This window comes from Bubalus kerabau, chromosome 1 (genome assembly GCF_029407905.1).
Source record: "Bubalus kerabau isolate K-KA32 ecotype Philippines breed swamp buffalo chromosome 1, PCC_UOA_SB_1v2, whole genome shotgun sequence".
In the NCBI taxonomy this organism is placed as follows: domain Eukaryota; kingdom Metazoa; phylum Chordata; class Mammalia; order Artiodactyla; family Bovidae; genus Bubalus; species Bubalus kerabau.
Window position 1 is genome coordinate 23,088,771 of NC_073624.1, and position 72,089 is coordinate 23,160,859.

At 38.0% G+C, this 72,089-nt stretch overlaps 4 protein-coding genes and 2 pseudogenes across 4 annotated transcripts; all 6 read right to left on the bottom strand.

Moving 5' to 3' along the window:
* Positions 1-12,412: 12,412 nt before the first annotated feature.
* Positions 12,413-13,351, bottom strand: TAS2R7 (taste 2 receptor member 7). Its single transcript, XM_055555372.1, has one exon. The coding sequence runs from the start codon at positions 13,349-13,351 to the stop codon at positions 12,413-12,415; it is 939 nt and encodes a 312-aa protein (XP_055411347.1).
* Positions 13,352-18,140: 4,789 nt separating this feature from the next.
* Positions 18,141-19,040, bottom strand: TAS2R8 (taste 2 receptor member 8). The gene has a single exon (XM_055566133.1). It carries the CDS (start codon positions 19,038-19,040, stop codon positions 18,141-18,143), a length of 900 nt encoding a protein of 299 aa, XP_055422108.1.
* An 829-nt stretch (positions 19,041-19,869) lies between these two features.
* Positions 19,870-28,470, bottom strand: TAS2R9 (taste 2 receptor member 9). Its single transcript, XM_055556248.1, is given in 3 exon segments — positions 19,870-20,537; positions 20,540-20,935; positions 28,452-28,470. Coding segments are annotated over 3 exon segments (1,083 nt in total).
* A 3,077-nt stretch (positions 28,471-31,547) lies between these two features.
* On the bottom strand, positions 31,548-32,477 carry LOC129641402 (taste receptor type 2 member 10-like; annotated as a pseudogene).
* Positions 32,478-42,697: 10,220 nt separating this feature from the next.
* LOC129641403 (taste receptor type 2 member 10-like) lies at positions 42,698-43,597 on the bottom strand. The gene has a single exon (XM_055566134.1). The coding sequence runs from the start codon at positions 43,595-43,597 to the stop codon at positions 42,698-42,700; it is 900 nt and encodes a 299-aa protein (XP_055422109.1).
* Positions 43,598-59,162: 15,565 nt separating this feature from the next.
* Positions 59,163-60,211, bottom strand: LOC129641404 (taste receptor type 2 member 10-like; annotated as a pseudogene).
* Positions 60,212-72,089: the final 11,878 nt, after the last annotated feature.

The following is a 72,089-nucleotide window of genomic DNA, read 5'->3' on the forward strand; positions in this document are numbered from 1 at the left end:
TTGATTACTCCCTAATCCTTTTTGTACATTGCATTGTTTATTTGGCCTTATATTTTCCTTTAATGCTGCTTATTTCTACAAAAAAAAAAAACTTAAAATAGGATACCATCTTAAGAGAAATAATAAAAGAATCATGAAAACTGTTGCAATTGATAGCTAGAAATATTGGGTTGACCAAAAAGGTCGTTCGGGTTTTTCTGTAACATTTTATGGAAAACCTGGAATGTACATTTTGGCCAACCCAATTTAATAACATACAGTATGAAAGTGTAGAAGCTATACTTACAATGATCACAGGGTGGCATTCTAGCATCATGCATGACATGATGCTACATCCAGATGCTTAGTCACAATACAATGAAAACCAACTCAAATTATTGTAGGTTGCTCCCTGCAGGAAAGTTGTCCAGAGAAGCCAGGTGTTAAACATTATGCTTATTTGTATGCATGCATGCTCAGTCATGTCTGACTCTTTGTGACCCTATGGACTGTAGCCCTTCAGGCTACCCTCCATGGAATTTTTCAGGCAAGAATACTGGAGTAGGTTGCCATTTCCTTCTATGTTAAATGTACACGTATAATGCCTTATAGCACTTTAAAGACATGATTTCAAGGACAGAAATGAGCTAACAAAAGAGCATAATTAAGGAGACTATGGTTATATCTTTGATTAAATTCCTTATAGAATACAGAGGCAGCAGTGAAAAGGCTCTCATTTCCTTTTACAGAGGTGAAGAAGCATGTATGTGTCCAGCATTTACTGTACAATCGGTTGAGGTAGACCAACAAAATGATAGTCAAGACACAAGTCAAACCAAATTTAGATGTCATTTTGACAATCAGCACCTATGCAACAATCTAATCTTTTCATATATTGTTCTGAAGATCCTTGCACAAAAGATAATGCCTGTAAAGGTGTTATGAAATGCTGTGGTACCTCTAGGTGTGGCCTGAGGTACATACATCCTCTTACACTGATCTGTCATTTTAGATCCACCTCCACAGTCTATGATGTAAGTATCAGGTAACATCACCCCCTCATTTAAGATTCTCTCATGTTAAAACACCTTCTTTGCCTTTTGCCCTATATTCTTCTGTAGCCCACCAGGCTCCTCTGTCCATGGACTTTTCCAGGCAAGAATACTGGAGTGGGTTGCCATTTCCTTCTCCAGGGGATCTAACTGACCCAGGAGTCAAACCCAGGTCTTCTGCATTGCAGGCAGATTCTTTACCATCTGAGCTACAGGGAAGTCCCTATATTCTTCTAATACGCAGGATTCCCAGGTGGCTCAGATGGTAAAGAATCTTCCTGCAATGCAGGAGACCCAGGTTCAATCCCTGGGTCGGGAAGATCCCTTGGAGGAGAAAATGGCAACCCACTCCAGTATTCTTGCCTGGAGAATCCCATGGACAGAGGAGCCTGGCGGGCCCCAGTCCATGGGCTCGCAAAGAGTTGGACCCAACCGAAGCAACTTAACACACACACTTCTAATACAGACTCATATTTTATATCCAATTGCTATAGGAATTTATAGTTAGAATGGTCCAGAATTTAGATTGCTTTCTTCATGATATATAAAAGGGCATGCTTTCTCAGAAGAACATTCTAGGTATATACTCCATCTGATTTTACCTATCCATCTATTCATTTAACTAACACTTTTTGAAATGCCCATAGTATGCCAGGCACTGAGAATACAGTGATGGTCAGGACAGATGCAACCACTCATGCAGTTGATAATTTCAGAGATGTTCTTTATCCTTCACTAAGTAACCAGGATTTTTCCTCCCCCTTATGTTTCCCTACTTCTCCTGCTTGATCCTTGGAAGGAAAGCTATGACAAACTTAGACTGTATATTCAGAAGCAGAAACATCACTTTGCCAATAAAGGTCTGTATAGTCTAAGTGACGTTTTTTCCAGTAGTCATGTACAGATGTGAGAATTAGACCTTGAAGAAGACTGAGTAATTTCAAATTGATGCTTTCAAATTGTGGTGCTAGAGAACTCTTAAGAGTCCCTTGGACTGTAAAGAGATCAAATCAGTCAATACTAAAGGAAATCAACCCTGAATATTCTTTGCAAGGACTGATGCTGAAGCTGAAACTCCAGTACTTTGGCCACCTGATTCGAAGAGCCAACTCATTGGAAAAGACTCTGATGCTGGGACAGATTGAAGGCAAAAAGAGAAGAGGGTGACAGAGGATGAGATGGTTAGTAGTATCACTGACTCAAGGGACATGAATTTGAGTAAAGTCCGGGAGACTGTGAGGAATAGGAAACCTGGTGTGCTATAGTCCATGGGGTTGGAAAGTGTCGGTCATGACTTAGTGACTGAAAAACATCAACAACCTCTCCCCTTCCTTTTCTAAGGCAGCATAAATCCAACCCCATCTGAGAGTTCAGTTCAGTTCAGTCATTCAGTCATGTCTGACTCTTTGCAACCCATGAATCACAGCACGCCAGGCCTCCCTGTCCATCACCAACTCCCAGAGTTCACTTAAACTCACATCCTTCGAGTCGGTGATGCCATCCAGCCATCTCATCCTCTGTAGTCCCCTTCTCCTCCTGCCCCCAATCCCTCCCAGCATCAGAGTCTTTTCCAATGAGTCAGCTCTTCGCATGAGGTGGCCAAAGTACCAGAGTTTCAGTTTAGCATCATTCCTTCCAAAGAACACTCAGGACTGATTTCCTTTAGAATGGACTGGTTGGATCTCCTTGCAGTCCAAGGGACTCTCAAGAGTCTTCTCCAACACCATAGTTCAAAAGCATCAGTTCTTCGGTGCTCAGCTTTCTTCACAGTCCAACTCTCACATCCATGTATGACCACTGGAAAAACCATAGCTTTGACTAGACGGACCTTTGTTGGCAAAGTAATGTCTCTGCTTTTGAATATGTTATCTAGGTTGGTCATAACTTTCCTTCCAAGGAGTAAGCGTCTTTTAATTTCATGGCTGCAATCACCATCCAGAGGTCAGTTTTCAACTCTTGGTTGAATTATTTCCTTCTCTGCTTCAACCGCTGTGCACTACCCACACCCCCCCACCCGCCCTGCCCCCATATTGGATGGAGAAATGGGTTCAGAAGGAAGTAAAACAGAGCTTTTTTAAATGACTCATCTCTACCAAAATATTGCCCTCTCAGGCAATATCCATGTGTCAGTAAAAGCTCAACATTATCTATAGTTGAGCCATATATTCAAATTATGTTATGCTATGCTAGGTCACCTCAGTGGTGTCTGACTCTTTTGTGATCCCATGGACTGTAGCCTGCCAGGTTCCTCTGTCCGTGGGATTTCCCAGGCAAGAATACTGGAGTAGGTAGCCATTTCCTTCTCCAGAGGATCTTCCAGACCCAGGGATCGAACCAGTGTCTCACATCTCCTGCATTGGCAGGTGGGTTCTTTACTCTCAGCGCCACCTGGGAAGTCCAAGGTTTTGATTATTTTTGAGTTCTAAGAGCAATGGGAGTAACTAGGTTGCAAACATATGGCATCTGTTGTCCAGAATGGGGTTTCTTGGAGGTGATCAGGGGATAACTAAAATTCCTGTAGAATATGAAATCTAGGGTATTTGGGGACATTTTCAGGTGTGCACCTCAATTTGATCACTAAAACGCCTTCAGACAGTTCTGAAAGTTTATGTGCTGTACAGGTTCTGAAAGTCCCTTGGACAGCAAGGAGATCAAGCCAGTCAATCTTAAGGGAGGTCAATCCTGAATATTCACTGGAAGGACTGATGCTGAAGCTGAAGTTCTGGTATTTTGGTGACTCACTGGAAAATTCCCTGATGCTGGGAAAGATTGAGGGCAGAAGGAGAAGAGGAAGTTAGAGGATGAAATGGCTGGACAGCATCACTGATGCAAGGAACATGAACTTGGGCAAACTCCAGGAGACAGGAAGGCCTGGTGTGCTGCCATCTATGGCGTCACAAAGAGTGGGTGACAGAACAACAGGTTCTTTTGTTTCTGTTTTGCCTAGTGATGTAAATGATGTTATTTTAATCTTTTATCTTAGGTTGATCTAATCTTTTAATGTTTGTTTTGGGAAATATATGGAAGAAATTCAAGGCTCTGATATTTATTGATTTGACTAGGTTAGGCCTATAATAGATTTATGAAAGTAGTTCCTTATGATGTCTACTATGGAGGTTTCCCATCTGTGTAACTTGAAACTCATTAAAGAAGGCCATAGTGGTAAAGAACCTGCCTGCCGAAACAGGAGACATGAGAAACCTGGGTTCAATCCCTGGGTCTGGAAGATCCCCTGAGGAAATTGCAACCCACTCCAGTATTCTTGCCTGGAGAATCCCATGGACAGAGGATTCTGTCAGGCTACATACAGTCCATGGGGTCACAAAGAGCTGGACATGACTAAAGTGACTGAGCACACAGCACAAAGAAAGATTTAATGAACATTTTATCTTTTATATAGAATTACTCTATAGTATGGCCTGGAAATGTATGAATCATGTGGACAGTAACTTTTATAAATCAGAGAACAAAGAAATCTGTAGCTGACTCTGCTGGCAAATATTCTATTTTATATTTTACCCAATAGGGGAAAGAATGCACTCTACAAAGAGGAATTGCATGGAAATATTGATTAGTATGTTTCTTTCATGCTTTTTAAAGGAAACTGTCTGAATTCTAAAATAATTCTCAATGGGTAATAAGACATTCATAAGTACTTTACATATTGAAAAAAGAAAAGAAATTCATGTTTACTAGAAGTTAGTAGCCACATTGCATATAGCTCAGTACTGCACTGTGCTGCTCAAGACTTCTTTCCGTGTATTTCTCTGAAAAGCTACTATTCTGATTTTACTTTACTGATTCAATTAAGAAAGAGATGTTTGTGTTTCTGTTGCACTGAAGTGAAAGGGAGTTTATAGCTGAAAAGATGAGCTGAGCCTAACCTTACCTCTAGTCTCTAGTTGTCTCTAGACTTGAATTCAGACACCTTGAATTTTGAAGGGATAGGCTGATCATCATGCTGGGTGAAATATTTAAATTAGTTATCAATTAAAAATATTTTAAAAATAAATTTTATTTATTTACAATAAATAATACATGAGTTCATTCTTAGTATAAAAATGTTTTTCAAAACTATTGATAAAGTAAAAATCTTTCCTTATTTACCCAGAAGTAATTGTTGTAATCTATTTCATTTATCATCCTAACCAGCCTTTTGTGTGTGAGCATTCATGTATAGGAAAATTTATAAATATAGTTTTGTTTTGTGTACTTACTTAAATATAGAGTATACATCAATATTTTGTTTTGCAATATTTCAGCTTCAGTTTATCACTTAATGATGTGTCTTGGAGATAATCCCATGTCAGTTTACATGGAATTGCCTCATTAAACTGCTGCTTAGTATTTCATTCTATGGACATATTATAATTAATTCCAACATTCCTTTACCAGGGGCCATTCACATTGCTGTGTTATTTTTGCTACCACAGATGATTTTCATGAATCTCCTAGAATATACCTGTTTTAATATTATTTAGGTATAGATAATAAGGCCAGCAGAGAAGGCAATGGCACCCCACTCCAATACTCTTGCCTGGAAAATCCCATGGACGGAGGAGCCTGGTAGGCTGCAGTCCATGGGGTCGCTAAGAGTTGGACACCACTGAGCGACTTCACTTTCACTTTTCACTTTCATGCATTGGAGAAGGAAATGGCAACCCACTCCAGTGTTCTTGCCTGGAGAATCCCAGGGACGGGGGAGCCTGGTGGGCTGCCGTCTATGTCGTCGCACAGAGTCGGACACGGCTGAAGCGACGCAGCTGCAGCAATAAGGCCAAAGGGCTCTCCAGGTGGCTCAGTGGTAAAGAATCCTCATGCCAAACAGGAGATTCACAGGAGACATGGGTTTGATCCCTGGGTTGGGAAGATCCCCCGGAGAAGGAAATGGCAACCCACTCCAGCATTCTTGCCTGGGAAATCCCATGGACAGAGGAGCCTAGAGGGCTACAGTCCATGGGATTGCAAAGGGTAGGACACGACTGAGTGACTAAACAATGCCAACAACAGTAAGCCCAAAAGATCAGGGAGATGACTACCATTATACTCACAGATTGCAAGAGAAAGGGGTTGCTTTGCCATGCGTGGCCACATGGGAAAGCCCTGGGGTGGGTCAGGAGGCAGAGGGAAACAAGGACCCTTGGGCAAGAAGCTTTATTATTTTCAGCAGCCAGGAACAAGAAGGAGTTGCAGGGTAAGCGGTTTAGGATAGGCTAGTTGAGTAATTTCAGCAGACTCTGGGACATAGGGCACCCTGAGTTGTTTGGTACTTGCCTTGGGGTGATTAAAACAGTGGAAAGTGACCCTGAGTGTAAGGCTTGATAAAGGAGGTGGTTGGGGGTACAGGCTCCAGATGGGTTTGCATTTAAAAACCATGCTCAATAGACAAGCTGTTTACTCTCTCTGGGAATTTGCTTGCCTTGGAGGAGCAGGGAAGGAGTTAGTCCTTCTAATGTCAGCAGGTGCCCAGATGCCAGAATATCAAAACATAGAAAATGAAATATCTTTTATTTAAATATCCTCCATTTTAGCACCCTGTGCAAGCTTTCAGGGCTTCCCCGGTAGCTCAGCTGGTAAAGAATCCATCTGCGATGCAGGAGACCCTGGTTCGATCCCTGGATTGGGAAGATCCCCTGGAGAAGGGAATGGTTACCCACTCCAGTATTCTTGCCTGGAGAGTCCCATGGACAGAGGAGCCTGGTGGGCTAGAGTTCATGGGCTTACAAAAAGTAGCAGATATGACTGCACAAGTGAAAACAGATCAAAGATATTGTATGTTAATCATGTTAAACAAATTCTAGTAATAATTTTGAAATTTCATATATAAGATTGTTATCACAGCAGTTGAGTAATCTCCATATTTGAAAACTTCCCTGGTTGCTCAGGCGGTAAAGCGTCTGTCTACAATGTGGGAGACCTGGGTTCGAGCCCTGGGTTGGGAAGATCCCCTGGAGAAGGAAATGGCAATCCACTCCAGTACTATTGCCTGGAAAATCCCATGGACAGAGGAGCCTGGTAGGCTACAGTCTGTGGGGTCACAAAGAGTCGGACATGACTGAGCAACTTCACTTTCATATTTGAAAATGGGACTGAATCTAAAGAGTGAATAAAACGGAACCTTGCTCCCAAAGCGAGGGGATGAAATGTGAGCTCACAAATTGCTGAAGATCAGTGAGTGTGCTGTTTGCTCTTCAATTCCTAATGGTCTTATCAATAAAATGGGAAAGAGGGTCATAGAGAAAGCAAATCTGTATAGACAATGAATAAGATTTATTTTGGGCAACTAGCAAAAATGGATATTTCTAGATACATGATGTTCAAAGCGTGGATGGTTGGAGATATTAAATCACTCACCAAATCCCTGGGAAGGACTTTAGCATATATGTGTGTGTGCATAGTCTCTCAGTTGTGTCTGACTCTTTGTGACCTCATGGTCTGTAGCCTGACAGTCTCCTCTGTCCATCAGATTTTTCAGGCAAGAATACTGGAGTGGGTTATTCGGCGCTCAGCTTTCTTCACAGTCCAACTCTCACATCCATACATGACTACTGGAAAAACCATAGCCTTGACTAGACGGACCTTTGTTGGCAAAGTACTGTCTCTGCTTTTTAATATGTTATCTAGGTTGGTCATAAATTTCCTTCCAAGGAGTGTCTTTTAATTTCATGGCTGCAATCACCATCTGCAGTGATTCTGGAGCCCCCAAAAATAAAGTCTGACACTGTTTCCAATGTTTCCCCATCTATTTCCCATGAAGTGATGGGACCGGATGCCATGATCTTCATTTTCTGAATGTTGAGCTTTAAGCCAACTTTTTCACTCTCCTCTTTCACTTTCATCAAGAGGCTTTTTAGGTCCTCTTCACATTCTGCCATAAGGGTGGTGTCATCTGCATATCTGAAGTTATTGATATTTCTCCTGGAAATCTTGATTCCAGCTTGTGCTTCTTCCAGTCCAGTGTTTCTCATGATGTACTTTGCATATAAGTCAAATAAGCAGGGTGACAATATACAGCCTTGATGTACTCCTTTTTCTATTTGGAACCAATCTGTTGTTCCATGTCCAGTTCTAACTGTTGCTTCCTGACCTGCATATAGGTTTCTCAAGAGGCAGGTCAGGTGGTCTGGTATTCCCATCTCTTTCAGAATTTTCCACAGTTTCTTGTGATCCACACAGTCAAAGGCTTTGGCATAGTCAATAAAGCAGAAATCGATGTTTTTCTGGAACTCTCTTGCCTTTTCAATGATCCAGCAGATGTTGGCAATTTGATCTCTGGTTCCTCTGCCTTTTCTAAAACCAGCTTGAACATCTGGAAGTTCACGATCCACGTACTGCTGAAGCCTGGCTTGGACAATTTTGAGCATTACTTTACTAGCGTGTGAGATGAGTGGATGCATATATATGGAATTTAGAAAAATGGCAATGATGACCCTATATGTGAGACAGCAAAAGAGACACAAATGTAAAGAACAGTCTTTCAGACTCTGGGAGAAGGCGAGGGTGGGATGATTTGAGAGAATAACATTGAAACATGTATGTTATCATATCTGAAACAGATCGCCAGTCCAGGTTTGATGCATGAGACAGGATGCCCAGGGCTGGTGCACTGGGCTGACCCTGAGGGATGGGATGGGGAGGGAGGTGTTGGAGGGGATCAGGATGGGGAACACATGTACACCATGGCTGATTTATGTCAATGTATGGCAAAAATCACCACAATATTGTAAAGTAATTAGCCTCCAATTAAAATAAATAATTTTTTTTAAAAAGGGGGGAATGGCAGTGCTGTGCTCACACTATTTACACACTTTTCATTTCTCTTTCTTTCTCTCTCTCTCCCTTTCTCTGTTTAACAATGATCAGAGCTGCCCAATCTGGAAAGTTGTACTCACTGTGAAATTTCTGGTCAGAAAAGTGTATACAGATAGGTGAGCATTTAAGTGGAAAAATATTTGCTAATTATATATTTTCTTTTTCTTTTTAAATCTTAATTGCAGATGAGTTTGTGATTCAACATAAACCTTCCCTTCAGGATCCAAATATATTTTGGTCTTTATCTGTTGCTAGCACACACTGTCTCTGACTCCTACATCACTACATCTACTTCTTAGCTATACAACTATGAGATGATTGTGTTTGTCCTATAATGATGCTTGACCTGACCTTACTAGCATCAGTAAATTGATATATCATTAAAAAAATTTTTATCAAGGTCATAAAATAGAAAGAAGTTAGTGAGAACTCACAAGTGGAAAGCAAACACAAGAGACTGTTCCCTTACTTGTATGTTCAGTGTTCCAAGAACGATGACTAAATATTTTAGTTCTGGGAGGAAAGTTCTAGAGGGAGGGGATATATGTATATGCATAGCTGATTCTGTATCTATTCCACCTGAGGCAAAAAGCCGACTCATTGAAAAAGACCCTGATGCTGCGAAAGATTGAAGGCAAAAGGAAAAAGGGAGGTAGAGAATGAGATTGTTAGATAGCATCACCAACTCAGTGGCTAGGAATTTAAACAAATTCCAGGAGATAGTGCAGGGCAGAGGAGCCTGGTGTGCTACAGTCTATGGGTCTGCAAAGAGTCAGACACAACTTGGCAACTGAGCAACAACAAACAGCTGATTCACTTCGCTGCATGGCAGAAACTAAAACAACATTTTAAAGCAATTATACTCCAATAAAAAAATAAATATTACTTAGTTCCTCTGAGAAGTTTATAAGCAAGTAAGGACTATGACACAAATAAAAACATGAAGCAAATTAAAATAAGGGTTGGGCAAAGTCTTACATGCAATCTAGTGTAGTAATTAAAAACATGGATTCTGTCTGGGTCAAAGAGCCCTCAAGTGTTAGATCTGAGCTCCAAAATTTATGGACAAATATAACCTACACTTCGATTTATTTACTTATAATATTGGAATGGTAATAGCAGTTACTTCTCAAGGTTATCAAGATCAGATTATACAATAAAATGACTAAAAGCACTTAGATAATGCTTTGGGCACAGAACCCAGGTTTATTCAGAAATAAGATTTGATATTGATGATTGGTTTCAATGATGGGCATGGGACACTGAAACCAAGGTCATGACTATCATTTCTATAGAGCCCGTGGTGAAAGTAAATTGTATCTGGAAGAAAGATATGAAATTAAGAAATAAAGTGAAGGTCAGTTATCAAGTAGATAGAGGGAAACATCATAGTCAGTCTGATAAAGCCAAGCAGAGTGAAGTGTTGAAATTAAGCTAATGGAAGGTGTGAAATGTTGACTGGACCTAGACTTGAGGTCATGGTTAAAAGCCAAGATCAGCAATTGACAGAGCAAACAAGGAAGTAGGAATTTGAGGCATGAGGCAAATTGTGGGCCAGCCTCACTCTTGCTGTCAGACTACAGCTGGCTGGCAAGGGTCTTCATTTTCATTAGTATTTTTACATATAAAGCCCCCCATCATTATAAAAGCTTAAGCAATGCAAAAGGATAAAAAGAAAAAAGGTGGCTTTACACATCTCCATGACAATTTAGTTTCAGAAAAAAATCACTGGCAAAATTTTGATTATAGTTTCAGATATTTTCTGAAATGGCTCTCTAGATAGATAGATTATATATAAAGAGCTAAGTAGTATATAACATGACATAAATATATTATATAATAAATTATATATAAAATGTATATATAAATATATAATATTTTATAGATATATATTATAAAATAGCTATATATACAGACATTTCTTTCATGTAGAAAATGTGATTATACTAACCTTTATTTTTCATTTAACAATATTGTTTGAATATCTTTTCACATGCATTTCATATACATACCATATATATGTGTATATATGTTTTAAATGACTGAATTATATTGGTTGTTCAAAATCATTTAACCAGTTAGATCAACATTTATATTGTTTCCAGTATTTTGTTGTTATAAACAGTGCTCCAATAATTTCTATTTATTTGCTTATTTACCTACTCATGCAGTAACACATATAGGTTAAATTCTGAGTATAAGATTTCTGAATGAAACATTAGGTGCCCTTTGATAGATCAAACAACTTAGCATCTAAAAATTGTATAGCTTTGAATTCCCCAATGGTATAAGAGAATAGCCATTTCCTATATTCTTATTGACATAGTATACATAAACAAATGATAACATCTAGATTAATAACTTTAAATATTTTTTGTTACAGTATAACATGTCTAAGGAAAATATGCCAATTGCAAGTATGTATATTGACAAATATTTGCAAAGAGAACACACCCTTGTAACTAAAATCGACTCAATAAATAGCACATATATAGAAGCAACCTAAGTTGAGAAAATAAAAATATTAAACAAATACATGAAATTCCAATAGATTATCTGAGTTTAAACCTGTTTCCACATAGTGAGATGAAGTTGCTGCTCAGGGGTAAGGTAATTCTAAAATGGTCATTTTAGATTTCTTTGAAACACATGTTGGTTTTAATAAGGATGCATCAAAGTGTACTTTATGGTAAAATTCTTTGGCCCTCAAACTCTACACTTTGTGATAGTTTGATATTAGGTGAAGAATAACAGTAAACCTCTGAGGAAAGATGATTTTTTTTTAAAGTATGTATTGCAATTTAGTTTATGCCTAGTCTGTAAATATATTATGTCATAAATTATTCACTACAACAATTTGAAGTATATATTATCACTCACATTTTACATGTGAAGTGTAACTTTACAATTTACACACTTTGCAGCGTTTGTATAATTAGCAAGTGACGAAGCTGAATTGCAGACTCAACCCTGTCAGAGTGCAAAGCCAGTGATCTTTCTCCTTCACTCTGTTACCTCTCTTTTAGCTTTTACTTCTTCTGAAATGACTTGGAATTGTCTTAAGTATGTTGACTACTTTCGAGTTATTGTCTCCCTTCCACATGTCAGTTCCTTTGCTTCATGTCTCTTCTTTTCCCCAAACAGATTTCCTTTCTGAGTTCTGTTCCTGATTCACACAGCTATCAAGTGCAGCACTGTAGTCTACTCAAGGGCCATGCTTTGTTGCTCTGAGTATTCCATGAAATGTTCTTTTATCAAAATGTGAATAACTTTCAAGTAAACATATAACTTAAAAGAGTATTAAATGTAGGATGTATGCCCAATACCACCAAAACATTCTGCCACTGAGGCAAAGATGAGTTCACTCTTAATTTTTGTCTTAAAAATAAAGGGCAAAATAAGTTCTATCTGAGATTTCCTAAGTTCTAATTACAAGTATACTAAGTACTTTTTAAGAGTAATTGAATGTATGAAACCATCACTAACGCAAGAACTAAAGATAATTAAGAGACATCTTGTCTTCTTTTGTCCTACAAAGTGATTGCTTATCTTCAGACCTGTTTACGTTATCAGCAATTCCTTCTTCGTAGGATACATTTTACCTTCCAAAGCACCCTTAGAGATGCTTGTCTTAATTTTTTGTTCTCTAGAATTAGGAAGAGTGAATGGCTTGATGGACAGATTAAAGCTATCAACTCACCAATGATCACAGCTAATTCAGTCTCTGGCATAAAGTAGCTGGACGTGGCCACAAGATAGGCCAAGTAGTAGGCAATGAAAAGGAGGAGGAAGGAGATGACAGCCTTCATGGCTCTCACGTGAGCTTCCGTGCTGGGATCTCTGCTCCCTGGGGCACGGAGCTGCATTCGCCTGGTGTGTCTGCACAGGGAGAGGATCAGGAGGAGAAATGAGATCAGGGACACAGAAAAGGGAAGTAGTGTCAACAGATTGAGACGTATCTTGATGGACTCATGCTGAGCTTTATGTACTCTGCATCTTCGACTTAAATTTATTTTCAACTTCATCTTGACACAATGCCTGAAATCATCATCCAAATTGTTAATGACAGGAAGGCTAATGAACACTGAGAAGACCAAACACCCCAGCAGGATCCTAGGAATTGCACTGTCAATTCTCCACTTCATCCAGAGGAAAAAGGGATGGAAGAAATTTGCTATCTTGAGGAAATAGAAAATGCTGAGGCAGGTGGCAAACCAGACACTTAAATGGTTGGTTAGTGTCCAGAAGTAGTCAATGATTCTCATTTGTTTACCACCAGTATAGACATCTGGGTACAGGACCAATATGTAACAATCCAATAGTATTATACATAAGAGAGAAATTCTGGAGATGGCCAGGCTGGTGAGGATTAAATCAATGGAGGCAATCTTCTTGTGCTTGATCCAGTCCACACAGTTTACCAGTCCAATGAATGCGTTCCCTAAGATCCCCAGTGAAAATTCCCCAGCTGCTATGAGCATTGAGATACTCTGCCCTTCACTTGACATCTTAAAATGCAGAAATATCTGGTTCACTTCTAGTTGAACAGATGTAGTATCTACATCTACTTCTTGGATTTTGCTGTAATTTTCTTTATCCCTTTAATTGTAGTCTGTCTTGAGATGGAGACTGAAATGACAAATGAAAACTGTAGCTGTCTTCCTTAAATCCTAGCTAGTCTTGAACAAGTAATGCAGTTGTCTGTCCCTGGACCCTATCTCTATCTGTGTCCATTTACTTTCTTTGCAGATTTTACTTTTCCACATGTGCTTAATTTAGGCTGAGCTATAGCTTGCTAAGATGCAAATTAGGCTGATTCACTTTCATGGTCTGGCACTTTCTCAGGCTATGTTTTGCAAATTTAGATTCATTAAATTGTAATGCACACTAGTAATTTTAATAGGGCTGCCAGATTTACCAAATAAACTTATAGTGAAAACAGTGAAAGTATTAGTCTCTCAGTCATGTCTGATTTTTTTGCGGCACTACAGACTATAGTCCTCCAGGCTCCTCTGTCCATGGGATTCTCCAGGCAAGAATATGGAAGTGGGAAGCCATTCCGTTCTTGAGGGAATCTTCCTGACCCAGGAATCAAACCCAGGTCTCCCATATTGTGGGCAAATTCTTTACCATCGGAACCACCAGGAAAAACCAAACTTACAGTACATCCAGTTAAATTGAATTTCAGATAAACAAAGAAAGAGTTTTTAGTGTGTGTCCCAAATTACATGCAATTAGTACTTCTGGGAAGTACTGGAATTCAAATTTAACTAGGTGTCTTATATTTTATCTAAACCTCAGCGATTTTTTTTTTCAATTAGTAATGCACAAAAACTGAAATTTGAAGAAGAGTCTTCATTTTGTCAAAATATGGTTTTGATTACTACTAAACATCCAAAGTTTGAGTCAACACTGAGAGCTACATATTTTCAGGAAATTTAAAAGGTTAACACTAAATTAAAGGAGTCTATTCAATTCTAAAAAAGTACCTCATCTATCTTGGTTGTTCAGGTGAACAATTATATAGCACAAGGTCTCTTAAAAGAAGGCACTACTAGACATGTGACATTTAAAGGTCATTTAATGTACATTTGTTATGCTGTATGTAAGAGGGTGAGGGAGCCATGGTGAAGAAAACTATTGATTACTATTAGGGTTTTCTTTTTCATTTAAAGTGTTCTCAGGAGCAGTTATATATACAAGAGGGAAAAGAGTAAAATATTGTGTTTCATTCTACTCTTTAGCCTCTGCTGTACCAAACTGCATCTGAATAATAGGCCCTTGGGCTTCCCAGGAGACACAAGTGGTAAAGAATCCACCTGTCAATCAGGAGACTTAAGAGATATGGGTTCCGTCCCTGGGTTGGGAAGATCCCCTGGAGGAGGGCATAACCCACTCCAATATTCTTGCCTGGAGAATCTCATGTTCAGGGGAGCCTGGTGTGCTACAGTCCATAGGGTCACAGAGAGTTGGACCTGACTGAAGCAACTTAACATGAACACACAGTTAGGCCCTTAACCCTTCTAGATTGTTAGACAGGGGACCTAAGATGAAATTAACCTCATTTTTACAGCCTAACTCCTGTTTTGAAATAGCTTCTCTAACTCAGAGTTTCAGAGAAACACTTTACTACGTTGTGTTTCTTTGGAATAATTCTGGGAATCTCAGTACCTTCCAGGGAAATGCATATCTTTTATCATCCTTCCTCAAAGTCTAGACATTTATTCTTGCATGTGGCCCTGACTTTGGACAAACTGCTCTCTCAGTAGCAAAGTTCACAGGTGACTGCCCTCCTCTGATCTTGGAAATAATCCCTGACTCGGGCACATCATTTTCTTCTCTACAGTTCTGGTGAATAACCTACTCACAGTAAATAAAATGATACATTTACCCACATAAAGTTTAGACTAATGTAGATTTTATGTTTTACTAGTGTTGTTATAGCATGGAAGGTATGATGCAGCTAAAAGGGAAAAATAGTACAAAACTTCCTCAAAAAACTCAAAATACAACTGTTATTTGATCCAGCAACCTCATTTTTGGGTGTATATACAAGAGAATGGGAAATCAGGATCTTAAAGAGATACTTTGTGCTCTTAGGCTTACTGCATTATTCACAATAGCTAAAATGTAAAAACAACCTACCTGTTAACTGATAGATAAATGGATAAAGAAAACACAGCAGCGACCCCACAGACGGCAACCCACCAGGCTCCCCCATCCCTGGGATTCTCCAGGCAAGAACACTGGAGTGGGTTGCCATTTCCTTCTCCAATGCATGAAAGTGAAAAGTGAAAGTGAGGTCTCTCAGTCGTGTCTGACTCTTAGCGACCCCATGGACTGCAGCCTACCAGGCTTCTCTGTCCATGGGATTTTCCAGGCAAGAGTACTGGAGTGGGGTGCCATTGCCTTCTCCATGGTGGGATATTATTTGGTCTTAAAGAAGAAAGAAATCTTCCAGTATGCAAAAACAGGGCGTTATGCCAAATGAAATAAGTTAGTTACAGAAAGACAAATCCTGTATGATTCCACTTAGATGAGGTATTGAAAATAATCTAAGTCCTGTAGCTAAGGGTAAAACAGTGGTTTCCAGGGAAGGAAGAAATGAATAGCTCCTATTAAAGAAGTACAGAGTTTCAGGGAATTCTCAAGTGGTCCAAGGTTAAGAATCTACCTTCCACTGCCGGGGACATGGGTTTGATCCCTGGTCAGGGAACTAAGATCCCACGTGCTGCAACTGAGGCTGCCTGCCACAACTAGACAGCCTGCATTCTGTGTGCCATGACTAAGATCTGATGAAGCCATAAATGAATAGTTTTTTTTTTTAAAGGAGTACAGAGTTCCATTATGGAAGATAAATACGTGTACATAAATAGAGGAAATAATAAATATGGAAGATAGAAAAATAGAGATCTGGTGTAAAACATTGAGCATCTAATCAACAATACTGTCTCATCACAAAAATTTGTAAAACAATACATTTCATGTTATATACCCTTGCTCAATTAAAAAAGAAAAAGAAATTCTGCAAGAGAGCATTTTGTCACAAGTCTGCCACTTTAAGTCCCAGTGACAGTCACTGGAGATATTTGAAACACTGGAGATACAGAAAATAAAACATGAAAGACAGGACTTCAGATGGATGAAAGGAAACCTTCCCAGAAGCACAAATGTTATAAAACATTTATTTCATCAAAGCTTATAAAAGAATATATAGTTAATCCCAACATAGAATTTACAAATTCTTTGTAGACTATATTAGTATATTCCACCAAAAAAATCAATTCTTCTGTCTTTATCTTTTTACCAATAAGTGTAGCTTTTATATTTACTATTGTTGTACAGCATGTAAGTTACAATGCAGTTACTACAGAAAACAGTACAAAAGTTAATAAAACATTATAATAGCTGATATACTAGAGATACAGTTGATGAGATTTGTTTACTTAAGACTAAATACTGGTACTTTGCAAAGTGAATTTTGCATAATCCTATGCGGAAAAATTGATAATCTTCAGGTAATTAATATATTAATTTTAATAAAAGGAAATGAGTAGATTGAAATAGACCTGAATTCAACACAGAGAATGGTGGGGGCCAATTGTAGAGTCAGATCAGAAAAGACATGACTTTAGACATGCCAGATCAAATGTTTCAATAACACTCTAGAAAGGAAGGATTTGATATTCACAGTAGAACCACATTTTATTAATGAGTCTTATTTTTCTCTTTTTGCTTGTTTTTTTTTTTTAACTTACTCTGTATGTTACAGACATAATGCTTTTTTAGTGACAGTATGTAGTTGTACCACAGTGCATGATAGTTTCTTCCCAATTAATTTCTTTTCTAAAGTCCTGAATGGGAAAAAAAAAAAAAAATACCTGCAGGTCTTATTTCTACCCAAGATCATCCTTCTACCCAAGTTACAAAGAGTACTTAGGAACGCCCCTTAAAGGGAGATGATTGCATTTAATGGGTTCTATTCCTAGCCCAGTGCTGCCTGTTAAGCAAGTTGTTTGTGACAAAGTTTAATTTCAAGGAAATGAATAGAAGATGCCTGAGTAAGGTTACCAGGAAATATTAAGTGGGAGACCACCAGAAATATCACTCACTTGGGAGGAGAAAACTGTGTAATTGGGAAACTAAACTAGTTAAGACAGAAGAGATCTGAGTTCCTAGTTCATATGTCAAACAGGAGGGACTCAGCAGAGACACGAAGGGAGAACAGTTAAGGGCCAGCAATGAAACTGTATGATAGAGGGGAAAAAAGAGAGAGAGAAACCACTGTGGTTTCAGATGCACTTTCCATGGGATTTTCCAGGCAAGAATACTGAAGTGGGTTGTCATTCCTTTCTCCAAGGGATCTTCCCAACCCAAGGATGGAACTCCAGTTTCTTGCATTGCAAACGGTTTCTTTACCATCTGAGCCACCAGGGAAGCCCAGATGCACTTTAGTAGGGGCCAAAATAAAATCTTAAGGGAATTTAAGTAGGCATTACAAGCCCAATACTGGCAGTGAAGAGACAAAATCAGATGTGTGAGCTCTGAAATTCTTTTAGGAAAGGGAGTGTGAAGATGAGAACGTCTGTGATGTAAAGACACAAAAGATATATCCATTAGTGTGCTAATGGGTCTCACTACTCCTCAAAGCTGTGTACCCAAAATAAACAGAAAAGCTGGAAAACAATGAGAATGGACCTATAAGAAAAGTGAGTTTTTTATTAGAAAATAAGGTTTGCTATTAAAGTCCTTTTATAAAACCAAGATTTTACATCATGCAGGCTGTTTTCCCACATCTCAGAGTCCTGACAGATGCCAGCCTAGCTTGTTATTTCCAACAGTTAAAAACAGTGAGTGACCTAAGGGATAAAGAATTGCTATAATCTCTCCAGACATCATAGCTAACTTGCCTTCTTTCATAAAGTCGCTAAATGTTGCCAAAAGACAGGCCAGGTAGTATACAAAAAGGAAGAAAAGAAATGAGGTCACTGTTTTCCTGGCCTCCACGTGGACCTCTGTGCTGGAGTCTCTGGAGCCTGTAACACTGGATTTCATTTGTTTACTGTATCTCCACAGGGATGTAATTAAAAAGAAAAATGAGATCAATGATACAGTAAATGGAATAATAGCAAACAGGTTAAACAGTGTCAATGGGTCGAAGTATTGAATTTTACTCACATGGAACAATTCAGTGACATTTCTTTTATGTTTTGCAATTTTAAGAAAATCATAATCAGAATTTGTTAACATTGCTTGTATAAGGCTGATCAACATGGAAATGGCCAGGGACCCCAGTAGGCTCCAGTGAACCACCCTCTCGATTCTCCACTTTAGCCAGATAAAAAGTCGGTGGGAGAAATTGGCTATCTTGAAGAGACAGAAGACATTGAGGCAGGTGGCAAACCACATACTTAAGTAGTTGGCGAATGTCCAGAAGATATTAAGAACTACCTTTATTTTCTCATTTTCATAAACACCTGGGTAGAGTGCCAGTATGGTGCCGTTGAGTGTCATTACACAAAGCAAATACATTCTGGAGGGAGCTAAACTGGTGAGGATGTAGTCAGCTGTGGAGATCTTTTTCTTCTTAATCCAATCAACACATATTACTAGTCCAATGTATCCATTCACAAACATTCCTATGATGGATTCTGCAGTCGTTATGGTCAGAAAGATGTGGTCTTCTATACTGAACATGTTGGGAGAGAACACCCTAATCTCAAATATTACTGCAAGATGACCAGCAGAGCATGACAAATACATTCTTCAAATCGAAGAATGATTTTTTTCCTTTGCCATTATTTTGACTTTGATATCCTCCAGAAGTGCCCAGCTCTCCTCTGAAACAGAATTGCCTCTACATTTATGAAGAATAAGCCAACTGATTGTTGCAACCAGCATGACCAGAGTTGTAGCCTGGGTAAATTATAATTATCACCCCTGACTGAGTGATAACTGAAATGTTTTGTTGAAATTGATCTCATGCAAATTAAGAGATTATATTTCATGAATTTGCAATAGCCTTCTTGCTATTAAGTTCTGCATATTTGGATGGATCAAGCTGAATTTCAAATAGGGAGGCACAAAAAAGCAAACATAAACACTCATTTAATGAAAGTCAAAATGTGTAAATGAAACTTCATTTTCATCACCATAGATTATAAATTTCTCACAAGTCAAGTCTCCTTGTGAAAATGGATTTTAGTTTTGGAAACAGTGCAATCGGATACAAATTAGTCATAATACAAAACTAGTTTACATGATTGATTTTATAGGAAGGGCTGATGTGTTTTAAACTCTCTTCCCCACAGCCTGTGCACTTGAAATTCTTCTTATTGAGTTTATTATTGAGTTCAAGGCCTTTACCAGTAAGAGACAGAAAGTAGAACATGTTTGCATTTAGGCAATGATATGAAGTGTGAATGCGAGGTTTAGATTCATTTTTCCTGTGAAGATAAAGAAACACATCTGGCTCCATTATAACATTAGATTCAAAATCATTCAAGACAGAAACAAGAAGAAGTATTTAGAATAATGGTAGATATGAATGATTTCCAATGGCACATAATAAAAATGGAATGCAAACAACTGAGAGAAGGGAGAGACACTTTTGTTGATTTCTTTCTGCTTCTTTCAGGATTCTCTGGGGAACAGAATATTTCCTTCTTTTGTGGAAACCCTTCACAATCCCCCGCACCTTCAGAAAAGCCTCCCTCAGCTTGCTGCTTCCCATTAGCAGGATGAACGAATGGCTCATTGGGAAAATGACAGCTGTTAGGCCACCAAACATCAACTCCAATTTTCCATGAGGATTCAGAAAGCGAGATGTTACAATGAGAAAAACTACATAGTACATAATGAAAAGAGCCAGAAAGATGACTATTGTCTTTATGGCCCTCATGTGGGCCTCTATGCTAGGGTCTCTAGACCCTGTGTCATGAAGTTTCATCTGCTTGGTGCATCGAAGTAAGGAGAAAAATAAAAGGACAAATGAGACCAGGCAAAGAATAAAGGGAACCATAGCCTCCAGGTTCAGGATAATCTATTTGAAAGCAGTTGGGATTTTACTTACTTTGAATTCCTAAGTAATGTTTGCTTCATTATTGATTCTGAAGTCATAAAATGAATCATTATTCAGTAAAGCACTAATAATCGAGGAGATGAGAAAGGACATCGGAAGAATCCCAAGGATACCCTGTTCATCTTCAGCTTCAGCCAGAGGAAAACTGGGTGGGATATACTGGCTATCTTGAGTAAGTAGAAGATACTGAGACACAAAGTAAACCAGACAGTTGAATGATTGCAAGTTGTCCAGAAAATATCCAAAATGTTCATCATCTCACCATGCCTGTATGTATCTGGAAAGAGTACCATAATAAAACCATCCATATATATAACACACAAAAAACAGATTCTGGAGGTGGCCAGGCTGACCAGGATGACATCAGTCAAGGAGATAGCTCTCTTTTTGAGCCAGCCACTGCAATTTACCGGTACAATGAATTCATTTCCCCAAATTCCCATCATCCACTCGCCAGTAATCAAGAACATATATATTGCCTCCATTGTACCTGGTATATCAGCAGAGCATTCTGATTTAGATTATCTACTGATGATGACTGACTTTCAGCTGTCCAGTAAAGAATGATATATATGTCTGCCACTTAGGGCATGCTGCAGTTATCTTTTATCTGCCTTCTATATCAGATGTGATCAGGTCGAGAAGATGGCCTGTTCTGCTCTGAGTTAGAACTGCCCAAAGACTTCACTGACCAAGACCAATAATTCCTTTCATGTGTAGTGATGATTGAAAAGCTCTAAAATGCAAATAGGAATGGATCTGATTTCTGGTATGTGCACCATCTTTCTCATTTTAAACTCTGTGTGTTTTAGATTCATCAATCTATGTTGTTGGCCAGGGACTTCAAAAAAAAAAAAAAAGAATCAATTACTTGGAAAATATGGCTAAGCTTTAATTTAGATATGTGGCATCTTTACCATCTCTAATAACTTGAAGAGTTTCCCTAAAACTGTGGCCTATTTTCTACAAATGCAGGTTTCGGAGCTTAAAAATAATTGTGAATTTAAAGTGCAGACAATTAACAGCAATAATTTCAGATCATGACATCTTTAGGAATGAGAGAGAGGTAGCCAATGAAAACCCTACTTGATCTTTACAGCAGGAGAAATTATGCATCTGCTGGGCCAAAAAACCGACTATAGTTGCCACAGGGGAAAGACACAAATTTTATCTGTTTTCCAGTCCTAAACCATTTTACAGATCCAGAGCCCTTTCGTGGCCCTGCAGCACTGCCACACGGTTATATTACAGATCTTCTCAAGACTTTCCTTGGTGCCATTTACTAGAATGATTCCGAAAAATACTCAGAACTTTGAGGTGTTAATGGATATGAAACCTGAATTGACACTAATTCTTGAGGACACCAAACATCAATAAAAAACAGAGGCTTACATTGGACAAGTATTGAACTATAATAGGACAAGTAGTTCTCATGGGCTTATTCAGTGATTACTGCAGCCATGAAATTAAAAGATGCTTACTCCTTGGAAGGAAAGTTATGACCAACTTAGACAGCATATTAAAAAGCAGATACATTACTTTTTCAACAAAAATCCATCTAGTCAAGGCTATGGTTTTTCCAGTAGGCATGTATGGATGTGAGATTTGAACTATAAAGAAAGCTAAGCGCTGAAGAATTGATGCTTTTGAACTGTGGTATTGGAGAAGACTCTTGAGAGTCCCTTGAACTGCAAGGAGATCCAACCAGTCCATCCTAAAGGAGATCAGTCCTGGGTGTTCATTGGAAGGACTGATGTTGAAACTGAAACTCCAATACTTTGGCCACCTGATGCAAAGAGCTGACTCATTTGAAAAGACTTGCTGGGAAAGATTGAGGGAAGGAGGAGAAGGGGATGACAGAGGATGAGATGGTTGGATGGCATCACTGACTCAATGGAAATGGGTTTGGGTAGACTTTGGAAGTTGGTGATGGACAGGGAGGCCTGGCGTGCTGCAGTTCATGGGGTCACAAGGAGTCGGACATGACTGAGCGACTGAACCAAACTGAAATATATAATTGGAACAAAATCCATGAAAACTAGAAAAATCCCCACATTGTTTTTCATATGTATGGTGAAAGCGAGTGTCAGCTGCTCAGTTGTGTCTGACTCTTTGGGACCCCTTTGCACTGTAGCTCTCTAGGTTCCTCTGTCCATGGGATTCTCCAGGCAAGCCATTCCCTTCTCCAAGGGATTTTCCTGACCCAGGGATTGACCAGAATCTCCTGCCTTGCAGGCAGATTCTTTACCATCTGAGCCACCAGAGAAGCCACTCATATGCATGGACTTAGAGCTAAATGGTGAAAAGTCCAGATGGAATCCTCCAAATTTCTTGCTCTAACAGCATAATATATGGACAAAATAATTCATGCTCAGGAGAATTGCCAACGTTAGCTCCATCATCATTTGGGGATGATGAAATTTACCAAATCTCCATTAATAATATGTTAATTACATATCATTGGATTCCTATTTTATTGGGTGTTGCGATTAAGAATGAGTGAAATATTTTTTCCAAGTTTATGGAAATGTTTTTTTTATCTTTAGATTAATAAATCTAGTCCATTATTTGGACAGATTTCCTAAGATTGGCTTATTCTTACATTCCTGATATAAATCTGCTAGTCTTGGTATACCATTATATTTGGGAAATGTTGGCTATTTCTGTATTCTATGATGATTTTTATATTGATATTCATAGCCCAAAGTGAAGAAGCAGGATTAAACTAGTTTTCTAGTTTTCAGACAGGTTCCAGTAGCAACATAAAACTTGCTTCACAAAAATTTTTTTAAGTTCTTTTTTCCTTTTATATAATCTAGAATGCCTCAGATGAAGCTATCTCCTCTTCAAAAGTTTGGTAGAATTTGTTTCTCATCTGAGCCTACAGCTATTTTTTAATTGTTACTTTTGGACAATGTCCACTTATTCCTTTATTCAAGTTAGTATGTTTATGTTTTCTTCTCTTCTAAAGTTTGTTATTAGTTAAGATCTATGTTCCTACCTATTCCACTCAAGTTTTAAAAATTATTCAAAAAGAATAATTGGAGTGGGTAGTCATTCCCTTCTCCAAAGGATCTTCCCAAGCCAGGGATTGAAGCCAGGTCTCCTGCGTTGCAGGCAGATTCTTTCCCATCTGAGCCATCAGGGAAGCCCATTAAGCTCTCTACATTTATAAGGCAAGAAGAGGATGCTGCCCTACTAGTCACATTTCAAGAACTCGTTTTTTGAATAGTTGCTGACTTCATCCTCCACCCAATTCCAAACTCCTCACTATATTCACTGAAATTCAGGCAAATCATCAGCAAAAATATTCTCATCAATTTTTCTAACAGCTCATTTTATCTATTTGCTTGAACTTGGAGTCTTTTTTTAAAAATCTTTTTATTTTGTATTGGCGTATAGCCGATTAACAATGTTGTAATAGATTCAGGTGAACAGCAAAGGGGCTTAGCCATACGTATACATGTATCCACACCCCGCCCGCACCCCGCCAGCTTTCTTCCCATCCAGGCTGCCATATAACATTGAGCAGAGTTCCATGTGTGATACAGTAGGTCCTTGTTGGTTACCCATTTTAAATATACCAGTGTGTACATGTCCATCTGGGCTTCCCTGGTGGTCCAGACAGTAAAAAATCTGCCCACAATGCAGGAGACTCAGGTTCACTCTCTTGCTCAGGAAGATTCCCTGGAGGAGGAAATGGCAACCAACTCCAGTACTCTTGGAGAATTCCATGGACAGAGGAACCTGGAGAGCTGGAGTCCATGGAATCACAGAATGTCAGACATGACTGAGCGACTAACACGCACATGCATGTCCCAAATTCCCTAACTATCCCGCCCCTCCATTCTTTTGCTCAGCAGCCATAATTTGGTTCTCTAAGTCTGTGAGTCTCTTTCTGTTTTGTAAGTAATGAATTTGGAGTCAATTTTTGTTTTACTGGACAACTTTGGGAGTCTGGTGAAGGCTATGATTTCCTCAGAATAATGTTTTTAAACAAATAAAATAAAAACATGAATTTCAAAGGAATCCAGATAGATTCAAATATATGCATTTATATTTTAATGTGACTTAGTAATTTACTGATCTAATAATGACATCACTGTCACAATAATGATTTGTCGTTTCTGAAGGTAAAAAACTAAAAGTACTGCTAATGTTTCTGTGACTGTACTTGCATTCAAACCAGAAGGAATGCTAGACTTATGTTAAAAACTACTAAAAATATAAATATTTGGTGTCCACATACATTCATAGATATTTTTTATTTCTTTAAATTTTTAAAAGGTCTTTATTGAATTTGTTAAAATATTACTTCTGTTTTATGTTTTGTTTTTTTGACCGAGAGGCCTATGGAATCTTAGCTCCCTGACCAGGGACTGAACCCTCACCCCATGAATTGGAAGTGTGGAGTCTTAACCACTAGATCATCAGGAAAGTCTCCATAGGCCATTTTATTTGAAAAAACTAAAATTATTTAACTGGAGGATAATTGCTTTACAATGTTGTGTTGGTTTCTGCCATACATCAACATGAGTCAGCCATAGGTGTATATATATATGTCTTCTCCCTCTTGAACCTTCCTCCCACCTCCCACCCCATCCTACCCGCCTAGGTTGTCACAGAACACTGAACTGAGCTCCCTGCATCATATAGCAAATTCCCACTACCTGTTTTTCATATGGTAATGTCAGTCAGTCAGTTCAGTCACTCCTTTTTAACTGACTCTTTGTGACCCCACTGACTGCAGCACGCCAGTCCGCCCCCTCCATCACGAACTCCCAGAGATTGTTCAAACTCATGTCCATTGAGTCGGTGATGCCATTGAACCATCTCACTCTCTGTCATACCCTTCTCCTCCTTCCTTTGATCTTTCCCAGCATCAGAGTCTTTTCCAAGGAGTCAATTCTTCATATCAGGTGGCCAAAGTATTGGAGCTTCAGCTTCAGCATTAGTCCTTCCAATGAATATTCAGGACTGATTTTCTTTAAAATTGACTTGTCTGATCTCCTTGAAGTCCAAGGGACTCTCAAGATTCTTCTCCAGTACCATAATGCAAAAGCATCACTTCTTCAGTGCTCAGTTTTCTTTATAGTCCAACTCTCACATCCATGCAAAACCATAGCTTTGACTAGATGGACCTTTGTTGGCAAAGAAATGTCTTTGCTTTTTAATATGCTGTCTAGGTTGGTCATTGCTTTTCTTCAAAGGAGCAAGCGTCTTTTAATTTCATGGCTGCAGTCACCAGCTGTGGTGATTTTGGAGCCCCCAAAATAAAGTCTCTCACTATTCCATTGTTTCCCTATCTATTTGCCATGAAGTGATGGGACTGGATGCCATGATATTTGCTTTTTGAATGTTGAGATATAAGCCAGCTTTTTCACTCTCCTCTTTCACTTTCATCAAGGGGCTCTTTAGTTCTTTGCTTTCTGCCATAAGGAGGGTGTCATCTGTGTATCTAAGGTGATTGATATTTTTCCTGGCAATCATGATTCCAGCTTGTGCTTCATGCAGCCTGGTATTTCTCATGATGTACTCTTCAATTAAGTAAAATAAGCAGGGTGACTATATAAAGCCCTGACGTACTCCTTTCCCAATTAGGAACTAGTCTGTTGTTCCTTGTCCAGTTCTAACTGTTGCTTCTTGACCTGCATACATATTTCTCAGGAGGCAGGTCAGATGGTCTGGTATTCCTGTCTCTTGAAGAATTTTCCATAGTTTGTTGTGATTCACACAGTCAAAGGCTTTGGCATAGTCAATGAAGCAGAAGTAGATGTTTTTCTGGAATTCTCTTGCTTTTTTGTTGATCCAATGAATGTTGCCAATTTGATCTCTGGTTCTTCTGCCTTTTCTAAATCCAGCTTGAACATCTGGAATTTCTCAGTTCATGTACTGTTGAAGCTTGGCTTGGAGAATTTTGAGCATTACGTTGCTAGCGTGTGAAAGGAGTGCAATTGTGCAATAGTTTGAACATTCTCTGGCATTGCTTTTCTTTGGGATTGGAATGAAAACTGACCTTTTCCAGTCTTGTGGTCACTGCTGAGTTTTCCAAATTTGCTGGCATATTGACTGCAGCACTTTAACAGCATCATCTTTTAGGATTTGAAATAGCTCAGCTGGAATTTCTTCACCTCCACTAGCTTTGTTCATAGTGATGCTTTTTAAGGCCCTTTCACTTTATACTCTTGGATGTCTGGCTCTAGGTGAGTGATCACCATTGTTGGTATCTGGATCATTTTTGCATGAAATGTTCCCTTGACATCTCTAATTTCCTTGGAGAGATCTCTAGTCTTTCCCATTCTATTGTTTTCCTCTATTTCTTTGCATTAATCATTGGAGAAATGCTGATACAATGAGAATATCTCTTCACACCCATTAGGATGCTTATAGTGAAAAATCTAGAAAATAACAAATGTTGCAGAGAATGGGAGAACTTTGAAACCTCATACATTCATGTAAGAATGTAAAATGATACAGCCACTAGGCAAAACAGTTTGGGGGTTCCTGAAAAAGTTAAATATGTTGCTAATGGGGAGAGGGGTGATGCAGAGGTGGACTGAGAGTTTAGGGTCAGTAGATGCAAACTATTACACATGGAATGGATGGACAGCAGTGTCCTACTGTATAGCACACAGAATCACATTCAATGTCCTGGGATAAACCATAATGGAAAACAATATAAAAAAGAACATATATAATTGGTGACACAATGGTAAAGAATCTGCCTGCCAATATAGGAGATGCAGGAGACACAGGTTTGATCCATGGGTCAGGAAGATCCCCTGGAGGAGGAAATGGCAACTCACTCCAGTATTCTTGCCTGGAGAATTCTATGGACTGTGGAGCTTGTTGGGCTACACAGTCCATGGAGTTGCAGCATAAGAAAAGACTGAACAACTGAGCACAGCACATAAGTGAGTCACTTTGCTGCTGAACAGAAGTTAACACAATATTGTAAATCAACGATATACATATATATATTTTTGAAAGCTTCATATAGGAATTACCATATGACCCAGAAATTCCACTTTCAGACATATTCTGAAAATAGGGACACAGATAGTTGTACACTAATATTTGTTAGCATATTGCAGAATATTCACAATACAAAAGGTATTTTGGAATACCTTTGGAATTTTACCCAGCCACAAAAAGGAATGAAGATCCAAAACATGCTACAACATGAAAACATTATGCTGAGTGAGAGAAGCCAGTCATAAAAGAACAAATTTTATATGATTTTACTTGTATGAAATATCTAGAATAAATCAATTAATAAAGCCAGAAAGTAGATTAGAGGCTCCAGGAAGTTGGGAGAGGGAGAATAGAGAGTTACAGCTGAGGGGGTACAGAGTTTTTGTTTGGGGTGACAGAGGTTTTGGAAATAGTGGTGATGGTTGTACAATACTGTAAATGTAACAATACCACAGAATTATACACTTAAAATGTTAAAGTGGGAAATGTTACATCATATATATTTTACTACAATAAAAAGATATTTTAAATAAATACATAAATTTGAACTGCACACCATAAGAGCATGCAGCATGGGAAGGACTAGAAGTAGACATAGCAAGCCAAATTTATTATTTTATTTGAAATAAAGAGAACGATACTTTTAAAATCAGTATATGAAAATTTGTTATCAATAGTGAAGCACAAGCTGGAATCAAGATTGCCAGGAGAAATATCAATAACCTCAGATATGCAGATGACACCACCCTTATGGCAGAAGGGAAGAAGAACTAAAGCGCCTATTGATGAAAGTGAAAAAGGAGAGTGAAAAAGTTGGCTTAAAACTCAACATTCAAAAAACAAAGATCATGACATCTAGTCCCATCACTTCATGGCAAATGGATGGGGAAACAATGGAAACAGTGAGAGACTTTATTTTCTTGGGCTCCAAAATCACTGCAGATGGTGACTGCTGCTGCTGCTGACTGCAGCCATGAAATTAAAAGACACTTGCTCCTTAGAAGAAAAGCTATGACCAACCTGGACAGCATATTAAAAAGCAGAGACATTACCTTGCCGACAAAGGTCCATCTAACAAAAGGTATGGTTTTACCAGAAGCCATGTATGAATATGAGAGTTGGGCCATAAAGAAAGTTGAGTAGCAAAGAACTGATGCTTTTGAACTGTGGTGCTGGGGTCGCAAAGAGTTGGACTTGACTGAGCAAATTGAACTGAACTGTGATGTTGGAGAAAACTCTTGAGTGTCCCTTGGGCTACAGGGAGATCAAACAAGTCAAACCTAAAGGAAATCAGTCCTGAATATTCACTGGAAGGACTGATGCTGAAGCTGAAACTCCAATACTTGGGCCACCTGATGCAAAGAGCTGACTCTTTGGAAAAGACCCTGATGATGGGCAAGATTGAAGGCAGGAGGAGAAGTGGATGACGAATGATGATATGGTTAGATGGCATCACCTACTCGATGGACATGAATTTGAGCAAGCTCCAGGTGTTGGTGATGGACAAGGAAGCCTGGAATGCTGCAGTCCGTGGGGTCACAAAGAGTTGGACATGACTGAGTTACTGAACTGAACTGAGTAAACAGCAAAGGAGGGGGAAATTTACAAGAAAGCATGAGAAATAGAAAAAGAGAAATGAGAAGATAGAAAATTAATGAATTTAATTACAGTAAGTGTAAAGATGTGTACTCGATCATAATTTTCAGATTCTAATATTAAAGCATTGAATATCAGAGATTTGTTTTCTACAGGACACAATAAAAGAAAAAATAGATACTGAAAACGAACAGATGGAAAATACATAATAAATATGAAGTGAAGTGAATATATATATAAATTTAAAGTGAAGAATTAGAGATTTTTAACATGCAAAAACATGTTAAAAACATGGAAAAATTAAAATTCAAGGTAAAAACCTGCATGAGTTACCAGAGTTTAATAACAGCAATAATAATAATTTAAAGAACATGGAAGCAAATATAACTATCAACATTGTTTCAAGTTAAATGCAGCTATAAATGAAAGAATTTAATCGTTGCAAATGTACATTTATAATCTATTTCAGATTGATTCATAATGAACATGAATATAGAGATACAATATCATTAACGTGATTCATCTAATGAAAGTTAGATGAATCTAATCTAGTAGATCAATTCATCTAATTCAGCCAATGATATTCTAATGAATATCATAAACATGGCTCCATCTAATGCATATAAATTTGCAGCATCAAACTTCTTCCAAGTAAGCATGACTATTCACAAAAATAGATCTTGTATTAGGCCAAATAAATCTTATCCTAGGCTAACTATCATGTAAATATGTTGCTTACCCAAATTCAATAAAATAAAATATCAATATGAAAAACTGCCTTTAACATAGCTCATATAGCTGAAAAATATTCTGTTAAATAATCTTTGAATTAAGAGGAAATTACAAAGAATATCTCTGGACTCTGTGCTGAATGACAATATAAGAACTATTTGTCAATGCTGTGGAACGTACCTAAACCAACAGGCAGAAAATAAATAGCTTTGTAATTCATTTACAAAAAAAAAAAATTGAAATAAAATTAGGAAAGGACAACTAACCTTTATTTTTAAGAATATGGCAAGTGTTATCTCAATTAAATTGAAACAGAAAAGAGAACTTGGCAAACCAGACATCTAGAGAAATCCCATCAGTTCAGAATACATAAAAATATGGAAAAACTAGTCTTCAGAATTATTTTAAGTTCATGACCCACCTGTCAGTGAAAGAAAAACCTTCAGATGCCAAAAATGGTGTGAAAGTACACATTCTGAGAGAAAAAAAAAAAGTACTGAAAATAGAGCTTTGGGGGCATTTGGAATCTGTTTGAAATTAGAGCTAAAGTTTTAAAGTATTGTGTGTATGTAGGATAAGGTAACTAGTTTTGGCCTCTACAAGGCTAGAATCGAGATTGGAGCCTATCCACAAGCCAGGACCCTTGAAAAGAAATCTGTTAAAGGGCAAACATTAGAATAATTTATGCTCAGCAAAAGGTTAAAATTAGGGGAGCTTATCTCTCAACCATGACACTGAATGAAAGGAGAATGTGGAGGTTTTTTGGTTCTGAGAATTTCTAACAATAGACTTGTATATGTGTATATTTGGGATTATGTAGCACTACCCATAGGGCTTTCCAGGTGGCGCCGGTGGTAAAGAATCTGCTTGCCAGTGCAGGAGGCACAGTAGATGCCGGTTCGATCCCAGGGTTGGGAAGAAGATCCCTTGGAGTAGGAAATGGCAACTCACTCCAGTGTTCTCGCCTGGAAAATTCCATGGACAGAGGAACCTTGTGGGTTACAGTTAACAGCGTCACAAAGAGTCAGACACAACTGAGCACATGCACGTACACCCATATGGAGTACTACCCATAGAGCCTAAAACATTTCACACTGAAAATTTAATTTAAATAAGTTCAAGACTAACTTCATGTAAAATCACTGGATTTGAAAAATAGAAAGATTCATTTCATCAGTGTTCTGACCCTCTTTCCCCCATGATTACTGTTACTACATCAAAAATGCATTAGTTAAAAAAAAAAAGAACATTAGGAATCAAATAATAAAAACAAAAGCAATCTTTTAAAGAATTAAAAATGCACACTTGGAAAAAAACAAAAATGCATACTCAAGAGAAGCATTTTTGTATCTGCTTCTCACTCCCATGTTGTAAGTGTCAAGATTGATCACAACTTTTCTTAGCTTTTTTTCCTAAGATTTTGTGGTAAAAGATTGTCAATGCTTCAGGAAAGTCAGGTAAAATGTAATGAGAAATCTTGTTTTAGAGACTTATTCCCACCATCAACATCTTTACAGTGAACAGTCTCCAGGTAGTTTTTTTTTTTTTTTTTTTTTTTTTTGCCTCTGGGGTTTGGGGCTGTAGAAAGAAGGAACTGCAAGAGAGGGAGTCAGACTGAACCACTCAGTTTGTGCATGGGATGAAAATCTCCTTGAAGAGTGGAATTCCTTGAAACGTAGTCAAAACCTTTATGGAAAATTTTGGTGATGTTCAATAACACAGTTAAAACCAATGCAAGAAAGTAGTGTAAGTTGACAGAGATCTTCAGGAATTTCTTCACTAGATTGTTTTCTAGGAACATCCATTTCTCCCTAAGCCCGTCAAGGAGTTCTGAGGAGCTTCTCTTTCTTCCAGCATTTTAATTGCTTCAGTACTCTCAAAAAAACTTGCTTTAGCTTGTTGTTTCCTAGAATTAGGATAAATGAGTGTCCCCAGGGATACAGGGTGGTGATGGTCAGACCAAAAATAAACAACAGCTTGCTTTCTGACATAGTAGTGCATGATATTTCTATGATAATGCCTATAAAATACAATATAAAAAGGATGATAAAAGATATCAAAACTTTCATTGCTTTGATATGTGCTTCTGTGTTTAGGTCTCTGAATCCTGTGGCATTCAGTAGCATCCTCTGGTTGTGCCTCCGAAGGGAAATGAGCAATAAGATACATGTAATCAGGCATAGTATGAAGATGGTAAGGGTTCCAAGATTGAGCAAAATCTGGTTTCTAAAGAATTCACCTTTCTACACTTCAACTGAAAAGACTACGCTTCTGTTCTTTGCTCTAGAATCACTAATTATCTTCATAGTTAGTGGAAAAGTAACTAACCATGAAATAAGCAAGTATCCCATCAGAAGGAGAAGAACCCTTTTGATGTCACTCCTCAACCAGAGAAAAATGTGGTGGGAAAAATTGGCTATCTTCAGGAAATAGAAGATGCTGAGGCTGGTGGCAAAAAAGACACTTGTTGGATTCAGAATTGCCCATGAGTAAGTAATACAGTCAATTAGGTAACCAGAGGAATACATTTCTGGAGAAAAAATCTTCACAAATCCATAGGTAGTTATTAACCCTATCAGGCAAATTCTGGAAGTAGCTAAGCCCATGAGAATAAAGCTGATAGTAGAAAACTTCTTGTTCTTCACACATTCAATGAAGTATGCAAGTCCAATACATCCATCCCCTAAAACCCCCAATATTGACTCACTAACTGCTACAAAAATGAGGAGGCCTTCCAGTACACTCAGCATATCTGCCAGTCCCTAATATTATTTTTGTTCCATCAATCTTAAATTACCTGCTGCAGAATGAGGGAGGCATGTATTGCTGCTTAATGGGAGAATGATTTTCTTCTCTTTCATTAATAATGAATTGCAAGTGCCCCCATCACTGCCTTGTGATGGAATCCAAAATAGCTTCAGGGAGACCCCTCCAGTTATGTCTATAAAATTTAGCTAGTCTAGAGAATGTGTGTCCAGACTGAACACCTTCCTTAATTTGTTAAGATGCAAATAAAAGTTTCTGTTTCATGGATTCTACTTGTCCTCCTGAGACTATTTTGCATTTGTTACCCTGGATTGTACAGTAGGAGTGGCAAGCATATGCCTACAGAAAACAGAGCAGAATAGAAAGAAAATTGAACTTCACCTTTTTCAGTGTCAGCATTAACACCGTTATTTATTTTGTGTTAATAAAAACAGTTTAGATATATAAAGCAAAAATAGTGTATAGAAGACATGTATGAAATTAGCACGAAATTAGTAGTCATTTATCTCTGTGAGGAGATGAAAGCTGCTTCTTTGAGAAGATCAATAAAAATGATTAGCCTTTAGCCATGCTGAGAAAAAAAGGGGCCTGAAGTGAAACAGGGTATAACAACTGACCCCATGGACATTTAAAGGAATATTACAAGCATTTCTGTGTCCACAAATTTGTTAAATTAGATGAACTCTGTCAATTCTTTGAAAAATAACAACTGAAAAAACTCACACAAGAAGAAATAGGTAATGCAAATAGGCCTAAATCTATTTTAATCAAAAAGCTAATCATAAGCTTCCAAAACAGAAAGCACCGGGCACAGGTGGAGTTCCTGGTAAATTCTAACAAACATTTATGAAATATTGTACTAATTGTCTTTAGTCTCTTTCAAAAAAACAGAAGCAGAGGGAATATTTTACAACTCAGTCTAAGGTCAGCCTTACCATAATACCAAAACCAGACAAAGACTGAAGCTAGAAGCTAATACTACAGAGCAGTATCACTCATGACAATAGATGTGAAAATTTTCAACCTCATATTAGCAGATAAAATCCAACAATGTATGCAAAATAATTGTATAGCACAAACAAGTGGGATTAAGACTGAGTATACAAACTGGTTCAATATTTGAAAATAATTTAATGTAACTCATCATATCAACAAACAAACAAACAAAATCACACAATATATCAAAAGCTGCTTAAATTCATTTGTTTAAAATCCAACTTTCATTCATGATAAAAACTCCAAGTAAACCAATAGTAGAGGAAAATATCAACCTGATGAAGACTATCTATAACAAGCCTAGAGCTGGAACTGTACTTAATGATGAAATATTCAAAGTTTTTCTAACAATATCAGGTACAAGGCATAGTTAACTTCTCTCACCACTCCTTTTCAGCATGTACTGGAAATTCTAGCTAATGCAATAGAAAAAAAGAGAAATAAGAGGCATACAGGTTGGGATGGAAGAAATGAAACTAACTTTTACTGTGGTTGACATGAACATCTATGTAGAAAATACAAAAGCAGTGATGAAAAAACTCCTGACATTAATAAGTAATTATTATAGAAACATAGTAAGATATAAAGTTAAGAGACAAAAGTCAATTGCTTTCTTATACACCAGCAATGAACACAAGGAATTTAAGATTAAAACACAATACCATTTCCATAGCATCCAAAAATTGAGGTGCATAGGTATAAATATAACAAAATAAGTGCAACACTTTTATGAGGAAAACTATAAAACTCTGAAAAATGAAAATAAAGAACTAAATAATTGTAACAATGATCCATGTTCATTGATAGGAAGACTCAGTATTTTCAAAATGCCAGTTCTTCTCCACTTGATCTATAGATTCAGTGCAATCCCAATCAAAATCACAGCATGTTATCTTGTTGATACTGACAAATTGATTTTAAAGTTCATTCAATTCAATTCAATTCAGTCACTCAGTCGTGTCTATTCTTCGTGAACCCATGAATCGCAGCACGCCCGGCCTCCCTGTCCATCACCAACTTCCAGAGTTCACTCAACTCATGTCCATCGAGTCAGTGATGCCATCCAGCCATCTCATCCTCTGTCGTCCCCTTCTCCTCCTGCCCCCAATCCCCCCCAGCATCAGAGTTTTTCCAATGAGTCAACTCTTTGCATGAGGTGGCCAAAGTACTGGAGTTTCAGCTTTAGCATCAGTCCTTCCAAAGAACACCCAGACTGATCTCCTTTAGAATGGACTGGTTGGATCTCCTCACAGTCCAAGGGACTCTCAAGAGTCTTCTCCAACACCACAGTTCAAAAGCATCAATTCTTTGGCACTCAGCTTTCTTCATAGTCCAATTCTCACATCCATACATGACCACAGGAAAAACCATAGCCTTGACTAGACAGACCTTTGTTGGCAAAGTAATGTCTTGGCTTTTCAACATGCTATCTCTAGATTGGTCATAACTTTTCTTCCAAGGAGTAAGTGTCTTTTAATTTCATGGCTGCAGTCACCATCTGCAGTGATTTTGGAGCCCCCAAAAATAAAGTCTGACACTGTTTCCACTGTTTCCCCATCTATTTCCCATGAAGTGATGGGACCAGATGCCATGATCTTCATTTTCTGAATGTTGAGCTTTAAGCCAACTTTTTCACTCTCCTCTTTCACTTTCATCAAGAGGCTTTTTAGTCCCTCTTCACTTTCTGCCATAAGGGAGATGTCATCTGCATATCTGAGGTTATTGATATTTCTCCCGGCAATCTTGATTCCAGCTTGTGCTTCTTCCAGCCCAGTGTTTTTCATGATATACTTTGCATATAAGTTAAACAATATACAGCCTTGACATACTCCTTTTCCTATTTGGAACCAGTGTGTTGTTCCATGTCTGGTTCTAACTGTTGCTTCCTGACCTGTGTATAGGTTTCTCAAGAGGCAGGTCAGGTGGTCTGATATTCCCATCTCTTTCAGAATTTTCCACAGTTTCTTGTGATCCACACAGTCAAAGGCTTTGGCATAGTCAATAAAGCAGAAATAGATGTTTTTCTGGAACTCTCTTGCTTTTTGCATGATCCAGCGGATGTTGGCAATTTGATCTCTGGTTCCTCTGCCTTTTCTAAATCCAGCTTGAACATCTGGAAGTTCACGGTTCACGTATTGCTGAAGCCTGGCTTGGAGAATTTTGAGCATTACTTTACCAGCGTGTGAGTTGAGTGCAATTGTGCGGTAGTTTGAGCATTCTTTGGCATTGCCTTTCTTTGGGATTGGAATGAAAACTGACCTTTTCCAGTCCTGTGACCACTGCTGAGTTTTCCAAATTTGCTGGCATATTGAGTGCAGTACTCTCACAGCATCATCTTTCAGGATTTGAAATAGCTCAACTGGAATTCCATCACCGCCACTAGCTTTGTTCGTAGCGATGATTTAAAGTTCATATGAAGTATCAAAAGACCCAGGATAGCCAACACAATATTGGGGGAGAAGAGTAAAGTCAGGGAATTGACACTTGCTGAGATCAAGACTTAAACAAGACAATGTGATGTTAGCTAAAAAAAGACATCTAAATGGAACAGAATAGAGAGCCCATAAAGAGACCCACATAAGTATATGTATCAATTGTCCTTTAACAAAAGAGCAAAAGCAATACAATGGAACAGTCTTTACAACAAGCAGTGCTAGAACAATCAGACATCCACATGCAAAAAGTAAAATTAGGCACATACCTTATATTATTCACAAATATTAATTTAAATCACATCATAGACCAAAATATAACCAAAAAGCTATAAAATTCATAGTAGATAACATAGTAGAAAATCTAGATGATCTTGGGAATGGCAATCACTTTTTAGATAAAAACACCACAGGCAAAATCTATAAAAGAATTAATTGACAAGCTAGACTTCATTAAAATAAAAAAATTCTGCTTTGCCAAAGACACTGTCAAGAGAAGGAAAAGACAAGCCAGAGATAGGGAGAAAATATTTGCAGAAGACATATCTAATAAAAGAAAATCTTCCAGAATATATAAAGAAATCATAATGCTAAACAAAAAGTAGATAAGAAACCAGCTTAAGAACTGGGCATAAATTTAAACATACACTCCACAGAAGCAGAAAGACAGGGGTCAAATTATATTCTTCTGTATCAGGTCCCTGATCCAAGTGCAGAATAAGGCCTTGAATGATTTTGATACCCTGGAATGAAGTAGCTATTATTCTTGGTTTAAATAAGATTTCTGTCTCCAGCAGAGTGTGAATAAGAAAACAGATTCAGTTGCCATTGGCAATTATATTGTAACCCCCAAGAAAGGAGCTCTAGGGAAGACCTCCAAGGTCAACACAATACAGAAGTAAATAACCTGAGTCTTTGGTAATGGACTGGAACACTCTCTCCTTCAGATGCCTAGGTAGATGAGATAATTTCCTTATAGTTAATACTAGTTTGAGATAAGGATTTTTATAGTCAAAAGCTTCCTTCCTTCTCCAGGAGATCTTCCTGACCCAGGGATTGAACCTACGTCTCCTGCATTGCAGGCAGACACTTTAACCGCTGAGCCACCAGGGAATAACCCAAATATTGCTAATATGTACATATTTCCAGGTACCAGTGCATGCTGAATGTAATAAAGCATGATGTTTCCTATGCCTTAGGAATATTAACAAGTAATGAGTAATTCTTTTTATCTGTGGAAACTTCATTAAGTATATAAAAGTAATATAAATGAGAACATATTATATTTTGCAATCATCTAGAATTATTGATTAAACTAACCTCATCCAACAGAGAGCATAAGTAGGAAAATAGTTCTATACATTGTTTAAAAAGTCCTTAGATTTTCTCTATCCTCTGTTCAAAGAAAACTCATTTTCAGTGTTGCCACACAAACTAAGATGCAAATATCACATATTTAGCATAAATAGGATTTCCATTTTACCAGGAACAGAAATTTCATGCAAAGTAGACAGCATTTTCATGGTAACCAAATCTCAACCATTAGAAATTTACTTTGGAAAGGAAAATTTCCAAGTTGACTAAGATCTTATATCCAAAGCATATAAGAGGAAGACAGTCTTGTCTCTCTAGGGACATTTTCTTCTTCTATGGCCTATCCTGGCCTCACTGATGTTCCAAGCTGACAACATTCTCAGGTCACATCTGAGTAGATTAGAATTTTGGAAGCTGGAAGCAAACTTCAAGTAGGAAACTACTGGCCCCATTCGTTCCTTCCTTATAGACCTCCAACTTTTATTAGGGTGACAGAATAGGTTGAATTGTGTCTCACACCAAAAGGTATACCCAAGAGCTAACCCCTGGTATCTGTAAATGTGTTCTTATTTGGAAAAGGGGTCTATGCAAATGTAGGGTTCGAGTGGAATCTAAATATTATGACTGGTTGTCCTTAGGAGAGAGAGGAAGAATCAACATACAGAAAGAAGAAGACCATGAGAACCAGGAGGCAGGGATAGGGGTTACTACTTCTACCATTAAAGGACTATCAGGGGGTACCAGAAGGTGGAATAGGCAAGAAAGAATTCTGTAGAGCCTTCAGAGAGAGTATATTCTTACTGATCCCTTCATTTCAGACTTCTAGACTCCAGAACTGTGAGGAATAAATTTCTGTTTCTTGAAGGCAGCAAATTTGTGATAATTTCTTACAGCAGTCCTGGAAAACTAATACAGATATTTCTATTATTGAAAAAATAATTAACAAACAGTTTTTAGTTAAAACAATGAAATTTTACGTGAAAAGCTTCATGAAATTTTACTAACTGCATACATTCCTATAACACACCCCAGACCAAGAAGCAGACACAATTTACTCCCCAGAAGACAACCTCAAGCTACTCCTAGTTACAACCTCACAGTCTCCCACTTTTTTGTACTTATATGTACAAACTCATAGAGAACATAAATTTAGTTTCTTTCATTCACATCCAGTTTTCAAGATTCATCTATATGTTTACATATAATTGTAGCTCATTTATTCTCACTGCTATACCGTACAGCCATGGAAGCCTGTCTTTTGGCAGTAGGGTGAATGAGCTGTGCATTATTCAGTTGTTTTATTTCTCTTGCATAATCTTAAATGTCCCCTTCTTCCTTTTTCTTTAGCCACTCAGCTTCTCTAGGGCATTTTTCCATTCTTTGTTTCTCTCCTCTTTCAAAAGCAATCCTCATGAGACTGACATCTCAAACTGTGTATTTTCAACTTTCTTCCTTCCTTGCTGTGATCTGCTAGGATTCTTGTTCAATATTTTCACATTTAGCATGACTATTTTTTCTTCATAAAGTAATTTTATTCAAGTCTTAAATCCTCATTCCATAATTAAGTCTTCCATAAAATTTTTCCAGGAAGCTCTCATGCTATTGTCAGGATTACCACGAATCTCCATAAGGGGATAGAGCAGAGTTTATTCTCTTCATTGCTTACTGATTCACTTCCTTTAATATTCTTTGTAATAAACCAGTAATCTACTGAGTACACACATCTTCTGAGTTTTGTGAGCCAAACTAGCAAATTAATCTAATTCAAGTAGGGGTTTGTTGGAATCTCCAATTTATAGCCAATAAGTCAAAAGCACATGTAACAACCTGAGCTTACAACTGGCATCTGAAGTGGGGGTAGTCTTGTGGGACTGAGCCCTTAACCTATGAAATCTGATGCCATCTTCAGGTAGGTAAGGGCAGAGTTGAGACAATTGCTTGGTGAGGTTGGGAAGACTCCCATACATCAGAATTGGGTATCAGAATCAATAAATACACACCTACAAGATTACTCATAGTACTATTGTTTGTAGTTGCAAGATATCAGAAACAAATGAACATATACACAGAACCTGTTGGATCAACTCTGGTACATTCAGACAATGGAGTACTAAAAAGGTGTGAAAAAGAAAGAAATAATTTCACAATTGGATGCAGTGATTTCTTACATATGACAAAAGCATTGTGCAAACTGTCTTTTATATAAGGAATACGGAAAAATTTAACATGCACATGCTTGTTTATTTTTTCAAAAATAAAATTAGGAGGAAAAATGCAGAAATGAATGAGATTGATAATTTATAGGGAGAAATTCAAAATGAGATGGAAGTTATGGGAGTGAAGGATATATTCTCAGTATGCTTTTTGTGTAATTTTGGCACTTAAAATGATGTTAATATTTTACATTAAACATATAAAATAAAGGCTGGGGAAAAAACCTAAAACAGACTCATTAAGAAACAAATCTCACTTTTTCAAATGAATATAAACATGCTAAAGGGAAAGAAAGAGAACTTATCAAAGTAACTTTGGAACACAGTAGTATTTTGACTTTGTGCCCTGATACAGTCATATATTAAAAAGCATATTAAAAAGCAGAGACATTACTTTGCCAACAAATGTCCATCTAGTCAAAGCTATGGTTTTTCCAGTAGTCATGTATGTCTGTGAGAGTTGGACTATAAAGAAAGCTGAGTGTTGAAGAATTGATGTCTCAATTGATGAATTGTTGAGACAACAATTGTCTCAATTGTTGAAGAATTGATGTCTTGGAGAAGACTCTTTTTTTCTTTTTGGAGAAGACTCTTGAGAGTCCCTTGGACTGCAAGGAGATCCAACCAGTCAATCCTAAAGGAAATCGGTCTTGAATATTCATTGGAAGGACTGATGCTGAAGCTGAAACTCCAATCCTTTGTCCACCTGATGTGAAGAAATGACTCATTGGAAAAGACCCTGATTGAGGGGTCTTTTGATTTGAGGGCGGGAGAAGGGGATGACAGAGGATGAGATGGTTGGATGGCATCATTGACTCAATGGACATGAGTTTGAGCAAGCTCTGGGAGTTGGTGATGGACTGGGAAACTTGGCTTCCTGCAGTCTATGGGGTCACAAATAGTTGGACACGACTGAGTGACTGAACTGAACTTAAAGAAAAGAAAGAAAAGTGAAGTCCCTCAGTCGTGTCCAACTCTTTGTGACTCCATGGACTGTAGCCTAACAGGTTCCTCTGTCCATGGGATTTTCCAGGCAAGACTACTTGAGGGGTTACCTTTCCCTTCTCTAGGGTATCTTCCCCACCCAGGGATTGAACCTGGGTCTCCTGCATTGCAGGCAAGACGCCTTACCATCTGAGCCACCAGGGAAGCTGAACTGAACTGATAGTCATATATGAGCTGCAACAAAGTACTTAGCTGTAGTTAATAGTGTCTTTTTCCTCCCTTCCTTACTTCCTTTCCTCCCCTCCTTTTCTCTCCTTCTTCTTTCCTTTCTCCGTTCATTCCTTCTTTCTTTTTTCATTCTTTCTTTCCCTCTCTCTCTTCCTTTCTTCCCCCTTTCTCTTCCTTCTAGAAGTGGTATCAGTTAACAAGTCTGAAACTAACTTCAGTGTATATTAGAAAGAAGAAGGTGAAAGTAGCTCAGTTGTGTCCAGCTCTTTGCGACCTCATGGACTATAGCCTGCCAGGCTCCTCCATCCATGGGATTTTCCAGACAAGAATACTAGAGTGGGTTGCCGTTTCCTTCTCCAGGGGATTTTCCTGACCCAGGAATTAAACCCAGTTTTCCTGTATTGCAGGCAGATTCTACCGCCTGAGACACCAGGGAAATACTCAGTGAAGATTCAGTTCAACTCAGTCCAGTCGCCCAGTCATGTCTGGCTCTTTGCGACCCCATGGACTGCAGCATGGCAGCCTTCTCTGTCCATCACCAACTCTTGGAGTCTACTCAAACTCATGTCCATCAAGTCAGTGATGCCATCCAACCATCTCATTCTCTGTTGTCCCCTTCTCCTTCCACCTTTAATCTTTCCGAGCATCAGGGTCTTTCCCAATGAGTCAGTTCTTCACAACAGGTGGCCAAAGTATTGGAGTTTCAGCTTCAGCATCAGTCCTTCCAATGAATATTCAGGACTGATTTCCTTTAGGATTGACTGGTTGGATCTCCTTGCAGTCCAAGTGACTCTCAAGAGTCTTCTCCAACACCACAGTTCAAAAGCATCAATTTTTTGGCTCTCAGCTTTCTTTTTGGTCCAACTCTCACATCTATACATGACTACTGGAAAAACCACAGCTTTGACTAGATGGACCTTTGTTGGTAAAGTAATGTCTCTGCTTTTTAATATGCTGTTTAGGTTGGTCATAGCTTTTCTTCCAAGGAGCAAGTGTCTTTTAATTTCATGGCTGCAGTCACCATCTGCAGTGATTTTGGAGACCCCCCAAAATAAAGTCTCTCAATACTGGATTGGGTAGTCTTTCCCTTCTCAAGGGGAGCTTCCCAACCCAGGGATTGAACCCAAGTCTCCCACATTGCAAGTGGGATGGATTCTTTACCAAATGAGCTACCAGGGAAGTCCTCAGTGTATATTAGGACTGAATAAATGACTATATAAACTGAACAAAGCAAGATCCATGTTTTTCATGGTTAAAGAGAGGATTTGCAACCTGGCAAAAAAGAAGACTGTAGCTTTGAATTTCAGTTAGAGACATAAACATAGACACATCATACATTACAAATAGAGAGATACATAGAGGCAGAGAGAGAAAGAAGTAAGTAAGTGGGTGTAATGTTTATATCCAACCAAATCTTGGTTTTCAAATACCCTTTTTCCCTCAAATAAATGAAGATTTCTTGGATAAATAGTGAACCCAAGGCTGGATGAGGAAAACACAAAGCAAGACTGAAATGTTTTGGTTTGTGAGAACGTAAGGAAACATGAAGGAAGAACGGGGCCATGTCAAAAGGACACAGGAGACAATTTGAAGTTCTTACTTGACAAATCTAGAAAAATGTAGACATTAAAATAAATAAGAGAAATAATATAATAATAATATTTCTTTGAGTGTGTGTGTGTGTGTGAAGAACTATCAATGCTTCAGGGAATTCAAGTAAAATCCAAAGAGAAATTTTGTTTAGAGGATTATCCACCAATGACATCTTTATAGTCAATAGTCTCCAAGCTGTTTTTGGCCTAGGGTTGGGTGGGAGAAACCACTGCAAGGGAAGGAAAGTGCCTGAGCCACTCAATTTGTGTTTGGGATTAAAATCTCATTGAAAAGTGACATTACCTGAGACATAGTCAAAATCTTTTTGTAAGATTTTAGTTATGTTCAATAACACAGTTAAAAACACTGCAAGAAAACAGTGTAAGAGAAACAGATCTTGAGGAATTTCATTACTAGGCTACCTTTTTGTGGATCCATTTGTCCCCAAGCCTGTCATGGAGTTCTAAGAAGTTTTTCTTTCTCCTAACACTTTAATAGCTTCAGTACCCTCAAAGAGGCTTGCTTAAGCTTGCTGTTTCCAAGAATTAGGATAAATGAGTGTCCACAGGGATAGAGGATGGTGGTTGTCATACCGAAAATAAACAGCAGTTTGTTTTCAGGCACTGTCACACTTAATATTTGTATGGCAGTGCCTACAAAATACAGGATAAAAAGGATGATAAAAGACACCAAGATCTTCATTGCTTTGATATGTGCTTCTGTACTGGGGTCTCTGACTCCTGTGGCATTCAATTGCATCCTCCTGTTGTGCCTCCAAAGGGAAGTGATTATTAAGAAACATGTAATCAGGCATAGTATAAAGACAAGAAATGTTCCAATATTGAACAAAATCTGACTTATAAAGTATTCACTTTTCTGCATGGTGACCAACCCAGTTGTGCTTCTGTTCTTCATAATATTATTAATAAAAGGCACTGTAATGTTTGGAAAAGTAAATAACCATGAAATGGGCAAACATCCCATTAGAAGAAGAAGAATCTTAGTGATGTGACCCTTCAGCCAGAGAAAAATGCAGTGGGAAAAGTTGGCTATTTTCAGGAAGTAGAAGATGCTGAGGCTGGTGGTAAACCAGACACTTGATTGATTCATAATTATCCATAAGTAAGCTATATATTGACTTAGATTACCAGACAAATACGTATCTGGAGAAAACACTCTCACGTATGCATCTGTAGTTATTATCCATATCAGGCAAAATCTGGAAGAGGCTAAGCCAGTGAGAATAAGGCTGAGTGTAGAGATCTTCTTATTTTTCACACAGTTAATGCAGTTTACTAGTCCAATAAACCCATTTCCTAAAACCCCCAATACTGACTCATTAACTGCTACAAAAAGGAGAAGGCCTTCTACTATACTCAGCATGTCTGCCAATCCTTAATCGTGTTCCTGTTTCATTAATTTTCAATTACCTGCTGCAGAAAAAGGTAGATATTGCTGCTTTGTAGTAGAATGATTTTCTTCTCTTTCATTTCGTAAAGACTTAAAAGCACACCAATTGCTGCCTTGACATGGAATCCAAAACAGTTTGACAGAGACCCCTCCAGTTATGTCTATAAAATTTAGTCAATGTGTGTCCTGACCTAATGCTTACCCACAATTTGTTAAGATGCAAATAAATTCTTCTGTTTCCTGAAATCTGCTTGTCCTCCTGAGACTATTTTGCATAGTTACCCTGGATTGTGCAGTAGGAGTGCCAAACACATACCTACAGAAATCAGAGCAGAATAGATAATTGAAATTTTCAGTGTCACCTTTGATGGCATTTATATTGTGTTAATAATGACAAAAAAGATATATAGAGCAAAAATAGTGTGTAAATGAGATGGATGAATTTAGCCATTGTAGACACAAGTTGCTTCTTTGAAAACATCAGTAAAGTTGATTAGCATGACCAAAGCCTCATGCTAACTAACAGGCTTCCCAGGTGGCTTAGTGATAAAAAAAAATGTGCCTGGCAATGCAGGAGACTCAGAATACATGGGCTTGACCCCTGTGTTGTGAAGATCCCCTGAAGAAGGAAATGGGTGCCCACTCCAGTATTCTTGCCTGGAGAAATCCATGGACAGCTGAGCCTGGAGGGTTACAGTCCATGGGGACACAAAGAGTCAGACTTAACAACTGAACACACACTTAAGTGTGCTAAGAAGAAAAAAAAAAGGCCAGAAGTGAAATGTGGTATCATAAATGGTCCCATGGACTTTTAAAGGAATATTATGAGCAATTTATGTCCCCACTTTGAAAAATTAGATGAAATGTATCAATTCTTTGAAAAACACCAGTTGTCAAAACTCACACAAGAAGAAATAGAAATGTGAATAGGCCTAAATTTGCTATTAAAATAAGGGTTAATCAATAAACTTCCAATTCAGAAAACAACAGGCCCAGGTGGAGTCACTGGTAAATCATCATAAACCTTAAAGAAATATTATAGTAATTCTCTCCAGTCTCTTTCAAAGGATAGAAGCAGAGGGAATGATTTCCAACTCATTCTAAGTTCAATATTGCCCTAATACCAAAATCAGACATAGACATAGAAGATAAAACTACAGACCAATATCTCTCATGACCACAGATGTGAAAATTCTCAATGCAATATTAACAACATTAATCCAAAAATGTATAAAAAATATATAGCACAAACCAATGGTATTTAGGCTGAGTATACAAACCTGGTTCAACATTTGAAAATAAAACTGGCCCAGTTTTTAACTAGGTTGAGTATCATGAATTCTTTTTATATTCTGGATAGTAGTTGTTTACGTCTTTTGCAAATATTTTACCCAGTCTGTGTCTTGTCTTTTCTTTTTCTTGACTGTGTCTCTTGCAAAGCAGAGATAAAAAAAAAAAAAAAAAAGATCCAGTTGCCATTGGCAATTATCTTGTAACCCCCAAAGAGAGGAGGTCTAGGATGAAGGCCAAAAAAATAGAGGCAAATAACCTGAGTCCTTGGTCATGGACTGGAACCTTCTCCCCTTTAGATACCTAGGTAAGTAAAATAATTAATTTCCTTATAGTTTACACTAGTTTGAGAAAAGATATTTTTTAATTTATTTTTTTATTGCAGGATAATTGCTTTATAGAATTTTGCTGTTTTCTGCCAAACCTCAACATGAATCAGCCATAGGTATACATATATCCCCTCCCTTTTGAACCTCCCTCCCATTCCCTCCCCATCCCACCCCTCTAGGTTGATACAGAGCTTCTGCTTGAGTTTCCTGAGCTGTACTTCAAATTCCCTTTGGCTATCTATTTTGAAAATGGTAATATAAGTTTCCACGTTACTCTTTCCATACATCTCACCCTCTCCTCTCCTCTCCTCATGTCCTGAAGTCTATTCTCTGTCTGTTTCTCCTTTGCTGCCCTGCAAATCAGTTCTTCAGTACCATTTTTCTAGATTCCATATATGCGTATTAGAATATGATATTTATCTTTCTCTTTTCTGACTCACTTCACTCTGTATAATAGGTTCTAGGTTCATCCAACTCATTAGATCTGACCCAAATGCATTCATTTTTATGGCTGAGTAATATTCCACTGGAGAAGGGAATGGCAAACCACTTCAGTATTCTTGCCTTGAGAACCCCATGAACAGTATGAAAAGGCAAAATGATAGGATACTGAAAGAGGAACTCTCCAGTTCAGTAGGTGCCCAATATGCTACTGGAGATCAGTGGAGAAATAACTCCAGAAAGAATGAAGGGATGGAGCCAAAGCAAAAACAATACCCAGCTGTGGGTGTGACTGGTGATAGAAGCAAGGTCCGATGCTATAAAGAGCAATATTGCATAGGAACCTGGGATGTCAGGTCCATGAATCAAGGCAAATTGGAAGTCGTCAAACAAGAGATGGCAAGAGTGAATGTCGACATTCTAGGAATCAGCGAACTGAAATGGACTGGAATGGGTGAATTTAACTCAGATGACCATTATATCTACTACTGTGGGCAGGAATCCCTCAGAAGAAATGGAGTGGCCATCATGGTCAACAAAATAGTCTGAAATGCAATACTTGGATGCAATCTCAAAAACGACAGAATGACCTCTGTTCATTTCCAAGGCAAATCATTCAATATCACAGTAATCCAAGTCAATGCCCCAACCAGTAATGCTGAAGAAGCTGAAGTTGAATGGTTTGATGAAGACCTACAAGACCTTTTAGAACTAACACCCAAAAAAGTTGTCTTTTTCATTATAGGGGACTGGAATGCAAAAGTAGGAAGTCAAGAAACACCTGGAGTAACAGGCAAATTTGGCCTTGGAATACGAAATGAAGCTGGGCAAAGACTAATAGAGTTTTGCCAAGAAAATGCACTGGTCATAACAAACACCCTCTTCCAACAACACAAGAGAAGACTCTATACATGGACATCACCAGATGGTCAACACTTAAATCAGATTGATTATATTCTTTGCAGCCAAAGATGGAGAAGCTCTATACAGTCAGCAAAAACAAGACAAGGAGCTGACTATGGCTCAGACCATGAACTCCTTATTGCCAAATTCAGACTGAAATTGAAGAAAGTAGGGAAAACCACTAGCCCATTCAGGTATGACCTAAATCAAATCCCTTATGATTATACAGTGGAAGTGAGAAATAGATTTAAGGGCCTCGATCTGATAGATAGAGTGCCTGATGAACTATGGGATGAGGTTCGTGACATTGTACAGGAGACAGGGATCAAGACCATCCCCAGGGAAACGAAATGCAGAAAAGAAAAATGGCTGTCTGGGGAGGCCTTACAAATAGCTGTGAAAAGAAGTGAAGCAAAAAGCAAAGGAAAAAAGGAAAGATATAAGCATCTGAGTGCAGAGTTCCAAAGAATAGCAAGAAGACATAAGAAAGCCTTCCTCAGCGATCAATGCAAAGAAATAGAGGGAAACAACAGAATGGGAAAGACTAGAGATCTCTTCAAGAAAATTAGAGATACCAAGGGAACATTGGTATCTGGCTTGATAAAGGACAGAAATGGTATGGGCCTAACAGAAGCAGAAGATATTAAGAAGAGATGGCAAGAATGCACAGAAGAACTGTACAAAAAAGATCTTCACGACTCAGATAATCATGATGGTGTGATCACTGACCTCGAGCCAGACATCCTGGAATGTGAAGTCAAGTGGGCCTTAGAAAGCATCACTACGAACAAAAAAAAACACTACGAACTAGTGGAGGTGATGGAATTCCAGTTGAACTATTTCAAATCCTGAAAGATGATGCTGTGAAAGTGCTTCACTCAATATGCCAGCAAATTTGGACAACTCAGCAGTGGCCACAGGACTGGAAAAGGGGAGTTTTCATTCCAATCCCAAAGAAAGGCAATGCCAAAGAATGCTCAAACTACTGCACAATTGCACTCATCTCACACGCTAGTAAAGTAATGCTCAAAATTCTCCAAGCCAGGCTTCAGCAATACATGAACCGTGAACTTCCTGATGTACAAGCTGGTTTTAGAAAAGGCAGAGGAACCAGAGATCAAATTGCCAACATCCACTGGATCATCAAAAAAGCAAGAGAGTTCCAGAAAAACATCGATTTCTGCTTTATTGACTATGCCAAAGCCTTTGACTGTGTGGATCACAAGAAACTGTGGAAAATTCTGAAAGAGATGGGAATACCAGGCCATCTGATCTGCCTCTTGAGAAATTTGTATGCAGGTCAGGAAGCAACAGTTGGAACTGGACATGGAACAACACACTGGTTCCAAATAGGAAAAGGAGTACGTCAAGGCTGTATATTGTCACCCTGTTTATTTAACTTCTATGCAGAGTGCATCATGAGAAACACTGGGCTGGAAAAAGCACAAGCTGGAATCAAGATTGCCGGGAGAAATATCAATCACCTCAGATATGCAGATGACACCACCCTGATGGCAGAAAGGGAAGAGGAACTCAAAAGCCTCTTGATGAAAGTGAAAGAGGAGAGTGAAAAAGTTGGCTTAAAGCTCAACATTCAGAAAATGAAGATCATGGCATCCAGTCCCATCACTTCATGGGAAATAGATGGGGAAACAGTGGAAACAGTGTCAGACTTTATTTTTGGGGGCTCCAAAATCACTGCAGATGGTGACTGTAGCCATGAAATTAAAAGACACTTACTCCTTGGAAGGAAAGTTATTACTAACCTAGATAGCATATTCAAAAGCAGAGACATTACTTTGCCAACAAGGGTCCATCTAGTCAAGGCTATGATTTTTCCAGTAGTCATGTATGGATGTGAGAGTTGGACTGTGATGAAAGCTGAGTGCCGAAGAATTGATGCTTTTGAACTGTGGTGTTGGAGAAGACTCTTGAGAGTCCCTTGGACTGCAAGGAGATCCAACCAGTCCATTCTGAAGGAGATCAGCCCTGGGATTTCTTTGGAAGGACTGATGCTAAAGCTGAAACTCCAGTACTTTGGCCACCTCATGCGAAGAGTTGACTCATAGGAAAAGACTCTGATGCTGGGAGGAATTGGGGGCAGAAGGAGAACGGGACGACAGAGGATGAGATGGCTGGATGGCATCGCTGACTGGATGAACGTGAGTCTGAGTGAACTCCAGGTGTTTGTGATGGACGGCTAGGCCTGGCGTGCTGTGTTTCATGGTGTCGCAAAGAGTCGGACACGACTTAGCGACTGAACTGAACTGAATATTCCATTGTGTATGTGTACCACAACTTCTTTATCCATTCATCTGTTGATGGACATCTAAGTTGCTTCCATGTTCTAGCTATTGTAAATAGTGCTGCAGTGAACAATAGGATACATGTGTCTTTTTCAATTTTGGTTTCCTCAGGTTATATGCCAAGGAGTGGGATTGTTGGGTCATGTGGTGGTTTTATTCTTAGTTTTTTTAAGGAATCTCCATATCATTTTCCATAGTGACTGTATCAATTTCATTCCCACCCACAGTGCAAAAGCATTCCCTTTTGTCCAACAAAAAGGAATTCCTTTCCAGCATTTATTTTTCGTAAACTTTTTGATGATGGCTATTCTGACCAGTGTGAGGTAATATCTCATTATAGTTTTGATTTCAGTTCAGTTCAGTCGCTCAGTCATGTCCTACTTTTTGTGACCCCATGAACCACAGCATGCCAGGCCTCCCTGTCCATCACCAACTGCCAGAGTCTATCCAACCACATGTCCATTGAGTCGGTGATGCCATCCAACCATCTCATTCTCTTTTGCCCCCTTCTCCTCCTGCCCTCAATCTTTCCCAGAATCAGGGTCTTTTCAAATGAGTCAGCTCTTCACATCAGGTGGCCAAAGTAATATTTCTGGGTATTTGGGGACATTAAGAGTGAGGATTAGGTTTTTTTTTTATAAGCTGGTAACTGATCAATATTTTGGTATACCTTTGGATTAGAAAAAGAATGTAGATAAATTTGATGGTGTTAATTAAACTGCAGCTCCATGCCTAAAAATTCTCTTTTATTTTTTTAAAAAAATATTTATTTTTAATTGAAGAAGCATCATTGCTTTACAATATTGATTTGGTTTCTGCCATACATCAACATGAATTATCCGTAGATATACATATGTATGGGCTTCCCTCGTAGCTCAGCTGTTAAAGAATCTACCTGCGATGCATAAGACCCTGGCTCAACTCCTGGGTCAGGAAGATCCCCTGGAGAAGGGATAGACTACTTACACCAGTATTCTCGCCTGAAGAATTCAGAGGAGCCTGGCAGGCTACAGTCTATAGCATTGGAAAGAGCCAGACATGACTGGGTGACTAAGCACAGCACAGCACATACATATGTCCCCTCCCACCTCCAACCCTTTCCCACCTCTCTAGGTTGTTATAGAGCCCCAATTTGAGTTCCCTGAGTCATACAGCAGATTTCCATTGGCTATCTATTTTACAGATGGCAGTGTATATGCTTCCATCCTACTCTCTCCATTCATCTTATCCTCTCCTTCCTCCCCATTGCCCATGTCCATATGTCTGTTCTCTATGTCCCTATCTCCACTGCTGCCTTGCAGTTAGGTTCATCAGTACCATCTTTATAGATTCCATATATGTGTGTTAATATATGATATTTGTTTTCTCTTTCTGACTTAATTCATTCTGTATAATAGGCTCTAGGTTCATCCACCTCATTAGAACTGACTCAAATGCATTCTTTTTGATGGCTGAGTAGTATTCCATTGTATATATATGTCCCACAGTTTTTTTATTCATTAATCTGTTGATGGACATCTGGGTTGCTTCTATGTCCTAGCTATTGTAAATTGTGCAGCAAGCAACACAAGGGTACATGTGTCTTTTCGATTATGGTTTCCTCAGGGTATTGCCCAATAGTGGGATTGTTGGGTCACTTGGTAGTTTTATTCTTAGTTTTTTTAAGGTACTGTCTTCCATAGTGGCTGGATCAATTTACATTCCCACCAGTAGTGCAAGAGGGTTCCCTTTACTCCACATCCTCTCCAGCACTTGTTGTTTGTATACTTTTTGATGATTACCAACAACACAAGAGAAGACTCTACACATGGACATCACCAGATGGTCAACACCAAAATCAGATTGATTATATTCTTTGCAGCCAAAGATGGTTGCCATGGTGTGGCAAAGAGTTGGACACGACTGAGTGACTGAACTGAACTGAACTTCTGTGCAAAATCTTTTAATTTTAATTAGGTCATATTTGTTTATTTGTGTTTTTATTTCCATTATTTTAGGAGGTGGGTCATGGAGGATCTTGCTATGATATATATCATACAGTCTTCTGCCTATATTTTACTCTGTGAGTTTTATAGTTTCTGGTCTTACCATTTAGGACTTTAATCCATTCTGAGTTTATCTTTGTGTATGGTGTTAGGAAGAATTCTAATTTAATTCTTTTACATGTAGTTGTCCAGTTCTCCCAGTATCACTTAAAAATGCCTTTTTTTTAAATTAATTGTAGGTTAAAGCTCTAAATGACTTTATATTTGAACGTTGGCTGTAATATTAATAATTGTATATCATAATGTATTGTTTTTCAGTATCTCTTGCCATGTGTTTATTTGCATGAATATGGCCTTATTTCATTCAACTTATTTGTTTTTCTTTGGAGGGGGTTGCTCCTTTGCAATTTTACTTTCTATATTTTTATTTTTTTTATCTTCTATTTTCTCTCTTCTTTTATATAACTGTTTTCTTGGATTTGATGGAAAATAGTACAGTTACCCAAGAATTCTTGTGTTCTGCAGTGACTCTTTTTCAACATTGTGTCCTTCATTCCCCTGAGTGATATATATTGTTTTGTTCTTTAAAGTTTTGTTGGTTTTCTTTTACTTCGCTTACCAGTCTCAAAGAGTAAGCCTTCAAATTAGGCCAGCAAATTTCCCCTGAAACCAGAGTGGATTTTATATTTTATTTTTACAATAATTTATATTATCCCTCTATTATCAACTTAGACAGATAATTAAATTGCTACTCAGCAATCAAGGAGAGCCAGGGAGAGTTGATTTTCTTGGAAATTGCAATAGGGGAACTTCTCTTCCATCTTATCTCTCTGTTTTTAAGAATTTTCTCAGATATGTTGACAGGTGCTAGATTAAATGCAACCCAGTTTTTCTTCAAACAGAGAAATAGTTTGGTGGTATCTTACTCCTATGGGATCTACTTCCTCCCATCAACATGGAGCATTAATTTAGAACAACACAGCCTTGGGAAAGCACCTCATCCCATCAGGAGGTTCTGTGATGCTCACCATGGAGCTCTCACACAACTGACTCATTCAACACTCTTGGCTACCTTAATAACTATTTTTTTTTCAAAACAATCTCTGCTGCTTTGCTATTCACTGACACCACCTGAACTCTAGAAACAGACAAAGATGCCACTGATGATGTAGGAGTCCTTCATTTGCACCTATAGAACCAGCCCCCAGCTTTACCCATCAATCTCCCAAGGCCGGGGTCTGGTCCAAGGAAGTGAAGGTATTGCCAGCAGACACTTAGATGTCTTTCCACTGTCATTTTCAATAGGAATTCAGGCTTTTGCTTACTCCTAAGGATGAGTTCCTATATTCCTAAAGATAATATTCTAAAATATCTCCTAGGAGGATTACAGTAGAGGATTTTCCAGGCAGTGATTATATTTATGGTAACCTTGTATGAGGAGCTGTGGGGGATAAAGGGTAGGTCTACATGGACAGAAGCATAAAGGCCTCACTTGCTGAAGTGGGTCACAGTTCATTGTACAAACACAGATGTTCCCAGGGTTTCAAGCTACCAGTTTAGGGTTTAAACTCCACAAAAGTGAGGTCAAAGTGAAGTCGCTCAGTTGTGTTCGACTCTTTATGACCCCATGAACTGTAGCCTGTCAGGCTCTTTCGTCCATGGGATTTTCCAGGAAAGGATACTGAAGTGCGTTGCCATTTCCTTCTTCAGGAGATCTTCCCAGCCCAGGGATTGAACCTGGGTCTCCCGCACTGCAGGTAGACTTCTTTATCATCTGAGCCACCAGGGAAGCTTAAACTGCACAAGGGAAGCTCTTAAACTACAGTTTTCTCTTAATTTATAACACAATATATTTTGAGTATTTTATTTTTATTTTTTTATCTTCTATGTTTTTACTTTTCCTATAGCAGATTTTGTTTCAGAGTGATTAAATGTGCTTCATTCCTGGCACCAATACCTAATTGTCACTTTCAGAAACTTTGCAATTTTTATTAAACAAAAAGATCAAGAAAATATATCCTCTTTTATTTCTGTGATAATTAAAAATCATAAATTTCCTTACAATTTTAGAATTTTCTTTGTATTGAATATAAGTTACAACATGACCCATTGATTAAGTAGATTTATTTAAAATTTGCCCTTCATATATTTTTTCTTCTTCCTTAAAAAGAAATGTATAAAATGTGTCATAAAGCAGTGTAGCAGACTACTTAATAAAAACAGAATCAAGAGCTAATAAAAGAGGTTTAATTCATTCTTTTTCATCCACTCATCTATTTTTTGAGCCAAAAGATTTGAGTTTGAATCCCCATGTTAACACCTTAGAGAGAGGTCACTTACATATGACGACCATCAGAATTTTCATCCGAGAAAACAGTATAATAAGTATCTTGTAGAACTTTCTGAGGCTTAAATTAAATAACTGTCAAATTGCCAAGGATAGTCCATGGAATTCAAGGAAGCATTTTCTCTTATGTCAATAGTCTGGTTGATGAAGACTTTTTTTTTTTTTTAATTCTATCCAGTACAATATGAAAGCAATGGGAGAATGTAGGAGATCCTCAATTACTTGTTTTCTTCCGAACATCAATGGTTCCCCACCAGTTCTTCCATGCTGTGAAGAATTACAATCGCTTGACACAGGATTCAATTTGCCTTAGCAGATTTACAGAAATCTGTCTCAGTTTCCTGCTCCCCAGAATCAAAATAAAAGGGTGAATTGCAGGATAGAGAAATGCTACAGTTTGAGCAGCAATAAAAGTCACGTCATTTTCTAGTGTGAAATAGAACCAAGTTAACATGAATGTAGCCAAATAGTGCACAACTAAGAGAATGATGAAAGAAGTCAAAGTATTTCTTGTTCTCACAAGAACTCCTGTGTTGAGGTCTTTGGATCCTTTGGCATGACGTGTCATCTGCCTGGTATGTCTCCATAAGGAAAATATTAACAGGAAAAATAAAATGAGTGACACAGCCAAGGGGATGAGAGATCCCAGGTGGAGGAGAATTTGACTGCTATAGTACTGTGTTTTAGGCATGCATTTTTCCCAAGTCAAGTTGTTTTCTATTTCTAAATGGTCACTGACCCTGAGAGTATTGAATTTTATGTTCAGAAGATTAAAAAACAAAGAGAGACAGAATCCCAACATAATGGTGAAAACAACCCTATTTCTTCTCCATTTTAGCCAGAGAAAGAAGGGGTGGGAAAAACTAGATAGCTTGAGGAAGTAGAAGATGCTGAGACAGGCAGCACACCAGGTAGCTAAGGAATTGCTCAGATTCCAGAAGAAATCAAAAGTTACTTCTATTACCTGGTGACTATCTAGTATTTCTGGATGGAACACTATTCTAATGCCATCCAGGAGAAGTATGAATACCATACCAATTCTGGAGATGGCCAAGCATGTGAAGATGAAGTCAAGCAAGGAGATAGTCTTGCTTTTGAGAGAGTCAGCACAAAGTACTAGTGCAATGAATCCATTTCCGCAAATTCCTGTTATGAATTCTGAGATTTCAATGATCAAAAAAACATATTTGATGACATTTGACATGCCTGCAGAAGTGAAATCCCAGTTACTTCGGTCACTGATGACAGAAGGTCTTCCAAATGATGTTTTGAAAATTATATAACAGTGAGAATGCTCTTGTTCAGGCTTGTAGTTTGGAGTCTGTTTTAGTCTGGAATAAAAATCCCACTTTGACCAGAGAAAATGAGTATCTTCAAATGTGAAAACCCTTTAGACTGCAATCTTTCTGTATGAGCTCAATGCTAAGAGACTCCTTTTGCCATTGTCACAAGCTGAATTCTTCATCTATGAGTTTGACTGAAGGTGAAGTCATATTTGCTAACTTGCAAATAAGGAGAGATTTTATGACACTGTTTTGTGCTTTCTCCCTCCTCAAGCAGGAAATTTTATATGGAGTCACGTCAGAATTTAAAGTAACAAATTACCTCCCCACATTTATGAATTTTCTTATAAATTCTGATTTCTGAGATTGAGTATGGTTATGATCCTGAATTCTTAACTGGCTATTGTTTTAATTCAGGATTCTAAGGCTTAGCCTTTATAAATATCAGGCTCAGCATTTGTAAATTCTTTATTCTTAGCTTTGCTCTGTAGTATTTCCTATTTAGGGAAAAGTCACAACAAACCTGAGCTCCACACCACTGCACTCCTGGCCCACAGAATTCTGAGTTGGCTAGGATCTTATGTATGAAGCACATAAAAGGAAAAACAGGAAGATCCTCTTGTATCCCCAGGGCCTTTTTCTTTCTGCTATGTTCTATCCCCATTTCACTGAACTTCCAAGCTGACAAGATTATCAGGCCTTACTTGAGTAGATTAGAATTTTGGGAAGATGGAAGCAAACTTCAAGGAGGAAACTACTGGCCCCTAATAAGCTCCAACCCTTATTAGAATGACTTATTAGGTGGAATTGTGTCTTCCTCCAAAAGGTATATCCAAGCACTAAATTGTATCTTCCTCCAAAAAGTATATCCAAGCACTGTGAATGTGTTCTTATTTGGAAAAGGGGCCTATGCAAGTGTAAGATTTGAGTGAAATCTAAATATAATGGCTGGCAGGTAGAGGAAGATTCCAATACAGAAAGAAGATCATGTGCAACTGGAGGCAGGGATAGGCGTTACTATTGCTACTATTATATAAGGGATATCAGGGTGCAACAGACAGTAAAGAGGTAAGAAAGGACTCTTCTCTAGAGCCTTCAGTGAGAGTGTATTCCTACTGATACCTTCATTTCAGACTTCTAAACTCCAGAACTCTGAAGAGCAATTTTCTGTCTTCTGATGGCACCAAATAATTTCTTATGGGCAGTCTTGGAAAAATAATTCAGTTGTTTCTATTATTTTGATATTTAATAAAATCTTAAGTGAGGAGCTTAATGAAATTTTACTAACTTCATACACTCCTATAACCGTGGCCCAGAACAAGAAACAGACACAATCAACTCCCCAGAAGAAAACATCTTGCCCCTTTTAGCTACAATCTCACAATCTCCCACTTTTTAAATATTTATGTGTAAGAACTCACAGACAACATAAATTTGCTTTTCTTCATTTAACACTCTGTAAGATTTATCTTTCCATATGATTGTAGCTCATTTATTCTCACTGCTATCCTGTACAGCCAAGGAAGCCTGTCTTTTTGGCAATGAGGGAAGGAGCTATGCATTGTTCAACTGTCTAACTTCTCTGGCATAATCTTAAATTTTTCTTTCTTTTTTTTTTCCACTCAGCTTCTGTAGGGTATTTCTTTGCTCTTTGTTACCCTCTCCTTTCCAAAAGCAATCTTCATGAGACTGTCTTTCAAATTTTGCACACTTTTTTTTAAATATAAATTTATTTATTTTAATTGTAGTCCTTGCTGTGATTTGCCAGGATCCTTTTTCAGTGTTTTCACAATTATCATTAATATTTTTTTTTCCTAGAGTGATTTTAATCATATTAAATCCTCATTCTGTACTGACATCTTTCACACAGTTTTTTCCAGAAATGTGTCATGCCACCAACACTACCACGAAAATCCATAAGGGGATACAGCAGAAGCTGGTCCATCTTCATCTTGTTGTCGACTCACATCCTTTTCCATTCTTTGTGATAAATCAGTAACCTACTGAGTACACCGGATTTCTGAGTTCCATGAGCCACTGTAGCAAATTAAACAAACCCAAGTAGAGAGTTATTGGAGCCTCAGACTTAGAGCCAGTAAGTCAAAAGCACAGATAACAACCTGGGCTTGCAATTGGTAGCTCAAGTGGGGGTATTCTTGTGGGACTGAGCCCTTCACCTATGGAATTTGATGCTCTCTTCAGGTAGGTAGTGCCAGGGTTGAATTAATTTCTTGGTGACTCCAATTAGAACTGGGGGTCAGAATCAATATATGTATGTTCAAGATTATTCATAGCAACATTGTATGTAACTGCAAAATACCAGAAACAAACCAACATATACACAGAACCTGTTCAATCAAATCTGGTACATTCAAATGATGGAATACTAAAAAGGTGGGAAAGAGAATGAGAAACAATTTCAGAAATGGATGGAATGATTTCTAACATATTATAAAAGAAAAGAGTAAGCTGGAAAGTGTCTTTTATGTAAGAAATATGGAAAAAATTAGTATGTGCAAACTTGTTTATTTTTTTCAAGAATAAAAATAGGAGGAAGAAAGCAAAATTAATGGAATTTATTGTCTATAGTGGAGAAGGAAATGCCAACTCATTCCAATATTCTTGCCTGGGAAATTCCATGGACAGAGGATCCTGGCAGGCTATAGTCCACAGGGTCGCAAAGAGTTGGCAACTGCTAAGGGACTGAACACATTTTATCTGTAGGGAGTAATTTAAAATGAGATTGATGTTATAAGGGGTGAATGATAATATTCTCAGGATGATTTTTTATTGTGTTTGACTCTTGAAATAATGTTGATATTTTAAATTAAAAAATAAAATAAGGACTGGGGAAAAATCCTACAACTGAATAAAATTTAAAAAGAACAACAACCCTCACTTTAAAAAAAAAATGAATACTATAACCGTGCTAAAGGTAAAGAAAGAAAACTAACCAAAACAACTTTGAAACACAGTATCTTGACTGTTATGCCCTGATTCAGGCAAACATGAGCTGTAACAAAGTACTGAGCTGTGGTTAATAGTGCCTCCTTCGTCCCACCCTTTCTCTCTCCCTCGCTTCCTCCCTCCTTTCTTTCTTCCTTTCGCTCTCCCTCTTTCCTTCTCTCCTTTACTATATGTGAGTTAACAGGTCTGAAACTACTTTCAGTGTGTCCTGCGTGTGCATGCTCAGTTGCTCCAGTTGTGTCTGACTCTGTGCAACCCTACGGACTGTGGGCTGCCAGGCTCTTCTGTCCATGGAATTTTTCAGGCAAGAACACTGGAGTGGGTTGCCACTTCCTCCTCCAGGAGATCTTCCTGACCCAGGAATTGAACCCACATCTCTTGTGTCTCCTGCATTGCAGGTGGGTTCTTTGCCACTAGAGCCACCTGGGAAGCCCTCAGTGTTTCTTAGGACTGAACAAATGAGTAAATACACTAATAAAAGTAAGAACCATTTTTTCACTACTAAAGACAGGATTTACATCGTGGAAAGATGGAAGCCTGTGATTTTGAAGTGGAATTAGAGATATTAGCATAAATACGCAATGTATTATACATATCGAGAGGAGAGACTGAGAAACAGAACTAAATAAGTTTGTGGAAAGTTTGTGTCCAACCAAATCTTGCTTTTCAAATACCTGGATACACTAAAAAAAATTAGGTGGAATTTAGAAAGATGGCAACAATAACCCTGTGTACGAGACAGCAAAAGAGACACTGATGTATAGAACAGTCTTATGGACTCTGTGAGAGAGGGAGAGAGTGAGAAGATTTGGGAGAATGGCATTGAAACATGTAGAATATCATGTATGAAATGAGTTGCCAGTCCAGGTTCGATGCACAATACTGGATGCTTGGGGCTGGTGCACTGGGACGACCCAGAGGGATGGAATGGGGAGGGAGGAGGGAGGAGGGTTCAGGATGGGGAACACATGTATACCTGTGGCGGATTCATTTTGATATTTGGCAAAACTAATACAATTATGTAAAGTTTAAAAATAAAATAAAATTAAAAAAAAAAAAAGAAATTAGGAAACCTTGGGGAAAGAGTGAATCCAGGCTGAATGACACAGACTACACAATGAACCTGAAATATTTTGCTGTGTAAGAATGTAAAGAAAGATGAGTAGAAGCATGGGGACATGTCAAAATGACACAGGAGCCAACCTGAGTGATTCTTACTGAACAAATCTGGAGGAATGTAAGCATTAATATAAATAAAAAATGGTAATACAATAACAATAATGATATATTTCTTTGACTATCTTGCTGAAGATACTGCCAAGATATCTCTATCACTACTTCAGAGAACTCAGGTAAAATGAAGTGAGAAATCTTACCTTAGATAATTACTCCCTTCATCAACATCTTTATAGTAAATACTCTCTAATTCTCAGGAGCTGATGGATTCAGAAAGAAGCAACTGCAAGAGAGGGGAGCTGACTGAGCCATTAGATTTGTGTGTGGGGTTAAAATCTCCTTGAAGAGTGAAATTCCCTGAGATGTAGTCAGGATCATTGTGGAAGGTTGTGGTGATGTTCAGTAATACAGTTGAAACCAATGCAAGAAAGTGATATAAGTGAAACAGATCTTTAGGGACTTTCTTCACTTGATTACTTTATTGGAATGTCCCTTTCTCCTGACAGGCCTGTCAAGGAGTTCTGAGAAGTTTCTCTTTTTCCCAGCACTTTAATGACTTCAGTACCCTCAAAGAGGCTTACTTGAGCTTCCTATTTCCTAGAATTAGGATAAGCAAGTGACCAAAGAGATAGAGGACTATGGTTGTCATACCAAAAATAAAAAGCAGTTTGTTTTCAGGCACTGTCACACTTGATATTTGTATGGCAGTACCTACAAAATTCAAGATAAAGAGGATGATAAAAGACACCAAGACTTTCATTGCTTTGATATGTGCTTCTGTACTGGGGTCTCTGAATCCTGTGGCATTCAATTGCATCCTCCTGTTGTGTCTCCACCCACTCCAGTGTTCTTGCCTGGAGAATCCCAGGGACAGGGGAGCCTGTTGGGCTGCCGTCTATGGGGTCGCACAGAGTCGGACACAACTGAAGTGACTTAGCAGCAGCAGTTGTGTCTCCAAAGAGAAGTGAGCAACAAGACACATGTAATCAGGCATAGTATAAAAAAGAGAATGACACCAAGATGGAGCCAAATTTGTTTTCCAGAGAGTTCACCTTTATGCATATCCATTGAGCAGACTGTGTTTTTATTTTCCTTTTATTATTAACAATCTCCACAAAATGTGGGAAAGTAACTAACCATGAAATAAGCAAGCATCCCAAAAGAAGGAAAAGAACCATGTTGAGTCTACCCTTCAACCAGAGAAAGATGCGGTGGGAAAAAGTAGATATCTTCAGGAAATAGAAGATGCTGAGGCAGGTGGCAAACCAGATACTTGATTGATTCATCACTATCCACAAGTAACCATTATATTCAATTAGGTTCCCAGAGGAATGTACATCTGGAGAGAATAACTTTAAAAATCCATCAATAACTATTGTCCATATCAGGCAAAATTTGGAAGTTGCTAAGCCAGCGAGAATAAAGCTGATAGTAGAGATCTTCTTGTTTTTCATACCATCAATGCAGCTTACAAATCCAATAAATCCATTCCCTAAAAGTCCCAATATTGACTCACTTAACTGCTACAAAAATGAGGAGACGTTCTGTTATACTTAGCATGTCTGCCAATCCCTAATATTGTTTCTGTTCCATCAATTTTAAATTACCTGCTGCAGAATAAGGTATATATTGCTACTTGATAGTAGAATGAATTTCTTCTCCTTCATTTCATAAAGACTTAAAATACCCCTGAATTACTGCCTTGGGATGGAATCCAAAACACCTTCACACAGACCCCTCCAGTTATGTGTATAAAATTTAGCTAGTCTACTGAATGTGCGACCAGACTAAATGCCTAAACACTATTTGTTAAGATGCAAATAAAAGTTTCTATTTCAGGAATTCTACTTGTCCTCCAGAGTCTATTTTGCATCTGTTACCCTGGATTGCATAGTAGGAATGCCGAATATATGCCTACAGAGCACTGAATACAGTACAAACAAAAATTGGACTTCACATTTTTCAGTGTCAACAGTAACATTGTCACTTATTTTGTGTTAATACTGACAGCTTAGATATATAAAGCAAAAGTAGCACATAGAAGAGATGAATGTATTTAGCCATTGTAGACACAAGCTGCTGTTTTTAAAAATATCAGTAAAACTGATTAGCCTTTAGTCATGCTAACTAAGGGAAAAAGAGGCCAAAAGTGAAAAAAGAGTTATCACAAATGATCCCATGGACGTTTAAGCAAGTATTACAAGCAATTCTATGTCCACAAACTTGATAAATTATGAAATGTACCAATTCTTTGAAAAATACCAATTGCCAAAACTCACACAAGAAGAAATAATAATGTGAATAGGTCTAAATCTATTATTAAAACAAAGAACTAATTAATAACCTTCCAAAAGAGAAAGTACCAGGCCCAGGTAGAGTCACTGGTAAATTAAAAAAAACATTTAAGAAATATTGTACTAATTCTCTTCAGTCTCTTTTAGAAAACGGCAGAGGGAACACTTTACAACTTATTCTAAGGTCAGCCTTACCATAATAACAAAACCAGACAAAGATATTAGTAGAAAACTATAGACCAATATCTTTCACGACGGTAGATGTGAAAATTCTCAACATATATTAAATGAGCCAATTAAATCCAAAAATGTATATAAAAAATATATATAGCACAAACAATCAGGATTTAGCCTGAACATACAAACTTGGTCCAATATTTAAAATTTATTTAATGTAACCCATCACATCAACAAATGAAAAAGAATCACACAATGTATCAATATATGTAAAAAAAGCTCCTGACAAAATCCAACATGATAAAAGCTCCCAGTAAACCAGGAGTAGAAGGAAATATCTTCCACTTGATAAATACTATATGCAGCAAACCTAGAGCTAACATTGTGCTTACTGGTGAAATACTCAAAGTGTTTCTACCAGTATCAGGTACAAGGCAAATACATCCTCTGTCAGCACTCCTTTTCAGCATGTACTGGCAATTCTAACTAATATAATGAAACAAGAAAGATAAATAAAAGGTATACAGATTGGATGGAAGAAATAAAGCTATCTTTGCTTGCAGTTGACATGATCATCTTATGTAGAAAATCCAAAAGAAGTAACCAAAGAATTTCTGAAACTGATAAGCAGCTATCACAACATAGCAAGATACAAAGTTAAGATACAAAGGTCAATTGCTTTCTTATACATCAGCAATGAACACATGGAATTGGAAATGAGAAACAATAGCATTTCCACTGCATCCAGAAAGTTACTTAGGTATAAATATAACAAATGCAAAACCTATACGAGGAAAACTGCAAAACTTTGATAAATGAAAATAAAAAAGAGCTAAATAAATTTAACAACAGTCCATGTTTATAGATAAGACTCAATATTGTCAAAAAGTCAGTTACTCCACACTTGATTTATTGATTCAGTGCAATCCCAAACCTCAGCATGTGGTTTTGTTGATACTGACAAACTGATTGTAAAGTTTATATGAAGAGTCAAAACCCAGAATGGCCTACTCGCTATTGAAGGAGAAGAATCAAGTCAGAGAACTGACACTACTTAGGCCAAGACTAAACAAGAGAGTGTGATATTGGCAAAAATAATAAGCAGTTAAATGGAACATGCTTCCTTGGTGGCTCAGAGGGTAAAACGTCTGCCTGCAATGTGGGAGACCCAGGTTCAATTCCTGGCTCAGGAAGATCCCCTGGAGAAGGAAATGGCAACCCACTCCAGTATTCTTGCCTGGAGAATCCTATGGACAGAGCAGGCTGGTAGGCTACAATCCACAGGGTGGCAAAGAGTTGGACACGACTGAGCGACTTCACTCAAATGGAACATAATAGCCTATAAATATAATCAATTGATGTTAAATATAATAAATACATATAATCAATTGATATTCAACAAAAGAGCAAAAGCAATACAATGGAGCACAGGTAGTCTTTTCAATAAATAGTGCTGGAGCAACTGGAGATCCATATGCAAAAAAATGAATTTAGTCACATACCTTACATAATTCACAAACATTAAATCGAAGCACATCATAGAACAAAATGAAACAAACAAAATTATAAAACTCTTAGAAGAAAACACAGAAGAAAACCTAGATGATCTTGGCAATGGCTATGACTTTTAAGATAAAATACTAAAGGCAAAATCCGTGAAAGATGTAGTTGATAAGCTTGACTTCATTAAAAAAATATTCTGCTCTGCAAAAGATAAAGTCAAGAGAAGGAAAAGACAAGTAACAGACCAGGAGGAAATATTTGCAAAGACATATATAATAAATGACTGCTATTCAGAATATAACAAGAATTTATACTACTCAACAAAATGTAGATAAGAAGCTGAACTAATATTTGGGCCAAAGATTTTAATATACTTCACCAAAGAAGATATACAGGTGTCAAATTATGATATTCTGCTGGCAGTGGGTCCCTGATCTATGAATAAAATCCTGACTGATTTCAAAAAACTGAAAAAAGGAGTTGCAATCATTGGTTTAAAAAAAAGTTGTCTGTCTCCATCAAGGCAAGAATAAGAAAATAGACACAGTTGTCACTGGCAATTATCTTGTAACCCCCAAAGAGAGGAACTCTAGGATGAAGACCCTAAGGTCAACAGAATAGAGAAGTAAACAACCTGAGTCTTTTGTCATGGACTGGAACTGACTCTACCTTAGATGCCTAGGTAAATGAAATAATTAATTCTCTTAGAGTTTACACTAGTTTGAGACTAGATTTATTTTCTTAATACCCAAAAGCTTCCTGACTAATATAGTCCCCCAAATATTGCTAATATGTACATATTCCCAGGGGTTGATTCATGTTGCATATAATAAGGCACGATGTTTCATATTACCTTAGGAATATTAACAATTAGTGACTAATTCTTTTTATCTGTGGAAACATCACTCAGTATAAAAGGTTAATATAATTAAGAATATATTAACATTTTCCAATCATTTAGCAATATTTATTAAACCATCAGTTCAGTTCAGTTGCTCAGTCATGTTCGATTCTCTGCGATTCCATAAATTGCAGCACACCAGGCCTCCCTGTCCATCACCAACTCCTGGGGTTCACTCAGACAAACATCCATCGAGTCAGTGATGCCATCCAGCCATCTCATCCTCTGTCATCCCCTTCTCCTCCTGCCCCCAATCCCTCCCAGCATCAGAGTTTTTTCCAATGAGTCAACTCTTCGCATGAGATGGCCAAAGTACTGGAGTTTCAGCTTTAGCATCATTCCTTTCAAAGAAATGGCAGGGCTGATCTCCTTTAGAATGGACTGGTTGGATCTCCTCGCAATCCAAGGGACTCTCAAGAGTCTTCTCTAACACCACAGTTCAAAAGCATCAATTCTTCAGCACTCAGCTTTCTTCACAGTCCAACTCTCACATCCACACATGACTACTGGAAAAACCATAGCCTTGACTAGATGGACCTTTGTTGGCAAAGTAATGTCTCTGCTTTTCAATATGCTATCTAGGTTGGTCATAACTTTCCTTCCAAGGAGTAAGCGTCTTTTAATTTCATGGCTGCAGTCACCATCTGCAGTGATTCTGGAGCCCAAAAAAATAAAGTCTGACACTGTATCCACAGTTTCCCCATTCAAAATAGAATATAGGCAGAAAAATATCTCATTTCTTTAAGCTATGCACCTTTATATCTATTTCCATAATTTATGTTAATTTATTTCAATTGTTTCATTTTTTCAGGGTAAAAGAGATTTTATTTTAGCGTCTTTAAAAGTCCTTAGGTTTTCTCTATTGTCTTTTCAAGGAAAACTCACTTTCAGTGCCACCACACAAACTAAGTTGTAAATGTCACATACTAGCATAAAGAGAATTTCCATTTCACCAGGAACCAAAATTTCATGCAAAGTAGACAACATTTTCATGGTAAATAAATCTTAGGCATCAGATCACTTCAGAAGGGAAAAATTTTTAAGTAACTATTAAAAATATTCAGGAGAGTCCTGTTCTATGCAGAAACCTAGAAATTACCTAGAAAGCCTTTACAAAAGAGCTTTACTATTTCATTAAATAGCTGAATCTATTCAAATATTTCAATAAGGTAAAGAATCTCCCTGCCAAGCATGAGACATAGGTTTGATCCCTGGGTTGGGAAGATTCCCTAGAGAAGGAAATGACAACCCACTCCAGTATTCTGGCCTGGATAATTCCATGGACAGAGGAGCCTGACAGGCTTCAGTCCATGGAGTAACATTAGACTTGGGCATGACTTAGCGACTCAACAACAAATATATACTAAAGGATTAATGGGTTTAGTATATTTCTGTACATTGTTTTGAAAGAATTCAAGAAAGATTATGGTATTCATTCAACAGAATTTCAATCAATAAAGATTTAAATCAAGTATTTATTGAAATATTAAACGTTCTTATATTAAGAATATAGAAAAAGGCACAAATACATTCTGTATTCACTTGATTTCTAGACTATTATGTCAAAGAATGTATTCTTAATATTTCTAGGTTTTGGGGGAGAGCGAAGTGTAACATCACTATGAACAAAGCTAGTGGAGGTGATGGAATTCCAGTTGAGCTGTTTCAAATCATGAAAGATGACGCTGTGAAAGTGCTACACTCAACATACCAGCAAATTTGGAAAACTCAGCAGTGGCCAGAGGACTGGAAAAGGTCAGTTTTCATTCCAACCCAAAAGAAAGGCAATGCCAAAGAATGCTCAAAATAACACACAATTGCACTCATCTCACACGCTAGTAAAGTAATGCTCAAAATTCTCCAAGCCAGGCTTCAGCAGTTCGTGAACCATGAACTTCCAGATGTTCAAGCTGGTTTTAGAAAAGGCAGAGGAACCAGAGATCAAATTGCAAACATCCGCTGAATCATCGAAAAAGCAAGAGAGTTCCAGAAAAACATTGATTTCTGCTTTATTGACTATGCCAAAGCCTTTGACTGTGTGGATCACAAGAAACTGTGGAAAATTCTTCAAGAGATGGGAATACCAGACCACCTGACCTGCCTCCTGAGAAATCTGTATGCAGGTCAGAAGCAACAGTTAGAACTGGACATGGAACAACAGACTGATTCCAAATAGGAAAAGGAGTACGTCATGGCTGTATATTGTCACCCTGTTTATTTAACTTATATGCAGAGTACATCATGAGAAATGCTGGGCTGAAGGAAGTGCAAGCTGGAGTCAAGATTGCTGGGAGAAATATCAATAACTTCAGATATGCAGATGACACCACCCTTATGGCAGAAAGTGAAGAAGAACTAAAGAGTCTCTTGATGAAAGTGAAAGAGGAGAGTGAAAAAGTTGGCTTTAAGCTCAACATTCAGAAAACGAAGATCATGGCATCTGGTCCCATCACTTCATGGGAAATAGATGGGGAAACAGTGGAAACAGTGGCTGACTTTATTTTTCTGGGCTCCAAAATCACTGCAGATGGTGACTGTAGCCATGAAATTAAAAGACGCTTGCTCCTTGGAAGGAAAGTTATGACCAAACTAGATAGCATATTCAAAAGCAGAGACATTACTTTGCCAACAAAGGTCTGTCTAGTCAAGACTATGGTTTTTCCAGTGGTCATGTATGGATGTGAGAGTTGGACTGTGAAGAAGACTGAGCGCTGAAGAATTGATGCTTTTGAACTGTGGTGTTGGGAAGACTTTGGAGAGTCCCTTGGACTGCAAGGAGATCCAACCAGTCCATCCTAAAGGAGATCAGTCCTGGGTGTTCATTGGAAGGACTGATGTTGATGCTGAAACTCCAATACTTTGGCCAACTGATGTGAAAAGCTGACTCATTGGAAAAAAACCCTGATGCTGGGAAAGATTGAGAGCAGGAGGAGAAGGGGACGACAGAAGATGTGATGGTTGGATGGCGTCACCAACTCGATGGACATGGGGTTTGGGTGGACTCCGGGAATTGGTGATGGACAGGGAGGCCTGGAGTGCTGTGGTTCATGGGGTTGCAAAGAGTCGGACATGACTGAGTAACTGAGCTGAAGTGATCTGAACTGAAGTGTAACAGTTAATTTTGTTTTATAAGCTGGTAACTGATCAATATTTTTGAATATCTTTTATTTAATATTTACCCTTCATACAATACATTTTTTTCTCTTCCTTAAAAACCAACACTTAATCAGTAAAATGTGTCCTAAAGCAGTGTAGCAGACTACTTAAAATAACAGAATCAAGAACTAATAAAAGAGGTTTCAGTTCAGTTCAGGTCAGTTGCTCAGTCGTGTCCAACTCTTTGCAACCCCATGAATCGCAGCACACCAGGCCTCCCTGTCCATCACCAACTCCCAGAGTTTATTCAAACTCATATCCATCGAGTCAGTGATGCCATCCAGCCATCTCATCCTCTGTTGTCCCCTTCTCCTCTTGCCCCCAATCCTTCCTAGCATCAGAGTCTTTTCCAATGAGTCAACTCTTCACATGAGGTGGCCAAAGTCTTGGAGTTTCAGCTTTAGCATCAGTGCTTCCAATGAACACCCAGGACTGATCTCCTTTAGAATGGACTGGTTGGATCTCCTTGCAGTCCAAGGGGCTCTCAAGAGTCTTCTCCAAAAGAGGTTTAGTTCATTCTTTTCCACACACTCTTCTATTTTTGAGCCAGAAGATTAGAATTTGAATGCTAACACTAATATCACTTACATATGATTACTATCAGTATTTTCATCAGAGAAAATGGTAAAATAAATATTTGTATAACTTTCTGAGGCTTAAATTAAATAACTATGTCAAATTGCCAAGGATAGTTCATGTAATCCAAGTAAACATTTTCTCCATTGTCAATAGCCTGGTCAATGAATATTTAAAAAAAAAATACTATCCAACACAATATGAAACCAGTGGAGGAACACTGGAGACTCTCACTGAGTTGTTTTCTTCAAAACATAAATGGTTCCCCTTCGGTTCCTCCATCCAGTGAAGGATTACATTCTCTTGATGTAAGATCCAGTTTTCCTTAGCACATTCACAGAAGTCTGTTTTGTTTTCCATTCCTCAGAGTCAAAACAAAAGGATGAATTGAAGGATAGAGGAATGCTACAGTGCTAACAATACAAGCAATTTCGTCTTCTGGATTGAAATAGCGCCAATCTAAAATAAAGGCATAATATAACAGCGGAAATGGTGACAGACTTCATTTTCTTGGGCTCCAAAATCACTGCTGATGGTAACTGCAGCCATGAAATTAAAAGAAGCTTGATCCTTGGAAGAAAAGCTATGACAAACCCAGACAGAGTATTAAAAAGCAGAGACATTATTTTACCAACAAAGGTCTGTATAGTCAAAGCTATGGTTTTTCCAGTAGTTATGTATGGATGTGAGAGTTGGACCTAAAGAAGGCTGAGTGCCAAAGAAATGATGCTTTGAACTGTGGTGTTGGAGAAAACTCTTGAACACCCCTTGGACTGCAAGGAGATCAGACCAGTCAATCCTAAAGGAGATCAGTCCTGAATGTTCATTGGAATGACTGATACTGAAACTGATATCCAATCCTTTGGCCACCTCACGCAAAGAGTCGACTCATTCAAAAAGCCCCTGATGCTGGGAAAGATTGAAGGCGGGAGGAGAAGGGGATGACAGAGGATTTGATGGTTGGATGGCATCACCAACTCAATGGATGTGAGTTTGAGCAAGCTCTGGGAGATGGTGAAGGACAGGGAAGCTTCCCTGCCTGTGCTGCAGTCCATGGGGTCGCAGAGTCGGACACAACTGAGTGACTGAACAACAACAAGATAAGAGCAACCAAATAGTTCACAACTAAGAAAATGATGAAAGAAGTTGAAGTATTTTTAGCTCTCAAAGAACCCCTGTGTTGAAGTCCCTGGGATCTGCGTTATGGCTTGTCATCTGCTTGGTATGTCCCCATAGGAAAAGATTAACAGGAAAAATATAATGAGTGATACAGACAAGGGGATGAGAGATCCAAGGCTGAAGAGAACTTGACTGTTATAATACTGATTTTTATGCACATCTTTTTTCCAAGTTAAGTCTTTCCTTTTCTAAATGCTTGCTGAACACAAAAGTATAAATTTTATGCTCAGAAGGTTAAAAATCAAAGAGAGACAGAATCCCAACATAATGGTGAAAATAACTCTATCTCTTCTGCACTTCAGCCAGAGAAAGAAGGGGTGAGGAAAAACTAGATAGCTTGAGGAAGTAGAAGACACTGAGGCAGACAGCACATCCAGTACTTAAGGAGTTTCTCAGACTCCAGGAGAATGCAAAAACTCCTCTTATTACCTGGTGACCATCTACTATTTCTAGATGGAACACTAGTTTAACGCAATCTAGGAGAAGTATGAACATTATGCTAATCCATGTGAAGATGAAGTCAAACAAGGCACTATTCTTGCTTTTGACAAAGTCAGCACAGTTATTCGTGTTATGAATTATAACATTTCAATGATCATAAAAATCTTTTGATTACACTGGACATGACTGCAGAAGTGAAATCCTGGTTACTTTGGTCACTGCTGATAGAAGGCCTCTCAAGTGATCTTTTGAAAATGATACAACAATTGAGAATGCTCTTGTTCAAGGTTGTATTTTGGAGTCTGATTCAGTGCAAAAAAATATCCAATCATGAGATGAGAAAAATAGGTATCTTCCTAAAAAGCACTTACAAATGTGAAAACTCTTCAAAGGCAATCTTCAAACAAGCATGAGCTCATTGACTAATTCACTCTTTTGCCATTGTCACAGGCTGAATTCTTCATTTATGAGTTTGACTGAAGGTGAAGTCGTATTTGCCAAGATGCAATTAAGGAGATTAATGACACTGTTTTGAGCTTTCTTCTACCTCAAGCAGGATATGGATTCATGGTGGAATTTAAAGTAACAAATTCCATCCCAGATTTCTATAAATTCTGATTTCTGAGATAATATGGCCGAGGATCCTGAATTCTTAACTGGCTATAATTTTAATTCAGTATCCTTAAAGGATACAAACACCATGCCCAGCTTTTATAAACTTTTTATTAATATATCTGACCTCAAGGCTTTCCTATTTCTGGCAAATCTTGGCAGACCTGAGCTCTACACCTCCTCACTCCTAGGCCACAAAATTCCAAATTGACTAGGATCTTATGTCCAAAGCATATAAGAAGAAAAATAGGAAGATGCTCTTTCTTCCCAGAGCCTTTTGCTTTCTTCTGTGTTCTCTCCTGATCTCACTGACCTTCCAACCTGACAACATTCTCAGGTCTCATCTGAGTAGATTAGAATTTTGGAAGCTGGAAGCAAATTTCAAGGAGGAAACTATTGACCCCATTCATTCATCCATGTAAAGTTCCAGACCTTAATAAGATGCTGTAGTATGTTGAATTGTGTATCCCCAGCAAAAGGTATGACCAAGAGCTAACCCCTTGTATCTGTGAATGGGTTCTTATTTGGCAAAGAAGGCTTTGTAGATGTAGTTTGGAACTGGAATCTAAACATAATGATTGGTGTCCTTAGAAGCGAAGGGAGAGGAAGTTTCAACATACAGAAAGAAGACCATGTGAAGATGAAGGCCGGATTGGAGTTACTATTGCTACCATCAAAAGAATGCCTAAGTGCATCAGAAGATGGAAGAGGCAAGAAATAATTCTTCTGTAGAGCCTTCAGAGATTTGTACTGATCCCTTCATTTCAGACCTCTAGACTCCAGAACTGTGAACAGTAAATTTCTGTTTTTGAAGGTGGCAAATTTGTGATAATTTCCTACAGCAGTCCTGGGAAACTAAACCAATGTTTCTATTATTGAAAAAATAATTAACAAACACTTAACATTTAATAACAGGATTTCCTTGGTGGCTCAGAGAGTAAAAAGTCTGCCTGCAATCCAGGAGACTTGGGTTCAGAAGATCCCCTGGAGAAGGGCACGGCAACCCACTCCAGTATTCTTGCCTGGAGAATCCCAGGGACAGAGGAGCTTGGTGGACTATAGTTCATGGGGTTGCAAAGAGTCAGACGCAATGGAGTGACTAACACTACTGCTAACATTTAACAAAATTTTTAAAAAAGAGTTTCATGATTTTTTACTAACTGCATACATTCCTATAACCACGCCCCAGACCAAGAAACAGACACAATCAACTCCCCAGAAGACAACCTCAAGCCCCTTCTAGTTACAACCATACAATCTCCTGCTTTTTTATGTTTATATGTACAAACTCATAGAGAACATAAATTTAGTTTCTTTCATTCACATCCAGTTTGTAAGATTCATCTATATGCTTACATATAATTGTATTTCATTTATTCTTACTACTATACTGTACAGCCATGGAAGCCCATCTTTTGGCAGTAGGGTGAATAAGCTGTGCATTGTTCAGTTTTTCTTCTCTTGCATAATTTTAAATGTCTCCTTCTTTTTTTCTTTTGTCACTCAGCTTCTCTACGGCATTTCTCCATTCTTTGTTTCTCTCTCCTCTTTCAAAAGCAATCCTCATGAGACTGACATCTCAGACTCTGCATATTTCAACTCTCTTCCTTCCTTGCTGTGATCTGCCAGGATTCTTGTTCAATATTTTCACGTTTAACATGACTATTTTTCTTCATAAAGTGATTTTAGTCAAGTCTTAAATCATCACTCTATAATTAGGCCTTCTGTAAAATTTTTCCAGAAAGCTCTCATGCTAGTGCCAGGACCACCACAAATCTCCATAAGGAGATAGAGTTAAGCTGGGATATTTTCATTGCTTGCCGATTCACTTCCTTTAATATTCTCTGTAATAAACCGGTAATCTAGTGAGTACACACGTCTTCTGAATTCCATGAGCCACTCTAGGAAATTAATCAAATCCAAGTAAGGGGTTGTTGGAATCTCCAATTTATAGCCAATAAGTCAAAAACACAGGTAATAACCTGAGCTTACAACTGGCATCTGAAGTGAGGCTAGTCTTGTGGGACTGAGCCCTTAACCAATGGAATCTGATGCCATCTTTAGGTAGGTAAGTTCAGAGTTGAGATCATTGCTTGGTGAAGTTGGAAAGATTCCCATACATCAGAATTGGGTGTCAGAATCAATAAATACATATGTACAAGACTACTCATAGCACTACTGTTTGTAATTGCAAAATATCAGAAACAAAGAATATAAACACAGAACCTGTTGGATCAACTCTGGTACATTCAGACAATGGAGTACTAAAAAGGTGTGAAATAGAAAAAATTTCACAACTGGATGCAGTGATTTCTTACATATTGTAAAGTGAAAAAAGCATTGTGCAAACTATTCTTTATATAAGGAATATAGAAAAATTTAATACACACTTGCTTATTTTTCCAAAAATAAAACTGGGAGGAAGAAAACAGAAATGAATGAGATTGATAATTAATACTGAAATGAAATGAAATTTATGAGTGTGAATGATCACATTCTCAGTATACCTTTTGTATAATTTTGACTCTTAAAGATGATGTTATTATTTTACATTAAAAATATAAAATAAAGGCAGGGGAAAAAACAAACTACAATAACA

Bases quoted from the DNA above. Each gene is read 5' to 3' on its own strand.
- TAS2R7 (XM_055555372.1), bottom strand. From the start codon at position 13,351: ATGTCAAGTGAAGGGCAGAGTATCTCAATGCTCATAGCAGCTGGGGAA.
- LOC129641403 (XM_055566134.1), bottom strand. From the start codon at position 43,597: ATGCTGAGTATAGTAGAAGGCCTTCTCCTTTTTGTAGCAGTTAATGAG.
- TAS2R8 (XM_055566133.1), bottom strand. From the start codon at position 19,040: ATGTTCAGTATAGAAGACCACATCTTTCTGACCATAACGACTGCAGAA.